Source organism: Schistocerca cancellata, chromosome 1 (genome assembly GCF_023864275.1).
Source record: "Schistocerca cancellata isolate TAMUIC-IGC-003103 chromosome 1, iqSchCanc2.1, whole genome shotgun sequence".
Classification (NCBI taxonomy): domain Eukaryota; kingdom Metazoa; phylum Arthropoda; class Insecta; order Orthoptera; family Acrididae; genus Schistocerca; species Schistocerca cancellata.
The window spans coordinates 851,411,848-851,483,936 of NC_064626.1; positions in this window are offsets into that span (position 1 = coordinate 851,411,848).

The following is a 72,089-nucleotide window of genomic DNA, read 5'->3' on the forward strand; positions in this document are numbered from 1 at the left end:
GAATGTTGCCGGTGCAAATGCTCTGCTGAAAATCATAGAGGAACAGATTCCAGACACTAATACATTATTATTGCAATTAATGTAACAAATGAAACAAAATCAGAGACACCACACTTCAACAAACACATGAAGATTTAACTACTGAGTTACATAAAATCGAATCGAAATGTCAAAAAGTCTGTCATGACGTAAAAACACAAATTTGTGATCATTTTCAACCTATTTTTTTTGCGGCATGAATATGCATTACAGAATCACGAAGCAGCCATAAAATAAATGCAAACTATTGTTCATGAAAATCATGAGACCTTGTGGGCTACTCTGCAAATTGGTTCAGAAAGACACATGGAGGAAATTAGTTCATTATCAGAGAAAGTAGTGGAACTTCCAGATCAGCTAAATAATTTATCTACAAAGGTAGATGATAATCTGAATGACGCAAGACCGGTAGTCTTTAATGACACAGAAGAGTGCGAACAAATTAGGAAATTCAAACAAAATCAGAATCAAATTAATACGCAACACCAAAGAGGAATCCGGGAAGTACAAGATCAGTTGGCACAAGTAGTACAAGAATTACATATTTCAGAGGACACTCGCGCTCCAACACGGGAAGAGGGACTTAGAAATACGGAAAAGCCACAAAATAATAACACAGGGCATTTCGGAAATTATGAAAGAAATTGGCAAGGTGCACCGAATTTTGAGATGGAACCGCCGACACGACGTAACAATGACCGATATGCGACTCGCCGACACGATGATTTCGACTATAAGCTGTTTATTACTACACGTAAATTCAAAACATTTAAGAATACTGGCAACGACATTCATCCACAAGCGTGGCGTCATCAATTCTCTCATTGTTTTCCTCCCAACTGGTCATTAGAACACAGATTAGAATTTATGTGTGGCTACTTAGAGAATGAACCAACTGTGAGAATGCGATCGGTCATTCACATTGCCACAGTGAAGGAGAATTTTATCATGCCTTCCTCTCAGCATATTGGTCTCGAGCTACACAAGACCGAGTAAAACATAGCATCATAATGATGAAACATTTCGAACAATCTCAATTTTCCAGTCTTGTGAAATATTTTGAAGACATGTTGCACAAGAATCAGTACCTGTCAAACCCATACAGCTCCCCAGAACCCATCCGCATTTGCTTAATCAAATTACCTGAACATTTACGACATATTATTTTGGCAGGACGCTGCAAGCACGACATTGAAGCTTTCCAGGGACTCTTACAAGAATTGGAAATTGACACTGACAATCGCGGAACGCGAAAACAGGAACACAACAATTACTGGTCACATCCGTCACAATTCCATGATGAAAGAAATAATAAATGGACATGACAAGGCTATTCTTACAACGTAAATCGTGACCAAAACAGACACTACCCGTATGACAACCATTGGCACAGTAGTAAGAGTTACAGAGAAAGATCGCATTTCCGTAGTAATGAATATAACAGAGACAATCATAGAAACAGACAATATGACAACCAGAACTATTATTATCAAGGGAGACAGAATAACTCTAGACGCAACGCTCCAGCACGCAGTTACGATTCAGGGACAAATTCTCTACCACGTAACCGACAAGAAAGAAACTACAGGAACTACCAACATGACGACAGACGATATAATCGTAACGACAGACTTGAATTGCATCAGAACTGGCGAGATTCAGACAGAGCAGGGCACTCTCGACAACATGAATTTGTAGAAGTTTGATCTCCAAATCCCAATAACGACGCGCGCCAACAAAGAGACAGACAATGACTGGCAGCGCAGGCAGCCACGTGCGCTGGCTGGCTCCGAGAAAAATAACATAACACGCTAACCTTGAGAAACATTTTAGCAGCCCTTACCGACGTACACAACATGATGATTGCTTTGAAGTAGAAACTCTGTGTACTAGGAAGAGTAAAGGATATCACTACATTTCACATGTAAAATCGTTTATTGAGAGATAATCTGCTTTTTAACTTAGTCTTTGCTATAAAATTTTTCACTTTACATTACTAGTATGCTTTGTCAGACTTAGACTCTGTTAACATGCAACAATGTTTGAAGTTAAATATCCAGTCTAGAACCTAGAGAACATATTTAGACAGTAATTATGATTGCATTGTTATAGTGAACAGACGACACAGTGTTATTGTGTGTGTACATTCTTGCTTGTTAGTTGCACAATTACGTAACGACTATAAGGCTTACATACTTAGAACATATACAGGTACTGCTAATGAGAGTTTAATGCAACATTTTGGTTTACTTGAAAATACATTCTTTATTTGAAGTACTATCTGTGACTTAGCATTTGGTTTCTTTGACAGTTACACGATTATATCACGACGCTAGTAATGTGTGACACAATTAACATTGTTGCTTTTGCGGTGTATCTGTTTCATATCTGCACAGTTTTTCTGAATTCTTCTGGAAAGTAAAACATGTTTTAGTAGTAACTTTTGTGATACAGCTACAATGAGACAGCCTTTTTCGTAGCACAAAAATACGTTACAGTATAGTACTTTCTTGATACGGTGCTGTACGTAATAACTACGATATCTATACGCAAAGCATTTCACTTTTGTTTATGAAGAGGTAAGTACATTGACTTCTGCAGAACTTAGCTTTCGGAGGACGATAACTACGACACTTCCACAGAGATTATCTTACAGCAAGACGCACATTTAGCGCTACAGGACACGCATTTGAGTGATTAATTATATACTTGAACCATTTATTTTTAAAGATTTTGGAATTACAAAGAAAGTTTTCCGTGATACGTTTCATTCCATTGCTGTAATCTGTAACACCTGAGGGTATAATTACGTTAATCCTCAGGGGGGTACACGCTTACTTTGTGCACCATGTGTTTGGGAAGCACAAGGAGCCCTAGCTAATATGGTATTTGCTTATACAACTTTACACATCGGTACCATATTTCTCTAACACATAAATTACACAGCTATCTGATCATTTAACTGAGAGATAAACATTTTCTTTTACTACATCAGTGACACATGTTTACACAATTACACAGTTGGATAACTTCACACTTACGAAACTGTATTTTGTCTGTACTGTGTGAACTGTTCATATTTTTTCGAAACTATTGTGATACTGTGAGAGCTTTGAATGATGTATTTGGTATGGGATCATGATTTTTTAGGTACGTTTGAGGTAGATGACACTTTTGAAATGAGCAGAGAATTTTTTTGTAGGTTTTAAAATGTTCAGAAAGCTAAGACGATTTTGAGATGTGATTGATCGGTTATGATGTTATTATTACGACGACGATGTGTATTATGCTGTTGAGGTATGTTTATGATCAATGAGATGATGCTATATGAGGAATCTGATCATGCTATGTACACTCCTGGAAATTGAAATAAGAACACCGTGAATTCATTGTCCCAGGAAGGGGAAACTTTATTGACACATTCCTGGGGTCAGATACATCACATGATCACACTGACAGAACCACAGGCACATAGACACAGGCAACAGAGCATGCACAATGTCGGCACTAGTACAGTGTATATCCACCTTTCGCAGCAATGCAGGCTGCTATTCTCCCATGGAGACGATCGTAGAGATGCTGGATGTAGTCCTGTGGAACGGCTTGCCATGCCATTTCCACCTGGCGCCTCAGTTGGACCAGCGTTCGTGCTGGACGTGCAGACCGCGTGAGACGACGCTTCATCCAGTCCCAAACATGCTCAATGGGGGACAGATCCGGAGATCTTGCTGGCCAGGGTAGTTGACTTACACCTTCTAGAGCACGTTGGGTGGCACGGGATACATGCGGACGTGCATTGTCCTGTTGGAACAGCAAGTTCCCTTGCCGGTCTAGGAATGGTAGAACGATGGGTTCGATGACGGTTTGGATGTACCGTGCACTATTCAGTGTCCCCTCGACGATCACCAGTGGTGTACGGCCAGTGGAGGAGATCACTCCCCACACCATGATGCCGGGTGTTGGCCCTGTGTGCCTCGGTCGTATGCAGTCCTGATTGTGTCGCTCACCTGCACGGCGCCAAACACGCATACGACCATCATTGGCACCAAGGCAGAAGCGACTCTCATCGCTGAAGACGACACGTCTCCATTCGTCCCTCCATTCACGCCTGTCGCGACACCACTGGAGGCGGGCTGCACAATGTTGGGGCGTGAGCGGAAGACGGCCTAACGGTGTGCGGGACCGTAGCCCAGCTTCATGGAGATGGTTGCGAATGGTCCTCGCCGATACCCCAGGAGCAACAGTGTCCCTAATTTGCTGGGAAGTGGCGGTGCGGTCCCCTACGGCACTGCGTAGGATCCTACGGTCTTGGCGTGCATCCGTGCGTCGCTGCAGTCCGGTCCCAGGTCGACGGGCACGTGCACCTTCCGCCGACCACTGGCGACAACATCGATGTACTGTGGAGACCTCACGCCCCACATGTTGAGCAATTCGGCGGTACGTCCACCCGGCCTCCCGCATGCCCACTATACGCCCTCGCTCAAAGTGCGTCAACTGCACATACGGTTCACGTCCACGCTGTCGCGGCATGCTACCAGTGTTAAAGGCTGCGATGGAGCTCCGTATGCCACGGCAAACTGGCTGACACTGACGGCGGCGGTGCACAAATGCTGCGCAGCTAGCGCCATTCGACGGCCAACACCGCGGTTCCTGGTGTGTCCGCTGTGCCGCGCGTGTGATCATTGCTTGTACAGCCCTCTCGCAGTGTCCGGAGCAAGTATGGTGGGTCTGACACACCGGTGTCAATGTGTTCTTTTTTCCATTTCCAGGAGTGTATTTATTATGATGAAATATTGAAGATGTGTTGATGAATGTGTATATGTGTAATAAGGTAAGGAATAAGGAGTAGTGGTTAGGGACTCTGACTTGTGAAAAAGGATGATGGAAACCAAGAATCGTACTTTAAAGGGTTATGAAATGTGTGTAAATTCGTGAATGTATCACAATGCCGACGAAAATTTTTTTGGCACTATTATATTTAAAGGATTTTGTTTCTACACATTTGTAACGCAAATTCTCGACCTGTGAAATTTTATATGAGACTGTCACTGTAGTGCAAACTGGTGTCGTAAATATTTCGGTAAGAAAGTGAAGTCACCACCTTCACGTAATGCGTCATGGGCATCCAGCTGCGTGACAGTCGCCTGGAAAAAAGCCATTAGTGTGTGCCTTTCAGAGGCACAGGTGGAGAAAAAAGGAGGCCATTATCCTCGCTACTGACATTTCTTTGTAGAAAGCACCGAAAATACGACACACTCGAACTTGAAAACATATGATTACAATGTGGAGCTCGTAATTTATGATATTTACTAAAATGCCTAATGAAATGATGAGAATCATTTTATATCTCTTGTCTTTGTAGTTGAGAGATGGCTCATTTTGTTTAATATCTAGTATCTAGCTCCAATGCAGCATTGGTTAAAATAAAATTTTATAGATGTACTAATATAAATAATTTATGCCTACAGATCCAGTAAATAATAACTTTATGATCTACTTCAAAAAAAATGAGGGAGCACAAAAAGACATTTCTCCCTCACAGGAATTGCATACATAATTTTTGTCAATGACTGGTAACTTTTTAGTAGTGTAAGTTAAGGTGATGCATCACTCTAGTGTTAAGATGTGACATAGGTATTAAACATGGCCATTTTTACTGTAATATTTTTTCTGCTTGAGCTTTGTCATGTTTAGGTATAAGTTATAGAATTTGCTGCTGCTGTTTGCCAGGCATAGTGTTACTGAATTTGACTTTGTATTACTCTGTTAAGCCAGTTTTACTAATGATTTATTTTTATTGTTTGCTGCACATTGCCTTATATTAGTTGTAATATTGCAATTGCTCTGCTAATTTAGATTTACTGCTGCCAGATTTGCCAATCTGCATTTTTTTCATTGCTGTTTGTGTTAATTGTTTTGTGTTGCTGCATTGCCTCGTCCCTTAGTTTACGCATCTGAGCTCAGTAAATTTAAGTTACCTTAAGAGGGGGTAGACTATATAAGAAACTAACTATGGAGAATAGGGAATGAATGCATTGAGAAGTTACATGAAAAAGATTTGGGCAAAAATAAGTATTGTACACTGAGAAATAATTATTTTGAAAGAAATATGAATACAGAAAGCAGGTATATATAGGACTTTTTGGGAATAATGATGAATGAATGGAGATCTCCAAGAAATAAAGTAAGTTTAGTTTGGAAAATACTGCAGTAAAACAAACCATGTCCTTTTGTGTATCCCACTATGTGTTTGTGTACCGTTGTGTATTTGTGTTCTTCCTGTCTTTATATGTTTATCTGATAAGACTTATGTTGTAGAATTTTTCTAATACTATGTTATTTACTTTGTAAAGATGTTTAGACATTAATTATCTGTTCTGTTTTGTTGCTCATGTGTGAAGTTGATGTTTCAAAAGTTATTCTGATCTTTTATGTATGTACTTAAGTCATAATTCTTGTAACACTGATTTATATGTTTATTTCTATTATTTTGTAAAGCCTGTGTTACTACAAATATTATCTATATTGTTATATTCTTTAATGATGTATTTTGTACCTTTGTTGTTGTATTCATACGTCATAAAATTGTAGTTGACACCAGTTCATCAAATTAAGTAACTTGTAAGTTCCATTTCACTGCACACGTTTCTGTTGGTCACAGTATATGGACAATATGTGAGAAGTAGGGACTGTTAGTGTTTACACATGTGTTAATAATTCAGCAAGGGACTGGATAACAGCATTGCTGGTTGTAAGGACAATTCCAAACTCTTTGTGAGTGCACAAGTGGTGGTTATGGACTTGCTATATTATCTGCAAGACTCTTCGATGGTGATTGTGCACCTGCACAGTCGCAACGGATGGCTGCTAGCCATCTCTACAAGGACTACAGTGGGTCTACACCTTTGATGACTCACCAATACCATTATCTCTACAAGGACTGCAGTGGGTCTGCAACTCTGGTGACCCACCAGTACCATAATCTCTACTAGTACTACAGTGGGTCTGCTCTGTAATGACCTACCTACCAATATTCTTCAAAACTACCTACCTACCAATATTCTGTGGGTTTGCTCTGTTGTGGCCCATTACCTTTCTGCATGTCAAGAGTCAGCAATGTCTTTCCATTGGATGGACAACACTACTTCAAGACTGCATGGAAATCCACTACTTCCGTGTGCATTTTCTTTTACTGCTCAGACTTTGAGAAAAACACTGCAATTTTACTATGATGAACGATCAGGAGTGTCTTTATGGACTGTGAGAAAATCTTAGCTATTGACCAACATTGTATCAATAAGTGTGTGCATTTGATATCTTTGTTATTGTAATTACGAAAAATTTTATCAAATAATTATTGGCCACTGCCCAAAACAATTTGTAAAATTTTTTGTGGGGAGCATGGGGGCTATGTAAGTAGGCTGTTTAGGTTCTTATATTGGTAACGCCGCGGCCACATAGCGCTCAGTATGAAAATCACTGGCTGTGCTGTGTGCAGACTGTGGCTGGTTGGCATTGTTGTAATACTCGCCATTGTAGAGTTGGGCAGTTGGCTGTTAACAGTGCGTAGCGTTGTGCAGTTGGAGGTGAGCCGCCAGCAGTGGTGGATGTGGGGAAGTGAGATGGCGGATTTTTGAGAGCGGATGATCTGGACGTGTGTCCATCAGAAACAGTACATTTATAAGAATGGATGTCATGAACTGCTATATATATTATGACTTTTGAACACTATTAAGGTAAATACATTGTTTGTTCTCTATCAAAATCTTTCATTTGCTCAGTATGCCTATCATTAGTTAGTGCCTTCAGTAGTTAGAATCTTTTATTTAGTTGGCAGTAGTGGCGCTCGCTGTATTGCAGTAGTTCGAGTAACGAAGATTTTTGTGAGGTAAGTGATTTGTGAAACGTATAGGTTAATGTTAATCAGGCCCATTATTTTGTAGGGATTTTTGAAAGTCAGATTGCGTTGCGCTAAAAATATTGTGTGACAGTTTAGTGTTGATCAGAATAGGTAAAGAGCGAAATGTCTGAGTAAGTTCAGTTTTGCTCAGCTGTTTGAAAATCAAACAACGTAAGGGATTTACCAGCACAGTAATTCACTAATTTTCTAAGGGGACGTTTCAGAGTCAGGGGTTCCCTACCACTCAAACTGCACACACCCCACACCGTTAGTGAGCCTCTATCACCTTGAACAGTCCCCTGCTGGCATGGTCCATAGATTCATGAGGTTGTCTCCATACCCGTACACGTCCATCCGCTCGAAACAATTTGAAACGAGACTCGTCCAACCAGGCATCATGTTTCCAGTCATCAACAGCTCAGTGTCGGTGTTGACAGGCCCAGGCGCGGCGTAAAACTTTGTGTCGTACAGTCATCAAGGGTACACGAGTGGGCGGCCTTCGGCTCCGAAAGCCCACATCAATGATGTTACGTTGAACTGTTCGCACTCTGACACTTGTTGATGACTCAGCACTGAAATCTGCAGCAATTTGCAGGAGGGCTGCACTTCTGTCACGTTGAACGATTCTCTTCAGTCATCGTTGGTCTCTTTCTTGAAGGATCTTTTTCCAGCCGCAGCGATGTCGGAAATTTATGTTTTACCGGATTCCCAATATTCACAGTATATTCGTGAAATGGTCGTACGGGAAAATCCCTACTTCATCGCTACCTCGGACATGCTGTGTCCCATTGCTCGCGTGCCGAGTATAACACCTCGTTCAAACTCACTTAAATCTTGATAACCTGCCATTGTAGCAGCAGAACCCGATCTGACAACAGCGCCAGACACTTGTTGTCTCATATAGGCGTTGACGACCGCAGCGCCGTATTCTGCCTGTTTACATACCTCTGTATTTGCATGCGCGTGCCTATACTAGTTTCTCCGGCGCTTCAGTGTATATCGATACCTCCCCCAACCGCGTCTCGTAGTTGGCAATGGAAACACACATTTTCAGACGACGATAGCGGTCGCGCGGGGACCCGGCGGATGCAGTGATGCGCGTCCGACTGTGGCTGGCCCCTACTGCCAAGATGTATGATGGCCGGCAGCAGCTACACGGTCCAATACGTCACCGTCTTCGACAGTCTTCAGTCATAATCAACCGTCACAGCACGCTTATGCGTGAGTAGTGGGAGGCTCACACTGCACGATGTTCCTTAGTTTATTTCTTGTAATACCTGGACTTTATTGCTGTTTACTCTTTTGTAAAATTTCTTTGCAAAAGCTAAAAGTTAAGTAAAACTTCTGTTACTGTATTTACGTATTTACTAATCATTTCTGTCCCTGTTCAGCTTCCCTGCGACAACAGCTGCTGTAGACGCTGTAGCGCATCTCTCCTTATTTCTGTGTATGAAGTAGCACACAAAAACCACTTTTGAAAAGTTATGTTCTTATCTTAACCGTTTATCACGCATGTTTCACTTATTACAAACCACACACCAGAAGATGATCTTTAGAAAAGACTTCCTAACATTTAAATTTACTATTAGATGTTAAAAAATTCCTCTTTTTACAAAAACTTCTCTTGTTATCGGCAGCTGCAATTCATATCATCTCTTAATTAGGCCTTCATCAGTTATTTTACTGGTCAAGCAACAAAACTGTTACTTTTACTATCTCATTTCCCCATCTAATTCCTTCAGCATCATATGAGTGGCTACCTTCCGTTACCCTTGTCTTACTTTTTTTGATGTTCATATTACAATTTATTTTCAAGACACTATCCATTCCTTTAAACTGCTCTTTCAAATCCTTTGCTTTCTGTCACATAATTACATTATCACTGACAGGCTTCAGAGCTTTTACTTCTTCCCCCTGAAATTTAATCCCTTTCTGAACTTTATTCTTCGTTCCCTTTACTGCTTGCTCGATGTACATATTGTATAAAATTGGCGATAGGTTACATTCCTGTCTCATTCCGTTCTCAACCATTCATGTCCTCAAGGCTCGTAACTGTCGTCTGGCTTCTGTATCAATTGTAAATAACCTTTAGTTGCCAGTAATTTACCTCTCCTACCTTCATAGCTGCAGACAGTGCTTTCAGTCAACGTTTTCTCTAAATTCACATATGCTATAAACGTAGAATTGCCGTCTTTTACCCGTCTAAGATAAGTCAGTATGACTCGTGTGTTCCTAATTTTTCAGGAATCCAATATGGTATCCCGCAAGGTCGGTTTCCAGCAGTTTCTCCATTCTTATATAAGTAAATCGTTCAGAATTTTGTCACAATGACTTAATAAACCGAATTTTCGGTAATATTCCAATATCCGCCTTCTTTGGGATTGGAATTATAATATTCTTCTAGAAGTCTGAGAGTTTTTCTCCTGCCTCATATATCTTACGCGCCAGGTGGAACAGTTTTGTTACTGAAGATACTCTCAAGAATGTCAGCAGTTATGCTGAAGTAAAGAGAATGCTTGGTAATTAACACGGCTAGGAAAATGTATTCATGGCAGAAACAATAACAAGAAATATATGAAATGACATAATGGCAGAAAAGGATAAAATTATGAGGTTCAAATGCCCCAAACTATGTACCAGTAAAGGAAGACAAAACGGAACTGGAAAAGAATAAGAGCACACTTAATGCAATCCTCCTCGATGCTAAAGCATCAGACTGCATTACCTCAATGGAAGATTACAGCATCCCGACCGACTGTGCTGGCTGGCCCACAATACACTGAGACACATTCCACGCAAATTCCAAGTCTACAATCATATAAGTACACTAAGGCTAAAAACTGATCTAATCAAGTAGCTGTGATGACTCCATTTATGAACTAAGTTGTGCTCTGTTAAGGGCACTGGATTCGTATTCGGCAGGAGCAGAGTTCAAATCCCAAACTGTCAGTATAAATTGAAGTTCCCACGCTTTCCCTAAATTGCTTAAGGCAGAATTTCGTGATACTTACTTTCAAAGAAATACGGAAGATTTTTTCCCTCCATCCCTGTCGAAATCGCGCTTGTGCTCCATTTATAAAGATCTTCTCATCGACGGGACGTTGAAACTCAGCTCTTGATTTTCCTTCCTTGACCCTACTCACTAAACAGAAGTGGAGACGATATACCATCATCATTTTGGGCTAATAGCTTTTCACTTTTCTGAATGAAGATGAACTGAAGGAATGTTAAGTGGCGCTTAGAATCAGGGTGTGACAAAAGAAAGTATTGCCAGAAAGACTTTTTAGAGAGGAAGGGAAGGGGACTGCCATTTTCTAGCTTCGGCTTGTTATCTACATTAATTTAAAATTTTGTACTGATATAATACAGTTAATATGTACTCAAAAGGACTCTTAGCGTGAAAGTTGTGGGATAGTTTTGAAATTTTTCATTGTATATGCCTTGAGATTCTGAGTCCCTATCTGAGGTTTGCGTACAAAGTTTCGTGATTCAGCACTGAAAAATATGCAAAAAAGTTAAAACAACGTTTTTGGCAGTTTTTTGCTTATAACTTGGAAGATATAATAATCACGTACTGAAACAACTATCGAGATACTAAAAAATTTCATTGAATACAAGCGATTAGGTTGTGCACATCTGTTTATCTACAAAATGTAACTCCGTCAAGATCAGGAGAGAACTGATCTCACATCAACGCAAAGCAGCAAGGAAATATCGAAATATTTCATCGTAGGTTTCGCGTTATCTATATTGTATCTGTTGTTAAAACGGCAACAAACCATTTTTTAGGAATGCATTATGACTTAGTTCCCCTGGCAGTACTCACAGAATGATGCATTTCACGTTAGGCAGTGTTAACTGATTATATGATCTGTCGTCTTAGAGCGAAAATGTGCCTCATGTACACAATATATAAACTGTGGCCATACCGTGAGCATGTATATCGTCTCTGCTGTTCCTCAAACGTACTGTAACACTCGTTTAAAAGAATAAAAACCTAATACCATGGAAGCTGACATCGCATTTATTAAGTATGCTGTAAAATCAAACTGAAAAATCATTTACTATCCACAGAACACTCGTAAAGCTAAGAGCCAGTGTACAAGCCTGTTGATGACGGGTATCTGTTACTACAAACTACACGAGTTGCATTGATCAGGAAACAACCACAAACGTAAACAGAAAAGAAAAGTGTACATGTCGAGTGTGACAAAATTAAGCTGGCGTGTAGAAGACCTGATGCGTCATAAATAAGTCTTAAAAACAAAATTTCATACAAAAAAATCTGTTCACTCCGAGAACGACTATAAAATACACGAAAACCTGTTTCTTGTTATCCGCAAACAGTGACACAGAACATATAGCGGCACGAGACGCTATTGATGACGATATATACGTGCTCCACAGGACATTAATTCTCTTCATTTTGGAACTCTTCTCACAGCATGGAAAGTCTCTTGGTACTAGCACTACCGGCACAGTACTACTTTCGAGAGCACCCCAGACATGCTCCTTAGGCTTCGGGAAGCGCTATCGAGATTACCACACCACGTGCTGGACTGCATGTTGTTGAATAAATTCGTCCCGTAAACGGATTCTCTCTGGCCGAGCGTTGCGTTATTCTGCTGAATCGTTACCGAAATAACTGTGTACAAACCCGTCTCATTTGGCTGTTCGAACAGCTACGGTACTGTAAGTCAACTACTGCAACACTAGGTCTGCCTATTTCTATAACCGTCGTCTCTCTCTGCCTCTTTCTTTCGTAGCTTCAGCCTGTCGCAGAGGGTGCGCTGTTTTCTTTGTTTAATACGTTTTCTATTTCTTATTTTATTTTTTTGGGCTGCTGCACCTTCTGTCGGCACAGTCGCCAGTCAACCAAAGGAAGGAAAGTCGTGTGCACCGAGTGTCAGTTAATCGTGTAAGCATTGTTCTGTGTGTTAGTATTTTAAAAGTTTGTCCGTCGTACTTTGAGACTGGCGACCAACCCATCATTTACCTCAACGACCTGGGAAACCACAGAAAAGCACCATCAGGGAGTCTGGTGGACCAGACCAGTGGTCGTTAATCCGCCGCACAGATACCGTGTATGTCTGGTTCACCCCTCTGCTTTGCAAGCTGGCACTCTACACGTTAAGTACACGAGCAGGTCGACTGCAGTAACCGTGCTGCAATGGCTGGTACATTTTAGAGTATATCGCCTATTGTGTTCATTTTTAATTAATGCATTGTCCAAAACGAGTGTGTGTGTGTGTGTGTGTGTAAAAGAGGTGATGCAAGTGGCCTGCTTGCCTTAATGATTCGTGGGTGTACATTATGTTTGCTGGTTTAAGGATATATTTAATGAGTACTGTGCAAGTCCCTTTTACATACCAAAAGTCATGTCTATAGACCTCCTATTTCACAGCATCAACACGCACGACACCTTGTAGCAATTCACCCCTTTAACAGTAGTTTGATGGGTCTAAGTTTTCTGGCTTCTCGCCGAAATAAAATAGGATAACCGCGATCTCGTAAGCTAGAGTGGGACTCATGCTTGGAGTGAACGACGTAGGCAGGTGTGAGTTCTGTCGCGTCTATTGGAGAGGCCCACATCAGCGCCACCCCTCTCCTTTTCTGTGCATGGTGTTCGATGGCACAATCGTTTGATGGCTCTAGTGTGTAGAAATCACAATCGTGATGGGTCGCCGTCCTGTTCTTTCTAACGAAAAACAACACAATTAGCTCCTCGGCGCTTGTGTAGCGGTTCTTTTACTCCCTCACTTGACCATCGTATACACATATCTTCACGGAGGAAGCTGGTGGCACATAATATGAACAAAGTAAAACCAGCCTTTAGTCGCCTGTCCTCCCCCGATTTGGTTTTATCAGCCGTTAGTCTTGTGATGAAACTCCATCACTGTTCCACCGAAAAATGAAGCTTTGATGCCTTTCAACCAACACGGAAATCTAAATTATTTTCTAAAAAATGTTCTAATTCTAACATTCTGCGTGGTGTCTGTTTGCTCTAAGTCGTGTCTCCCTACCACTTTCGCGCAACGACGCTCTGAGCGTGTTTTCTAGGGAATTGACTAGTTTGAACCTGGGACCTGTTGCTGGTAAGGAGACGCCAGACCACACATGACATGTAGAGTTCAGAAGAGTTCAGTGAGACTAGCGATGATATAACCAAATACTTAATGATTTCAGCGTCAGCTCCACTGCACTCCCTGTAAAAGAATCTTAATACTAACTAAATTTAGTGGAAAGGGTTCAAGGCTTTCCTATTTTTAATTAGCTGGTAAAATAACGTCAAAAAAGCAGTTAAGTTTACCACTGGAAATTTTATTCTACTCACAAAACATTGTTTGTAAATTGCACTATTGATAAAAGGAAATATTTTAATACAGGATGATAAAAACCAACTGCGTTCAACAAAAATGTGAACGAATATTCCCTGAGTGGGTTTCCAAGTTCTACAATGGATCGAAGGATGAGCTATGCCATATCACATATATAATCTAGGTTTAAATTAAGTTTCACAAAAGAGAAAACTATCAAAATGGTCTACAGTGACCCTCAATTATCTTTAATTACTTATCTAACTTGTCGTAAATTACAGTGACTGATGTGGCTTCTCAATAATTATATAACAGAAAAATCATCGCGTTTCAGATTTTAACTTACGTAGGAAATGTGAATACCATGAGCTTCAATCGACGATCGACACTAGTATTACGTAAAAAGGGGATGTAACAGGTGAGACGTCTGCAGTTCTGAGTGAAGCCTTATGCGCTCAAAAATGCGGCATCGCGTGCGTTCATTACCTTGTCGGTGTTCGTCAGGGGGCGGCGAGCGGCACAGCTCCACGCACCTCGCTGTCTCGGAAGCAACTTCCTCCTAACTTCTCCTTACTACAAGTTACCGAAGTTGGTTTAAAGAAAAAACTATCTGGCTGTGCTTTCATCTGATCAATCAGGGTCTCAATGTTAACCTTAAGCTCCGCTTACAAAAATTCTGTCTATCCAATGAGAAACGTTATACTTTTCGTGGTGGGGCAATGTTTTTAACGTTTGCAACGTAACAGAGACGCAAAAAAATCTCACACTAAAGCTTGCAGCTGGTGTGGCCCTTTTAGTGTTATCGTAATATCTGTACTGTTCTTTGGGAGAGCTCTATCTTTTAACATGGGCTGGGGGGTGGTCCTGGTGGTTGGCTGGCGACGTAGGTGTCCGTCCCTTATCGTAGGGCCTTCTAGCTTAATACGATTCTGCTCTCGGCTTCTGTTCTAGTTTCTTCCCTCGGAACTGCGTCTGTTTCACGGTGGGAAGGTATGACATGCATTTAGGCGTTCTTGTGTTAGTCTGTGGTATTCCATTTGCTCACTCGTTGATCGTATTACTTTGGTTAAATAATGTCAGGATTTATTCGGAGCTATGTGACATACTGCCGGATTTGCTTATGATGTCAGGGTTTTCATGGAAGGTGTTGGATTTGCCTGACACCTTACATAATGTGCGTGAAATCTTATGGGACTTAACTGCTAAGCTCATCAGTCCCTAAGCTTACACACTTCTTAACCTAAATTACCCTAAGGACAAACACACACACCCATACCCGAGGGAGGACTCGAACCACCGCCGAGACCAGCCGCACAGTCCATGACTGCAGCGCCGTAGACCTCTCCGCTAATCCCGCGCGGCTAAACTATTTTCGCTCACCAATTCAAAGTCAGCTGCTACGCTACTCTACATCAAGGAAGTACCTCCAGTACACTGATGACCCAAAAAAGGTTCCAGCGTGGCTAGTTGGCAAGTAGTGGTTTCGCGTAGCACTAAGGTCTTGAGAACAGATTCAACTGTGATCTCGATTATATTTAACTGTATAGAGTGTTTGCTGCTCTCGTGATTTCATTTTTTGCGAAACTACTGTAAGGAACACGCGGAGACATCTGTAATGTGTGTATGGCCCTTCAGATCCTGATCGTGGAAGAATTTCCAACCTTGGTCTTTGTAAATCAACGGTTCGTTGTTGGCGTGTAGTTCTGGGTCAAAAGATCCTGGATAAGTTTGTAATATTACCTTCGATACTTCAGAATCAAGCACTGTTGAAACACTTGTTGTTTCCAATGGCTGCCACTGTTATAATTGGATATTATGTCAATATATTTACCATTCTAAAGTGGCAGACTTCTTGTACAAGGGGCTACAATATCTGTGTTATGTTTCTAAAATTGTTGTAAAATCGACAATTTTTCAGAGGCAAAACCAGGGGATTGAGTAAAGAGACATTGTGCGCAGTGGAAATCGAAAGTAGTTACGTCCAGTAATATTACTGAAGTCCGTGAGAAAATTAACTGTAGAAGAATCTTTCAGCGCCTATGAAAGGAGGAATGTAGCTGCTGTAGCATTTATCGTGGCTCGTTGGGTGAGTGGGTTACTGGCGGACTGCCAGTCCAAAGGTCCACTGCCAATCCCCATTCGCTGCTGGGATTTTTCTTGTAATTTATAGCTCCTTTCACCTTCCAATGATTTTCAGATGTGGAAAATGCCAAGTTTTATCGTTGTTCGGAGCCCACGTTAAACCGCAGATCGGAGGAAGGCAAAAGTGTACTATTCTCGGTAGAACGACGACTAGTAAAGTACTTCTGTAGGGCTATATGAGTATTCTAATCAACCTTGGTGTTGAGAATAGCAATACGCTCAATCGAATCTACAAAAATGGTCATGAATCCTGCTATACTAGGTAATCAAAAGATATACGTTGAATTTAAAAGAAGTACACACCGATAAAGAAACTAGTCATTCTTCTAAGGAGAACTGCTTTGCACTCTAAATTATTCGTGATGTACGCGATGAATCAACTCAGAATTCAGAGTGCTCAGAATTCCTACTTGCTCATTTCCTTGGAGTAGCAGTTTGAAAAAACAGAAAAGAAATTTATCACGTACACGGAAACTTCGCAGTAGTTTAGCGGGAATCAAATATTGTCGGACTCTGGAAAAGATCCCCATCTACCAAATGAACAAGCATCTTAACGCAAAATGGCACAGTTGTGAATTGTGACACATTCTACACGAAACTAGCTGGGGGTGACGTTAAACTGGCCGCTTGCATACCGCAAACGGCGCTTCAATACCTAGCAATAGGTATCGCGCTAAATATATTTCGGAAACTTGACGAGAGAAATCGCAAAACCCAGCTGACGGTACTTACAACTTCTGCCAGAAGATAGTCACGTATGCAAATTCAGAAAATGTCGATGGAAGAAAGAATTCACTCTGTACGTGACTTAAATTCAAGTGTAGCTTTATTAAGCCATCGTTAAGATTGCATACATTCTGTAAAGAAAAGCAGAGACGAGCTTTTGACTACGCCAACTACATTTCTGTTTACCTGTTTCAAACTTTGGGTGCTTTTACCGATGAGAAACTCTTTACGTTGGTACACAAAACATTCCCTGAACAAGTTAAGAACAGGCAAAGAAAGGATAATCTATTTAATCGAGGATACGCTGAAGAGTTATCTCTGTGTGACTACGGTGACGAACAGATCATGTAACACGTGTGCCAGTATTCGTGTTCATCACATTTAGTGTATGCTGAGGAGTGCTGAAAGGTGCAGGCGGTACTCTGGTGATACTATGGAAGTAGGCAGTCTCTGGACGAAGACCATCTGATAAATATGATAAATCTCGGTGAGCTATCAGACCCGACATCTCGGTCGACTCGCACGTACTACCACCCATCCATCCTAAATACACTCATTCAGTGCTTCGTTATGTTTCCATAAACGTACATGTGTACTCGGCACACACATGGTCACAAGAGCTGACGACTGAATTAGAACAGCAGTTGCGTAGACAGGAAGTAGGGATGCAAACCTTGTAAGTGCAAGATGATGTGATATCGAGACTTTTATTTGAACCGAATGTTGTAATGGGCATAAAACTGTAAATAAACGACAGTCTAATGGTGAACCTACGCACACAGAATTATATGACGAATTACGACAACAACGAGCTCTAACACACGACGCATTTCATCAAGCAACAGGCTAGGAAGTGAGTCTGGAGGTCAATAAAAATAGGACAAAATAAATGTTGATCTCACGGATACGATAGGACAGAATTCCATTGTCTGCAGGTGGACTGAGATTCGATAACGGAGTAATTGAAGTTTATGGCACGGCTTACCTACATGCAGTGAATAAGAGCTCGATTTAGGAGAGGAAACAAGAAAGAGACAGAGTTTAACGCAGTCTGTTAAATTCGCTGATAACAAAATCAGATCTCTCAAAAATAAGACAAGAAGTACATTGCGATTATTCACGCAGTTACACTTTATGGGGTCTAAATACTGATTTGTAGTAATATTGTTAGGAGTAAACTTGCAATATTTGCAGGAACGGTGGCTAAGTGAGACCTTGGTCATATTAAAGTTGGAGATAAGTGGAGACAACAAGCAGAATAGTGTATAATATGACAGATGAAAACAGTGTGAAACAAAAGAATCCAGTGGGCTGGCAATATGGAAAGGACGTCTGGAAAGGCTGCAGCCAGAACTGGGTTGGTAGTCAGACCGCAGAAATGCTGCGTTAATGGGGTGAGCAATATAACCACCTAACCCAACTACAGGCTCCAGGAGAATGAAAGAAGGAATCATTTAGATCTGCGATTATTTAGGAAACTTGTTTAGGCAGCACGTTCTGTTCAAGGTCTGAGGTCGCAGCACACGTGTCCCTTTAAATCCGAGTTTTATCGCTACTGGAACTAATTCTGTGGAATCTACACTAGGCACGTCGAATAGAAGTCTCCTTGGTAGGTAGAGTACTAGATTTTTTTTCAGAGTTAACGGCGACGAATGGCTAATATACACAATCACACAATCTTTTATCTGCTTTTATTCCTTTTCTTTCGACTACAGTTACTATTTGTCTTGTGTGACGATGTTGGCTTATTATATTGCCATATTTTGCTTTACTAACACAAAGTTAACAATGTAGATTATTAAATTATACCCATCAGTTAGCATGTAGAATTTGGGACAAATCTATTATAATCACTTGTACCGACTGGATTTTAATTTCTAGCGGGCAAACTTGGCAGTTACTTTGGAGCTTGTGGACAATTTAGTAACGAATATACAGTTCATTTTTTCTCACAGCCCTTTAAGCTCTTCATGTCTGATACATGCTTTTCTACATTTCTGTCACTGTAGTTTCTGTATATGGAGACAACAGTAAGACTTGACATGCCACAGTTCGGATGTATCAGTCAAACATTTCTGACAATTTAGAATGTATCTGTGCTTACCTTGCATGGAGTTTTGTGAATTAGACAGTGTAGCAAACTAGTTTCTGTCGCCTTGATCGCACCAAATCGTGAAGATGGACGGTGGGGCGCTAATGAGCCGATAATGATAACTTCAGATAAGGATGAAAGAAAAACTAGTAAGCATATTTCAGCATCGGTATTAACATGACTTTATTCCCCTGTTCGAATCACGTTTTGTCTTAATGTGGTCGCTATAATTGTATCAATATCAAGATAATTTTTTATATTGCTCCTGACTGTCAAACGTCTAAGTAAAGCGAAAGCTGCTAACCAAGTGGACCAGGGCTAACATTACTTGTTCGTCGATGGGACAAAGAAGAGGGAGCCTGCTTTACGCCCTCTCCCATGAAGCACTAGATGCCACGGGACCCCACTATTTTCGAACCGACCTCGCGACTGTTTCCAACCACCGGCTATTCAAACACTGGGAAGACAATTTGGTGTGATGAGTCATTGGTAGTTTTCGCAAAAGTGAAGATATTCTAATTGTTGTCTCCATTAGTTGTGAGATTTACGGCAGACGTAACGCCTAATACATTACGTTAAAAATAAGAAAAATGTAAGTTCAGAATGAGATTCTCATTCTGGAAATATCCCCAAGGCTGTGGCTAAGCCACGTGTCCGCAATATGCTTTTTTCCAGGAGTGCTAGTTCTGATAGGTTCGCAGGAGAGCTTTTGTGAAGTTTGGAAAGTAGGAGACGAGTTACTGGCGGAAGTAAAGGTGTGAGGACGGGGCGTGAGTCGTGCTTGGGTAGCTCAGTTGGTAGAGCACTTGCCCGCAAAAGGCAAATGTCCCGAGTTCGAGTCTCGGCCCGACATACAATTCTAATCTGCTAGGAAGTTTCAAAACATAAGTTATCTGTGATGCTACTGGTGACAATGTACTTTACACATACATTATTTATACATAACATACCGGGCGTCGTGGACCGACGGTAAACAATTGTTCGAAAGGTATTCAAGGAAAAATAAACCTTTCAGTGGGAGATTCTGGTGATTATTAATTTTATTAATAGTTTATCAAGAACAGCGGGTAATCTAAAAATGAGTTTTCTAATTTCCTAAATGATAGTGGCAAACTGAAGCCCGCCCATTGCTTGTAATTCCCATAATTGAGAAACCACAACTAAAAATGCTAAAAATCGATTGTGAACATTTACATCCTGAACTAACTGATCACGTGGTCGCCTTTGTACCTATTGCCGCCATTACTGAATGGATAACAGCACCAACTTCTACTTCGTGTTGCATAAACCTACCTCCCGGTGGTATCATTTAAAATGGACGATCAAAAAGTATCCGTTCGAAGACCATCCAGTCCAGAATCGGTATGCGAATCAGGCAGAGTCGTCGTGAGCACTGAGGCAATCATTCCAGCGAAGTATCAGAATGAAGATATCCATTCGTTGGAACACCGTGTCCCACTGTGTGAAGCTGTTCGTACGCGCGTGATGCACATCCTCACCCGACAGGAATTGTCGACTCTTCGAGGACCTTTTTGAGGCACCGGAAGCGTAGTAATTGCATGGGGAGGGATCAGGGCCGTAGGGCGGGTGCACGCGCGTCGCTCTTGAGTTGGCGTTACTTCTGCGTTACGACATTTGCAATATCTGGACGTGCGTTATCACAAGCAGCAGCGCCCCTTGTCGGCAGTGTTCCACAACGAAGGGTTTCGACAGGCATGCTGACCTGTACACTTTCTTCATTCTTGGATGAATGTCTACCGGTGACTGACCTTCGGCAGCCAAGAAAAGAATAACAGCACGTTTGTCCTATTTGGACGCATTTTGTAACAACGCCGCCATAGTTCGCATTTCCGGATTTACCTCACGAGCGTCGGAAAGACACGAATGCGACAATTGTCACTTGCCTACATGTGGCTGCTTATACAGGGTGGTCCATTGATCGTGACTGGGCCAAAGATCTCACGAAATAAGCATCAAACGAAAAAACTACAAAGAACGAAACTTGTCTAGCTTGAAGAGGGAAACCGGATGGCGCTATGGTTGGCCCGCTAGATGACACTGCCAAAGGTCAAACGGATATCAACTACGTTTTTAAAAATAGGAACCCCCATTTTTATTACATACTCATGTAGTACGTGAAAAATGTGAATGTTGTAGTTGGACCACTTTTTTCATTTTGTGATAGATGGCGCTGTAATAGTCACAAACATATGGATCACTATTTTAGACGAACAGTTGGTAACAGTTAGGTATTTTTAAATTAAAATACAGAATTTAGGTACGTTTGAAAATTTCAATTCGGTTGTTTCAATGTGATACATGTACCTTTGTGAACTTATCATTTCTGAGACCGCATGCTGTTACACCGTGATTACCATTAAATACCACATTAATGCAGTAAATGCTCAAAATTATGTCCGTCAACCTCAATGCATTTGGCAATACGTGTAACGACATTCCTCCCAACAGCAAGTAGTTCGCCTTCCGTTATGTTCGCACATGCATTGTCAATGCGCTGACGCATGTTGTCAGGCGTTGTCGGTGGATCACCATAGCAAATATCCTTCAAATTTCCCCACAGAAAGCAATCCGGGGACGTCCGATGAACGTGCTTCGACGACCAATCCACCTGTCATGAAATCTGCTATTCAATACCGCTTCAACCGCACGCGAGGTATGTGCCGGACATCCATCATGTTGCAATTACATCGCCATTCTGTCATGCACTGAAACATCTTGTAGTAACATTGGTAGAACATTACCTAGTAAATCAGCGTACATTGCACCATTTACACTGTCATCGATAAAATGGGGGCCAATTACCCTTCCTCCCATAATGCCGCACCATACATTAACCCGCCAAGGTCGCTGATGTTCGACTTGGCGAATCCATCGTGGATTTTCCGTTGCCCAATAGTGCATATTATGCCGGTTTACGTTACCGCTATTGGTGAATGACGTTTCGTCGCTAAATAGAACGCGTGCAAAAAATCTGTCATCGTCCCTAACTTCTCTTGTGCCCAGTGGCAGAACTGTACACGACGTTGAAAGTCGTCGCCATGCAATTCCTGGTGCATAGAAGTATGGTACGGGTGCAATCGATGTTGATGTAGCATTCTCAACACCGACGTTTTTGAGATTCCCGACTGTCGCGCAATTTGTCTGCTACCGTTGTGCGGATTAGCCGTGACAGCTGCTAAAACACCTACTTGGGCATCATGATTTGTTGCAGGTCGTGGCTGACGTTTCACATGTGGCTGAACACTTCCTGTTTCCTTAAATAACGGAACTATCCGGCGAACGGTCCGGACACTTGGATGATGTCGTCCAGGATACCGAGCAGAGCAGCATACATAGCACACGCCCGTTGGGCATTTTGATCACAATAATATACATCAACACGATATCGACCCTTTCCGCAACTGGTAAACGGTCCATTTTAACACGGGTAATGTATCACGAAGCAAATACCGTCCGCACTGGCGGAATGTTAGGTGATACCACGTACTTATACGTTTGTGACTATTACAGCGCCATCTATCACAAAGCCAAAAAAGTTGATATCCGTTTGACCTATGGCAGCGCCATCTAGCGGGCCAACCATAGCGCCATCTGGTTTCCCCCTTCAAGCTAGACGATTTTCGATCTTTGTAGTTTTTTAGTTTGATGCTTATTTCGTGAGATATTTGTCCCGGTCACTATCACTGGACCAGCCTTTACACCCGCATCAGAGTCGCGCTTCGTTGCAGTGACGCCATCAAACGGAAACGTTTTGATCACCCCTTACACATGCCTAACAACTGCGTCAGATGGACGTATGATCTTCAACATTGGAAGTAATGTGAAATTGCCTTATACGCTGCAACTTATTCAGTGTAATGTTCGCAGCTAAAGCCGTTTTAAAAATAGCCTCTTCGCAATTTAGAGAACGTAGTTTTTAAATACTCAACGCGGTATAAGTGCTCAGAGTCAGTACGTGTGAATACTATTGTCCTTTCGTTCCTACTAGCAGCGCTTGTCAGTTCGCAGAAACAGTTAGCGCTGCGTTCAAAATAGCGCGGCTTGATGGAATTCTGTTGCTAGACACACTTGTCCATTAGCCGGGAGAGACCGGTTCTTGCGCAGTTGTGGAAACGTGGCAGCGAAGAAAAGGAGTTGGGAGCTGATTTACGGTGGACGTCACGTGCTGTGCTGTGAGTGGAGATGGCTGCCACGGGAGAGAAGAGGGGGGGGGGGGCTGGAGAGAGGCTGGCCGGACAGCGAACCAGGGACAGCCCAGGCTCACAGCGCGGCCGCCTCGGCCGGCTACTGTACAGACCGTCCCAGTTTGCTTCCAGCTGGTAGACTCTGCCGCGAATCACGATGAAGGGGAATACTCGTTATTGTGAATAAATGCCAAGTTACATACTGCCAGATGAGTTGTGGCGAGAGATTACAGCAGTGCGCTTCCTTTTCTTGGAAACGGATTAGCCAGTTAGTACCTCACTATCAGTCTCCGATTTGCAGACGTCCCATGAAATGTGTAACTACTAGTTTGGATAACAGTAAAGGATACTCTGAAGGGCAAACTTTATTGTCTGTTACACAGCCTAACAGGCAGGGAGACACAGTCCTACCAACATACTGTCATGATTAGATTGATTACATTAGTACTTGTTCCATAGATCATGAATACGACTCTTCGTAATGATGTGGAACGTGTCAGGTTAATAAAGGTGCATGTACAAGATATTAGATTACACAAAATATTACATGACACTTAATTCTTTTTTTGGAGTGGGGGGGGGCATTACGCACTTACTATATCGAAAAATTCATCTACTGAGTAGAAGGAGTTGCCATTCACAAATTCTTTCAATCTCCTTTTAAATGCTATATGGCTACCTGTCAGGCTTTTGATGCTATTAGGTAAGTGACCAAAGACTTTTGTGGCAGCATAATTTACCCACTTCTGAGCCAAAGTTATATTTAACATTGAGTAGTGAAGATCGTCCTTTCTCCTAGTGTTGTAGCCATGTTCACTGCTATTACTTTTGAATTCGTTCGGATTGTTAATAACAAATTTCATAAGAGAATATATATATTGTGAGGCTACAGTGAGGCTACAGCTCTTTAAATAAGTGTCTGCAGGATGATCTTGGATGTGTCCTTACTTCATCTTATCGGAAACAAAAAGTGAGATACCTACTGGACCAAAGTGAGCGTAGAAAAAATATTTGAAATGTTAGATATTAAACTACATGACAAATTACAACAATTTTCTGAGAAGGAAAGGAACGTTGCACAGAATATAGAAAACTTTAGTGACCTTTCCCAAGAAGGTAATTGAACAAGATAATGTTGTCCTTCACAGGTCCAATATTACAAACAGGTAAGATATTGCAAATGAGTCTGCACTAGTAATTGAACTAACTGTGATTAAAAAATTAAATTTTAACAGGAGAAGTGAAACTACAATAACTGAAACAAAGGAAAAAATGGGAAGTGTGAGAGGGAGAGTAATGTACAGAGTGGCATGACTAGGATTATTAGCACTACCTGCTGCTAGAAGTGACCAGTAAGGTACAGGTACTGCCAGCCAAATTAAAACTTTCCTGGATCAGCTAAATTCTACGTACAACAATATCAAATTCAAATCGGAGTTCGTTGGAACTCCATAAATTATTTAGACCTAACCACAGATACCACTGAACACATTCGTGCTACCAAGAGTTCAAGAATCTTACTGCCACTAACATTGGTGTGTGATCGCGAGTCTACGCTTCTCCTTCTCTGACGGAGTTGGTATGGGGTAGACGTACTCAAGGACGCACCACCTCCAAGGATGATGGCCCAATGATACATAAAAGATCTGCCTTTGATTCAATGATTCAACGCCTAATACCCATACCCACGAGTGATGACAACATGCGTTTTTACTTGTGATGTTAAGAACATGGCGAGCAGTATATAGAAATACAACAAAAACATCGTAAGGTCAGGACACGAACTGTCAGACTATTTACTGACCAGTGTTATATCAGCTGATCAGAGTTAATAAGAAAGATTATTTTTCAGTAAATCTTTGTGCTTTGAGTTGTCATGTCAAATGACTGTGTGTGTTAGTATCAGGTCCCAAATTGATATCAAATTACAATTAGATCTCTCAAAACACGCATGGAACCAGTCCTCGGTGAAGAAGATTATTCTGACGAAAATACTTGCCTTGTGCTGGTCAATTACTCAAACCTAGTGACTCATTTTACCAAGCACAAACAGAAAGGTAGTGAAAGCTAATTAGTTTTCCACCAAATATTGACTTCAAGCTGTTTTGCGCAGTCCCTACACAAAACGCGATTGTTTCGAGTATTACTTCAAACACAGAAATTTCCCGTGTCGCACGACGTCAGAAATAAAATCTTGTCGAATGAAATAAAAGTGGACATGTTTAGGTCTACACGTAATTTACAATATCTACCGTATAGCTACTTATAAATATTCGACTTTGTTTAATTTACATATGCAAAACGTAATCGTGAACTGCTTTAACTAACGTAAGTAACTTATGAGTCCGTACGTAAGTGTCAGTATATAGATCCCAAGGTCTCAGGTTCAGTCGTCATTTGACCATAGGACTTTTTTGTGACAGATTCTTTCACCGCTGGATATGATCTGTGTATTGGAGATATACAGGGTTACTACAAATGATTGAAGCGATTTCACAGCTCTACAATAACTTTATTATTTGAGATATTTTCACAATGCTTTGCACACACATACAAAAACTCAAAAAGTTTTTTTAGGCATTCACAAATGTTCGATATGCGCCCCTTTAGTGATTCGGCAGACATCAAGCCGATAATCAAGTTCCTCCCACACTCGGCGCAGCATGTCCCCGTCAATGAGTTCGAAAGCATCGTTGATGCGAGCTCGCAGTTCTGGCACGTTTCTTGGTAGAGGAGGTTTAAACACTGAATCTTTCACATAACCCCACAGAAAGAAATCGCATGGGGTTAAGTCGGGAGAGCGTGGAGGCCATGACATGAATTGCTGATCATGATCTCCACCACGACCGATCCATCGGTTTTCCAATCTCCTGTTTAAGAAATGCTGAACATCATGATGGAAGTGCGGTGGAGCACCATGCTGTTGAAAGATGAAGTCGGCGCTGTCGGTCTCCAGTTGTGGCATGAGCCAGTTTTCCAGCATGTCCAGATACACGTGTCCTGTAACGTTTTTTTCGCAGAAGAAAAGGGGGCTGTAAACTTTAAACCGTGAGATTGCACAAAACACGTTAACTTTTAGTGAATTGCGAATTTGCTGCACGAATGCGTGAGGATTAACTACCGCCCAGATTCGCACATTGTGTCTGTTCACTTCACCATTAAGAAAAAATGTTGCTTCATCACTGAAAACAAGTTTCGCACTGAACGCATCCTCTTCCATGAGCTGTTGCAACCGCGCCGAAAATTCAAAGCGTTTGACTTTGTCATCGGGTGTCAGGGCTTGTAGCAATTGTAAACGGTAAGGCTTCTGCTTTAGCCTTTTCCGTAAGATTTTCCAAACCGTCGGCTGTGGTACGTTTAGCTCCCTGCTTGCTTTATTCGTCGACTTCCGCGGGCTACGCGTGAAACTAGCCCGCACGCGTCGAACCGTTTCTTCGCTCACTGCAGGCCGACCCATTGATTTCCCCTTACAGAGGCATCCAGAAGCTTTAAACTGCGCATACCATCGCCGAATGGAGTTAGAAGTTGGTGGATCTTTGTTGAACTTCGTCCTTAAGTGTCGTTGCACTGTTATGAGTGACTGATGTGAGTGCATTTAAAGCACGACATACGCTTTCTCGGCTCCTGTCGCCATTTTGTCTCACTGCGTTCTCGAGCGCTCTGGCGGCAGAAACCTGAAGTGCGGCTTCAGTCGAACAAAACTTTATGAGTTTTTCTACGTATCTGTAGTGTGTCGTGACCATATGTCAATGAATGGAGCTACAGTGAATTTATGAAATCGCTTCAATCATTTGTAATAGCCCTGTACTAGTACACTGTGTTGTGGTCGTCAGTCCACGCAATATTGTAAACCTTTCTCCTTCTGTAACGGGGTTGGTGTGTGGTAGACATACCCAAAGACATACCACCTCCAATATGATCATGCCTAGTAAGGCACTGTGCTGTTGAGACTAACATTCGTGTTCATAACAACTAAGACGTCATGTCTGTTCGAATTTTTGAAAACGATTTTAGTGTCTGGTATGTTCCATATTAAGTGATTCGTGAACTGAAGCTGTTTTGAACTGAAACTGAGGTGGTTATTTATTTTCACATACTACCCCCTTGTCTCGCTGCAGTGCCACTGGAAGGATGCTCATTGTCCAATGGAAGTACACTATCTAGTCAAAAGTATCCAGACACCTGCTACTGTACAGTAATATTGGCTGTGTCCACCTTTCGCCTTTAAGACGGTTTGAACTCTGCTGGAGATACTTTCAAGGTGGTATATGGTAATCCAAGCTTCCTCAAGAGCCGAAACCACAGAACAGAATGATGTTGGAATGTTGGACGGCGCGGCCGGGAACGAAATCGACGTTTTAGCTCATCCTAAAGGTGCTCGACTGCCTTCAAGTCGGAACTCTGGGCAAGCAGTTCGTTTCACGAACGTTATTGTTCACTTACCATTGTCTCTCAGGTGCTGCTTTATGACAGGTGTATTGTCATGCTGGTACAAAAAAAAATCATCATATCGGAATGTTCCTCTACCGTACGCAACACACGGAGCATGTGTTCATATCCTTCCCCATTCAGCATTCTCTAAAGGGCAATAAGAGGACAGCACTCTGATCACGAAAGGCACCCGCCCGCACTTCAGTGTTGCACTAAAAATGATGGCATTTATCAAACCCAAATTTTTCCATAGGATTGCCACAGAATGTAGCGTGAATCATCACTCTAAATTGCTTTTTTCCAGTTACGCAACTTCATTGATACAGTTTAGTGAAGACAGTAACATACATTTAAAACATACATTTTCAAAACGTAATGGTACAACATAACTTTCGTTCGTTTATTTGCTAGTTTCCTTTGATGGTTCAAAATGAAGTATTTTGATTTATGCGCCAAATGTACTGTAGATGTAACAAGTCTGTCTATTTGTTAGTGGCGTAGGGAACTGTTCATACATACGTTTTTATTTTCATTCCAGATATTATTATGTTTGTGATACATCCTCACAAAAATTAAACAGCAAAGAAACACTAGGATTTGTAGGTAAATGAAACGAAAGTAAATGTTTTACGGTCTGACTCTTACAGAGAAGACAACAGCAACCAGCCAATTTTTTACAATGCTATTTATTTATTTCAATAACGCCGTTACCGGTTTCGAACCGAAAGGTTCACCTTCAGACGGTTAGTTCACGTTCACGTTACGATACATTTTACATTAGCATTCACTTGTTGGTTTCCTAAATGATGAAATTTCCTTGGGGTGGTGCTGTCGTTGAAAAAACCTTGCCATTATCTTCCAGTGCTGACTGCCTGTGATCATGAAGTAGTGAAGACTGTATGATGAACATTTCTTTATGCACCTTCTTTTACATACTTCCATGTGGTGAAATTTCTTGGTGTGTGAGTGGTGCTTCAGATTATGTGTATAAATATACTTAAAAAAACACAGGCAGTCAGCACTGGAACGTAATGGCGCGGTTTTTTCAGCGGCACCACCAACCCAAGGAAATTTCATCAAATGGTTCAGAAGGCTCTAAGCGCTATGTGACTTAGCATCTGAGGTCATCAGTCCCCTAGACTTAGAACTACTTAAACCTAACTAACCTAAGGACATCACACACATCCATGCCCGAGGCAGGATTCGAACCTGCGACCGTAGTAGCAGCGCGGTTCCGGACTGAAGCGCCTAGAACCGCTCGGCCACACCGGCCGCCGAAATTTCGTCATATAGGAAAACAACAAGTGAACTAGTTGTCTGAAGATGAACCTTTCGGTTCGAAACCGGTAACGTCGCTATTTACATAAATAAATAGGATTCTAAAAAGTAGATGATTGCTGTTGTCTTCTCTGTAAAAGTCAACCTGTATTTTGTACACAGCTTTCGACAAAATAACCAGTAAACATTTTACTCTACTGTTTTGGTAAGACTATATTTATTGCAACAGCATCGAGTAGTAGCTAATTTGTGGCTGGGTGGCGATGTGATGATGTGTGTGGTTGGCATGCAGTGATACGAAAATGTACCGTATTATCTGGAAGAAGAGCGTTATTTATCATAATTGTAGAGGAGGTATATTAACGAGACAAGAAGAAATTCATTGCAGTTGATAACGACATGTAGATGTGCCACAAAGATCCTAATAAAGTACGCAACTTCAAGATCAACAACGCATCGAACCAGCTAAGTTTGCCTGTAAATGTTGTAAAGAGCAAAAGATTTCCATGTTTCTTTCGACATAAATATAAGACAGTGCCATGAACTCGCTTTCTTTTATTCTACAACATATTTCCGTAATGTAGTAGTAAGCGTGGCACTTAAAGTTGTGTAAAGTCGCTTTACTAAAATTCTCCGCCACTGCGATAAAAATAGCAGATTCCATTAACCGTTCAGTATCTCTTGCTACAGTGACAGTGTAACTGTGCGTGGTAAGTACTACAGACTGAATTAATGTGTGCATGAGTGTGGTATTGCTATTATTCTTCTTATTATTATTATACTACAGGTGATTACATTTTGTCACGTCATGCTTTGTGGTAGAGAACTGTTTCACACATATTGCTTCCCTCAACATCCAAATTATCGTGTCAATAAGAATCAGTTCATCTCTTGCATAAAACTCCAGTTACAAAATTGGCATACAAAACATACAACAGTCAGATTCCATAATTTTGTGTGATTGTAGCATTATCGTCAAAACATGGCGTTGGGAAGCCCGATGCACTCAAGGTCGCGTCACTTAACTAAGGAGTATAATTAAGTAAAAAATTCAGTCGGCGGCCTTGTACAGTGTCCTGTAGCGTCGCTTTTTATACTACCTTACGCGTTGCTTAGCATTAACTGCAGAAATTTGTGATCGATAATAAAAATTTCGACCACTACACACACACACACACACACATATATATATATATATATATATATATATATATATATATATATATATAAATGGTGAGTCACCTAACATTACCGCTGGATACATTTCGTAAACTACATCAAATACTGACGAATCGATTCCACAGACCGAACGTGAGGAGAGGGGCTAGTGTAATTGGTTAATACAAACCATAAAAAAATGCACGGAAGTATGTTTTTTAACACAAACCTACGTTTTTTTAAATGGAACCCCGTTAGTTTTGTTAGCACATCTGAACATATAAACAAATACGTAATCAGTGCCGTTTGTTGCATTGTAAAATGTTAATTACATCTGGAGATATTGTAACCTAAAGTTGACGCTTGAGTAGCACTCCTCCGCTGTTCGATCGTGTGTATCGTACGGATCCAAAGGGAACGGTGATGGACCTTAGGTACAGAAGAGACTGGAACAGCACATTACGTCCACATGCTAACAGATGAGGGGTGAGGTACACGTTCGACGGGCGTTTCATAGGACGTGGAGGACGCATAAATTGGCCAGCCCGTTCTCCTGATCTTATACCTCTGGACTTCTTTCTGTGGGGTACGTTAAAGGAGAATGTGTACCGTGATGTGCCTACAACCCCAGAGGATATGAAACAACGTATTGTGGCAGCCTGCGGCGACATTGCACCGGATGTACTCCGGCGTGTACGACATTCATTACGCCAGAGATTGCAATTGTGTGCAGCAAATGATGGCCACTACATTGAACATCTATTGGCCTGACATGTCGGGACACACTCTATTCGTAATTGAAAACGGAAACCACATGTGTACGTGTACCTCACCCCTCATAGTAATGTACATGTGCGTCAGTGAAAAAGACCAATAAAAAGGTGTTAGCATGTGGACGTAATGTGCTGTTCCAGTCTCTTCTGTACCTAAGGTCTATCACCGTTCCCTTTGGATCCCTACGTAATTCGGTGCTCTCCGATACACACGATCGAACAGCGGAGGACTGGTACTCAAGCGTCAACTTTAGGTTCCAATATCTCCGGATGTAATTAACATTTTACAATGCAACAAACGGCACTGATTACGTATTTGTTTATATGTTCAGATGTGCTAACAAAACTAACGGGGTTCCATTTTAAAAAACGTAGGTTTGTGTTAAAAAACACACTTCCGTTCATTTTTTTATGGTTTGTATTAACCAGTTACACTAGCCCCTCTCCTCACGTTCGGTCTGTGGAATCGATTTGTCAGTATTTGATGTGGTTTACGAAATATATCCAGCGGTAACATTAGGTGATTCACCCTGTATATATGGTGTTACGAAAAGGTACGGCCAAACTTTCAGGAAACATTCCTCACACACAAATAAAGAAAAGATGTTATGTGGACATGTGTCCGGAAACGCTTGATTTCCATGTTAGAGCTCATTTTAGTTTCGTCAGTATGTACTGTACTTCCTCGATTCACCGCCAGTTGGCCCAATTGAAGGAAGGAAATGTTGACTTCGGTGCTTGTGTTGACACGCGACTCATTGCTCTACAGTACTAGCATCAAGCACATCAGTACGTAGCATCAACAGGTTAGTGTTCATCACGAACGTGGTTTTGCAGTCAGTGCAATGTTTACAAATGAGGAGTTGGCTGATGCCCATTTGATGTATGGATTAGCACGGGGAAATAGCCGTGGCGCGGTACGTTTGTATCGAGACAGATTTCCAGAACGAAGGTGTCCCGACAGGAAGACGTTCGAAGCAATTGATCGGCGTCTTAGGAAGCACGGAACATTCCAGCCTATGACTCGCGACTGGGGAAGACCTAGAACGACGTGGACACCTGCAATGGACGAGGCAATTCTTCGTGTAGTTGACGATAACCCTAATGTCAGCGTCAGAGAAGTTGCTGCTGTACAAGGTAACGTTGACCACGTCACAGTATGGAGAGTGCTACAGGAGAACCAGTTGTTTCCGTACCATGTACAGCGTGTGCAGGCACTATCAGCAGCTGATTGGCCTCCACGGGTACAGTTCTGCGAATGGTTCATCCAACAATGTGTCAATCCTCATTTCAGTGCAAATGTTCTCTTTACGGATGAGGCTTCATTCCAACGTGATCAAATTGTAAATTTTCACAATCAACATGTGTGGGCTGACGAGAATCGGCACGCAATTGTCCAATCACGTCATCAACACAGATTTTCTGTGAACGTTTGGGCAGGCATTGTTGGTGATGTCTCGATTGGGCACCATGTTCTTCCACCTACGCTCAGTGGAGCACGTTATCATGACTTCATACGGGATACTCTACCTGTGCTGCTAGAACATGTGCCTTTACAAGTACGACACAACATGTGGTTCATGCACGATGTCAGTCGAAGTGTTCGTACGCTTCTCAATAACAGATTCGGTGACCGATGGATTGGTAGAGGCGGACCGATTCCATGGCTGCCACGCTCTCCTGACCTCAACCCTCTTGACTTCCATTTTTAGGGGCATTTGAAAGCTCTTGTCTACGCAACCCCAGTACCAGATGTAGAGACTCTTCGTGCTCGTATTGTGGACGGCTGTGATACAATACGCCATTCTCCAGGGCTGCATCAGCGCATCAGGGATTCCATGTGACGGAGGGTGGATGCATGTATCCTCGCTAACGGAGGACATTTTGAACATTTCCTGTAATAGAGAGTTTGAAGTCACGCTGGTACGTTCTGTTGCTGTGTGTTTCCATTCCATGATTAATGTGATTTGAAGAGAAGTTCAAAGATGGCTCTGAGCACTATGGGACTTAACATATATGGTCATCAGTCCCCTAGAACTTAGAACTACTTAAACCTAAGTAACCTAAGGAAAGCACACAACACCCAGTCATCACGAGGCAGAGAAAATCCCTGACCCCGCCGGGAATCGAACCCGGGAACCTGGGCGTGGGAAGCGAGAACGCTACCGCACGACCACGAGCTGCGGGCTGAAGAGAAGTAATAAAATGAGCTGTAACAAGGAAAGTAAGCGTTTCTGGACACGTCCGCCTAACGTATTTTCTTTCTTTGTGTGTGAGGAATGTTTCCTGAAAGTTTGGCCGTACCTTTTTGTAACACCCTGTGTATATACATTCTTTCTAAACTTCTACGCACAGTCAATGTGCTAGCTGCACAGGTGGTAGCACTTTGAAACTCTGGAGTGATTCCCTCCGCTTACAACGCCCCTCTGCAATGCCCAGCAGTCCACGTCCGTCAAAACATGAGGTTTGCCTGGTCTTGGTTTAGATGTGGCTGTTCCTTAGCATTTGCACTATACACTTCCAGTTCACAATCGCACCACCCATAGTCGTCTCGGTCAGCTTTGGAAGGGCTGAAACGTCCCTGATCAGTTGTTACTCAGCTGACATCCAGTGACTAGTCCACGTTAAAGTCACTGAGCTGACCTGAGCGACCCTTTCTGCTGTTACTGCTTATCTAACAACACAACATACCTCGTCCCCTTGTATACTGGCGGGTGCGCCTCTCCTAACATCCAGTGGTCAATTCAGTATCACATAGGGGTGCCCGAATATTTTTAATCATTTGGTGTACCTTAGGTGGCCACAAATGAATTGAATGTCCCGAAGGACGTCACCTTCCTCATGAAAGGTTCTAACAGCAGAATGTCAGACCCTATGTGAGTTCGACGAGCCCCTTCGTGTTATCTGACAGCATTAAGTTATACGTCAGTACCGATATCCCTCTGTTCCATTGCTCTCACCAGCATCAACGACACCAGTACGACACTGCTCTACACTAGACACGTTCTCTTCGCAACCACTAGCCCTACACAGTTACCCGTCAGAACATCGAACAATCAAGACCGAGATCGCAACACACCGTCTTTTTCAATCAAAACTTAGGTTATGCTTACATTCTTTAGTTGATTTCAAGCATTCAGTATCTGTAATAACATTTGATTGTCATCATTACTTCTGTCTCGCAAAATGTGTAGGTGCTCCTCTAGCAGACTCTCTGGTTTTCGTTTCTGACACAGAAGTCTGGTAAGGAAGAATATTTACAAGCAATCAAACAGTCAGCGAAATATATCTTTTAAAATTAATAAGATTAAAAAAATGCCAAGAACTTTGTTAGAAGCTTCGCACTGGCTCTCTTAGGCGGTATCTGAGTGTTGGTGTCTTCACTATCTGAATAATTTTCTGTCATCGTTACTTAAACGTAAATATCTACTTTGGCCATCAGAACGATCTGCGATGTCAATTTACGAACTCGGTGCAAGCTGTCCTTTACGTTTTTCGGAATTTTAATTATACGAACCCATTCCACATACATTTGGGATTAATAGCGTGGATTAATTTGAAAGGAGCTGCGGTATCCTCTCAGTAATACGCCATTAAATATGGTACAAAAATGTGCCTATCCCATTTGTTAAAAATAAGTAGCACAAGCGAAGAATGGGAGTGATAAGCTACGGATTGTTCAAATCTGTTCAAAGGCTATTTTTGCGTTACATTAATTTGGGCCCGTATAATTATTACTAGCAATAGTTTAGATACTTCTGCTGAAATGAATACTTATATACTACCGTACGTTTTTTATTCTGCACTTCACTGGAAATGTCTCTTTCTATGACCAAATAGCATCAGCTCAAATACTTTTGCTGTTCCCGAGAAAACGAATAAATAGAAATTCTGTATATCACTTGATACGATTTGAATATACCCAGATTCTCCGAGCTGGGTTTTCGGGAAACCTCTTAGACTGTGGCATTTTATACAGAAAAAATTGAAGTCTTGCCTACTAGAAACATTTTCTCTTATTTCTCTTTCATTACACTTTGCTCTCCTTCGGATAACATAAACTTAATGAAAGATACATAGACAAAGACGTGATTTGATTGAAATAACGGTATACTATACTATAAATGTGAAGTATTAGTACGAGAGAACGTCACACAATTTAAATTTTTAATCTACGTGTAGTTTATGCTATTCATAGAAGACCAAGAGAAAAAAATAACTGTGGCGTCAGAGACTAAAAATGGTTCAATTGGCTCTGAGCACTATGGGACTTAATTTCTGAGGTCATCAGTCCCCAGGAACTTAGAACTACTTAAACCTAACTAACCTAAGGACATTACACACATCCATGCCCGAGGCAGGATTCGAACCTGCGACCGTAGCGATCGCACGGTTCCAAACTGTAGCGCCTAGAACGGCTCGGGCACGACAGCCGGCATCAGAGACTATAATTTAGTTTATATTCGGTTCATAAATTAATAAACTTAGTTCAATGTTTTGGATAATCGTTAGGTCATATGTGCAGAAATACCTGTTTCGAAATTGAAACTAATCCATGTTATCATCTAGTAGATCATTCTATGTAATAGTATTTCTAAGGAAAGTTGCAGTTTCGCAGGCGCATACAGCAGACTCAAGAGACAGAAGTGATTTCATACGTCGAATTAACGAGGAAAGCTGTCACTTAAGAAAATAACGTCTTAATTATTGGCAAAATAATAATTACGTAACTACATTTGAGCCAACCTGGCTGTTATATATTCACTTGCAGTGGTAGAGCTCTGTACGCGAGGAGAGGAACCTTCCCGTGATGTTACTAAGAAAACACGCAAGCAGTTACTAGACGGAGGGTTCTCAGCATCCTAGTCCTGACGTAATAGAGACTACTTATCGCAAGAGACTGCATACAACGTAGGTTGAGAAAACATATACAACGTAGTTTTTCCTCAAAAAAAAAAAAAAAGTTCAAATGAGTGTGAAATCTTATGGGACTTAACTGCTAAGGTCATCAGTCCCTAAGCTTACACACTACTTAACCTAAATTATCCTGAGAACAAACACACACACCCATGCCCGAGGAAGAACTCGAACCTCCGCCGGGACCAGACGCACAGTCTATGACTGCAGCGCCTAAGACCGCTCGGCTAATCCCGCGCGGCAGTTTTTCCTCACACATTACTTTTATTCAAAGCAGTGGGATGAATCTCTAAGCCAACGGTGAAGGGAAAAAGTGATTTAAAAACGTACAAAAATAACTGTATACACAATCGTAGTTCTGAATGTAGATCGTAACTGTGACCGTCAGCTATACCAGATAATGAAAGAAAAGAAACAATTACAATCAGCATTATTTTTTCAAGCCTCGCAGTGCATACCAGAGTTGACTATGTCGAAACAGATGTACTTCATATTCCGGTGTTTCTGGACACAAATTACCTGCCTTTTATTATATTTGCAGTGCCTGTGTTGGTTCCGTTTACTCTGCAATGTATTTAAGAAATGCATGCAGTCCCAAGGCCACTACAGTGTGCGTCGAATCAACACATCCACTGCAATATAATATTTCATGCCAAAAGACAAGGTCTCTTGCTGTACGTGTTTCACAGCGTCTGTGCGAGTATAGGTTGCAGACAAAACGGCGACATATGGAAGCCTGGGTCTGTCCAAGCAGCGAGCTCGGACAGCTAAAGCGGTTAAGGCAATTGGTCGCAGAAGGCGGGGAATCTGGGTTCGAGCCCCACTTTGTCACAGATTTTCACTGTCACCAATAAATAGTGCAGCTAGTCTTTAACCACAGTCGGCAATGCGGGTGTAATTTTTGTCTATTGCCTGTCGTTCTGTTTCTTAAATGTCCTTATTTTGGAAAGTGAAAAATATGAAACACAGAGAGGACGTCAACAGTCCATATAATGATGCGAGGGTACAACACAGATTCCGAAACATGTTGTGGCGTACAAATCAGATTTAAAAAATCTGACTGGTTATGGTTTCTTCTTGTCAGTCATTATCAGTTAACGTGGATGCGTATTTACATCAAAAGAGAGGTGCTCAACACGATAACAGGAAAGAAAATGAATGTAATAAAGTTTTCAGAGATGTAGTTTGACGCTTTTTGATATGGTATGCATGTTGAACATTTCTTTTACGAACGTAACAAGTGGCTGCTTTTTGGTGAAGAAAAAAAGAAGCTCCTCCCCATGAAAGTGACGAAATTAATTCAAGTGGTACTTAATTATTGTGGAATAATACTCCTCAGAAGACAGGTTGAATAATGGCAAATCAGTATTTATAGCATCTCTAATTTTAGAAACGAATTGCGACAGTGTTGACTGGGATACACGCTGTTAATTTCTGAAAATATCAGTGATAAAACTTACGGAGCGAAACGCTATCCACAACTTGTACAGAAACAAGATTGTGGTTCCTCGAATGACTCAAAGGTTATGAGAATTAGGGTTGCAGCAAATCCTGCATGTTGTTGAATCTGTGCAGCAGCAGTCTGGGAAGGGCACTACGGAAAAAAATTGAGAGAAGGAAGTTCAGAGAGAAAAATTAAAAATTTAAGGTTTGACGGTATCATTGTGATTCTGTCAGAGGCGCTAAGGGATTTGGAAGATCAGCTGAATGGAAAAGATAGTGTCCTGAAAACAGATTATAAGATATATATCAATAAATTAAAACATGGTTTAACCAACTGATACTGGGGAATTATATTAGGGTGTAAGACGAATGAGAGCATAGGTAAAGATGATATCAAATGCAGACTAGTAACAGCAAGAGAAACTGTTTTGAGAAGGAGAAATATGTTAAAGTCTAGTGTAAATTAAAGTGTTAAAAAGTCCTCTTGAAAGTATTCTCTCAGAGCTCTGGTAATCGAACTTGTTTTCTCAAGAGCCAATACTGACATTGTGGAGCGGTACCTTGGGCTGCAAATGCCCCGATCGACAACATACTAAATAAGTATGTTATGAGCCCCCAGTAATCTACCTATAGTAATGGCACGATAATTCACCTGACTGTCCTTAACTACTTGAAAGGTAACTAGTCTTTCGGGCTTCCGTCTTTCTCAACTAACTGATAACATTTATGGATCATATGCAACTTAGACACTCGTATCGCTTTAAGGAGGCACAGCGACCAATTCAAGGAACACTATGGAGGACTGGCAGTGGTTAGAAGTGGTGGTGGTTGCAATGAAAGTTTTCGTACAGTATTTTGAAGTGAAGGAATTGTGTTCATGTTGGAAACGTGTCTTCCTCATGGAGAGATAAGGCTGCCGTTGCAGGTGGCGGCCGCCAATGACGTAGAACGCAGAAATATAGCGAAATTTAGTGAATGCAAAGGACTGAACTCAGGTATAGTGACCTGACGGGTGAGGAGTCCTGGTCATTGCTTCCCCTGTTGCACGTACACTGGCGGATGGGCCTTAGCAGCAGGGTGTTTGCCTGTGTCCTGCAGGAACACACGTTAAATGCGACTTAGGGCATTTCTGTACAGAAGCCAGCACCTTAGCATTTATCCTTTGCCACATCACATCAGCAGAGGCACTAGTAGCTGATTCCTGCATAGGAGAAGGCGTGCCTCAGCTTTCGCAGGAGCCCTGGTAAGGTTCAGAACGTGGACCATCCTGAGAATGCTGTATCTGCGTGTGAAAGTAAACTGCAGCGCAGGCGTTCGAAGGACTGCTTCATTTTTTGAGAGATATGTAATCTACCCTGCCAGCGTTCCCAAGCAGATGGTGAATCTGCGTCTTAATTGGCGAGATGACTGTGATATCGAGGCATGTACCAGAGGGTGCCTTGTAAGGTGTCAGGCAAATCCAACACCTTCCATGAAAACCCTGACATGATAAGCAAATCCAGTAGTATGTCACATAGCTCCGAATAAATCGTGACATTAAATTAACCAAAGTAATACGAGTAACGAGTGAGCAAATGGAATACCACAGACTAACACAAGAATGCCTAAATGCATCTCATACCTTCCCACCGTGAGACAGACGCAGTTCCGAGGGGAGAAACGAGAACAGAAGCCGAGAGCAGAACCGTGTTAAGCTGGAAGGCCCTACGATAAGGGACGGACGGACACCCACGTCGCCAGCTAACTGCTAGGACCACACCACCCGCAAGTTTTCGCGTGAGACTTTTTCGCGTCTCTGTTACGTTAGGACCACCCCCCAGCCCGTGTTAAAAGCTAGAGCCCCCCAGAAGAACAGTATAGATCTTACGATAACGCTAAAAGGACCACACCAGCTGCAAGTTTTAGCGTGAGACTTTTTCGCGTCTCTGTTACGTTACAAACTTTAAAAACATTGCCCCACCGCGAAAAGTATAACGTTTCTCATTGGATAGACAGAATTTTTGTAGGCGGAGCTTAAGGTTAACATTGAGACCCTGATTGGTCAGATGAAAACACAGCCAGATAGTTTTTTTTTTAAACCAACTTCGGTGAACTATAGTAAGGAGAAGTTAGGACAGAGTTGCTAGAGAGTTGCTTCCGAGACAGTGAGGTGAGCGGAGCTGTGCTGTCCGCCGCCCCCTGACAAACGCCGACAAGGTAATGAATGCACACGATGCCGCATTTTTGAGCGCATAAGCCTTCACTCAGAACTGCAGAAGTCTCATCTGTTACATCGCCTTTACGTATTACTAGTGTCGATCGTCAATTAAAGCTCATGGTGTTCACATTTGCCACTTGAAGTAAAAATCTGAAACGCGATAATTTTTCTGTTATATAGTTATTGAGAACCCACATCAGCCACTGTAATTTACGACAAGTTAGATAAGTAATTAAAGATAACTGAGGGTCACAGTAGACCATTTTGCTAGTTTTCTCTTTTGTGAAACTTAATTTAAACGAATATTATAGATGTGATATGGCATAGGTCATCCTTCGATCCATTGTAGAACTTGGAAACCCATTCAGGGAATATTCGTTCACATTTTTGTTGAACGCAGTTGGTTTTTACCATCCTGTATTAAAACATTTCCTTTTTTCAATAGTGCAATTTATTAACAATGTTTTGCGAGTAGAATAAAATTTCCAATGGTAAACTTAACTGCTTTTTCGACGTTATTTTACCAGCTAACTAAAAATAGGAAAGCCTTGAACACCTTGCACTAAATTTAGTTAGTATTAAGATTCTTTTACAGGGAGTGCAGTGGAGCTGACGCTGTAATCATTAAGTATTTGATTATATCATCGCTAGTCTCACTGAACTCTTCTGAATTCTACATGTCATGTGTGGTCTGACGTCTCCTTAACAGCAACTGGTCCCAGGTTCAAACTAGTCAATTCCCTAAAAAACACGCTCAGAGCGTCGTTGAGCGAAAGTGGTAGGGAGTCACGATATAGAACAGACAGACACCACGCAGAATGTTTAGAGCCTGTTCAATGTTGTAATAGAGGGAGGATTGGGGGAAAAGGATCTAACTGGGTATGTTGGAGGGAATCAGTACTGAGTATTAAAAATATGGTCTTGGCGAAAAACACTACTCACGCCCAACCATTGATGGATTCTGCTTTCTGAAGAAGCTCCATGGGGAGCACATAGTTTTGGACAGTACTAAGGAGGAGAGGGAGGCACTATGTACAGGCAGGGTGGACACAGAGCATAGTCATGATCGGACTGGTGGAGTGAGACTCGTAATAACATGGGGGGGGGGGGTAACTGCAAAGTCGGCCGGGGTGGCCGAGCGGTTCTACGCGCTACAGTCTGGAACCGCGTGACCGCTACGGTCGCAGGATCGAATCCTGCCTCAGGCATGGATGTGTGTGATGTCCTTAGGTTAGTTAGGTATAAGTAGTTCTAAGTACTAGGGGACTGATGACCTCAGAAATTAAGTCCCATAGTGCTCAGAGCCATTTTTTGTAGTGATTTCCCTAAATCGCTCCAGGCAAATGCCGGGATGGTTCCTTTCAAAGGGCACGGCCGACTTCCTTCCCCGCCCTTCCCTAATCCGATGGGACCGATGACCTCGCTGTCTGGTCTCCTTCCCCGAAACAACCAACCAACCATTTTTTGTAACTGCAAGGCCACCCATACATTTGGTGTTAGGTGTGAAGCCACTCAGATCGATTTTCAGTTTATTGCTGCATGCCTGATACGAGAAAATTTTATGACCGAGAACCTTGCTTCCCATGGCACCGCCACTGAGTGACCGGTTTGGATACACAGTCCTGGGTCCTGTATCGAGCATTGTAGGCTGCAGCACTTGGGTTGAGTCGCCGTTATGACATGCAGTGCACTGCTTTGCAGATTTTCAGTGGTGCCTGGTAACCATTGCACTGTTGCGGGTTGATAGGAACACTGGATGTGAATTGTACACCACATTCTGCCTCCGCAAACAGCAGCAGTCGTACCTCCACATGTACGTGATTCCCTAGTGCGTAATTTCCCATTTACCATCTCTGTTAATACAGTGACTTATAGTCAGACTGCGTTACCCACTTTGTAAGTGAGAACCATGGTGTAGGGGCTCCTCCCAATTCTGACTTTGCCAGCTGCACTGCAACACTTTTTATATTCATTTTAATTAAGAGTTATTTATGCTTGCTTACCGAATTTCGCCCTTATGTTTTCGACAATAAATCTTTTTTTAATTAATCTGAATGTCTTTAATTTCGATAGAAATCAGAAGCTATAACAATTTTTAAAGTAATTTATATTGGAAATAAAGAAGTTGAAAATTTATTACATTAAGCCCACTTCAGTTTCCCATTAGGGCTAAAATACTAATTAGATAGAGTCATATCTCCACTGCGCATAATTTTTTAGTGGTGTAGTTCAATCAAGGTTCTGTCATGCAGACAAGTAGAAGTAACTACTGGTATCTCGCATTACCAAAATGACGCATACCCTATGCCAGGATCTCGTGCCCTGGAGCCCTGACCTCTGATGTTTTACTTAGAATTGAGCCAGCGAGCCATATTTCTGAATGCTGATCTTGGAGCTTTGCATAGAATTTGGCTGGATTTGGAATCTGAATTTGCATCATGGGACTTTGTAAGGAATTGTCATTTCGTGTCAGAATTTAGTTTTCTGGAATGCTGTACCTAGATTTTCTACAGTCTGAATCTAGATCCTGTGACTTGTATGGAATTGCCGTCCCCTGTAGTTTTGTGACTCGGACAGGCAAATGCTCAGTGCTTGTCATGTATAACTTTCACGAGTTACACAGTGTATAATTTTAGTGAATGGCAGGATCGGTTTTTTTCTTTGTAAGATACTAATTTTCTTTCAAATAGGCAGTTTTATAATTTGAAGGTATTCTGAACAGTTAAATCTGTGATAGAACTGCTAGCGAGAATGTGCTAATATGTGTCTTTCTCTCTTTTTTCAGGTCAGTATTTGCTGTGTGTGCGTCGGTCGGCCCATGGCTACTGCACCACATGTAATTTACTGTGTTGTCACCAGAGCTCATCGATTTCGGAGCGTTGACTAGCTGATGTATTTGTGTGCCAATAAAGTATAGGTTATATCTTTTCTTTTTGCCTTTGGCATAGGTCACAGGGAAATTGTTTCCGATCATGAAATGGTAAATGATTAAGTGAATGTTCACGAGAGGCAATGCATAGTTGTCTCTTGTAGAAGGTAACATCGGAGAATTTAGTAGTGTGAATCAAGACAGAAATGAGGATGGACAAGTCCAGTCACGACCAGATAACTTTTCAAGTGGAAGAGCCAAATGGAGATGGTGCTAGAGTGGAGAAGGCTGCATCAGATTGTGAGGAGCTAAATAGTAATGTAGGCAAAAATGAAGATGAAGGGGAAGTAAATATACGACATGTAGATGCATTAGTCATAACCGAGAATGATCCAGCAAGACATAATGAGGGGTGGTTTCGCCATCACAGCGATATAGTGCCATGAGTTTTCAGGCATCTAGCCAAAAATGAGCATGGATGACGATACACACATGGACGCGGCAGAACATAGTAATGTGCATGTCCATTGAATATGAACGTCCTATTTCTAGTCGTTCAAAGGTTTTTTCTGAACGTGAGTGTATCTACGGGGCATGTTGAAAATTAATAACTCCGAATTTTTTATGTGAAAACCCTCAGAGATTTTTAAATAAAACTAACTTTGTTAACATTCTAAATCTTTATTCTTCATGTCTACATATTTTTTCTCGACTTACTGTAGTCACCGTAGCGATGAACCTATTTCTCCCAATGATTTTGCTGATAATGTCGTTGTAGAATGTCTGACATTGTTGACGGAGCCACTAGCGCACCTGTGTTTCTACCGCTTCATCACCATCAAAGTGAAGTCCTCGAATGTGTTTTTTAAGTTTTGGAAACAGATGAAAATCGGATGGGGCCAAGTCGGGACTTAGTGGAGGATGAAGCCAACGCGTCTGATTGTTGCAGGTGTCGCAGCGCTGGTGTGTGGTCTGGCATTTTTATGCTGAAGGAGAGTATACCCCATGGGTGGATGAATTATTGGAATTCGTGCTTTCCATTTTCCGAGCACTCTGTAGTACCTTGCAGAGTTTATGGTGGTGTCTTTGGGCATGAATTCCTAATCCGACACACCTTGAACATCCTATAACAGCGTGAGCACGATTTTGGCCTCTAATGGCATGATCTTGAACGTTTTTTTGGTATGTGATCGTTGGTGGCCGAACTCCATTGATGCTCTCTTGTTTTCGAGTGAAAATGGTGAACTCAGCTTTCATCACCTGCCGCAGTCATTACCGTACACAGCTTTCATTTTTCTGAGGATTTCAATTGGAAGCACGTTTCTTGCGGAAACTCTATTGCAACACACTGTTTCTCACGCAACGCCTTAGTTACGTTACACACCGTGATATTCCACATTAGTATTCGGAGACCTGTAGCGGTGGAGATTTGCACCTGGGGTCAGTGAAATGAGAAATTTGGCCGAGTAATATGTCTAACATATAACATCTGAACCGATATTGAGGACAGAATAAAAAATTATGAGGCATGACTTTTCAGAACGCCCTCGTAATTTTACCATCATGGTCATTTCGCGAGGTATACGTAGATGGAAACAACACATTGGTTGAAACTTCTAGGAACGTACGTTCTCAGGACTTGAACAGCAGACCACATCGTGATGCAGAAAGCTTCTTTTGCAGCGTCTGCCACTAGAGTTTGCTGACCATTTGCGTGACTCTTTCGCGCTTACTAAATGAACCTGTATTGAAACGCGTTGTTCTTTGGACCTTCTCTATTTTCTCTGTCAGTCCTGTCTGGTAAGGATCACAGACTTAAGAGCAATATTAAAGTATTTTGCGAACAAGTGGTTTGTAACAAGCTACCTCTTTTGTTGATCGGCTACTGTTTTGTAAGTTACCTCTTTTGTTGATCGGCTACGTTTCCTGAGCACGCTTTCAATTAATCTCGATTTGGCATCTGTCTTATCTGCGATTAATTTCATGCGGTCGTTCCACCGTAACTCGCTCCTTACGTATACTTCTGAGTATTTTATGGATATAACTGCTTCGAGTGATTGTCCTATGATGGTGTAATAATACAATAATTGGTATTTCTGCCTATTTATGCACAGTACCTCACATTTGCTTATGCTAAGGTTCAATTTTTACCTCCTGCACCAAGCGCCGATCCGCTTCAGGTCTTCTTGCATTTCACTACAAATCTCTAGCGTAGCAACTTCTCTGTATACAACAGCATCCTCCGCGAGAACCTCACGGAACTTCCGATCGGTTGTTCTATAAAACTTCCTTGGAGTGCGCCCTAAATTACTTTCACATCTGAAGATCTCTCTCCGTTGAGAATGATATGCCGTAATCTGTCTACCAGACACTTTCATTCCAGTCACACAGCTCGTCTGATATCCGGCACACTTGTAATTTGTTCATTTGGTGGCAGTGCAGACCTGTACCGAACGCCGACTGGAAGCCAGGGAACATGGCACCTACCTGGGCACCTACATCTTCTTCTTTCTGCTGAAACGTCCCCTTAGAAAAATTTATGAATTACTGTGCTGATAAACCTCTTACGTTATTTGATTTTCAAACAGTTGAGCAGAACTGAACGTACTCAGACATTTCTCTCTTTACTTATTCTGATCAACACTAAACTGACACACAATATTTTTAGCGCAACGCAATCTGACTTTCAATAATCCCTACAAAAGAATGGCCCTGACTAACAATAACCTATACCTTTCATGAATCACTTACCTCACAAAAGTCTTCGTTACTCGAACTACTGCAATACAGCGAGCGCCACTACTACCAGCTAAATAAAAGATTCTAACTACTGAAGGCACTAACTACTGATAGGCATAGTTAGCAAATGAAAGATTTTGATAGAGAACAAACAATGTATTTACCTTATTAATATTCAAAAAGTCAACACACACACACACACACACATATATATATATATATATATATATATATATATATATATATATATATATATATATATATATATATATATATTCAAAATATACAGCATTACAAATTTACTCTTTCTGATGGACACACGTTCGGATCATCCGCTCTCAAAACTCCGCCACCTCTCTCCCCACATCCACCACTGCTGGCGGCCCACCTCCAACTGCACAACGCTACGCGCTGTTGACATCCAACTGCCCAACACTGCAATAGCAAATATTCCAACAATGCAAACCAACCACACACTGCACACAGCACAGTCAGTGATTTTCATATAGTGCGCTGTGTGGCGTTACCAACATAAAAACCTAAACAGCCTACTTACACTGCTTCCTGCAGTATCTTATTTTGTCTTCATGGTGGTATGAAATTACGTCACCTCTGACAGGTTATTGTGAAGACCTTTCCAAGGAACAGAAACCATTGTTTTCTTACTTAAAACGCTCTCACTATCCAGTTCGAATAAAGAAATCCACATTCGTCGGTGTTTCTAGGTTCTCCGGTGCGGCCAGTCTCCTCCGTCTTTTGTCGACTCGAAAAGCAGAGCTATAGTTTACTTGTTGTTGTCGCCCTGGTGCGCAGATTATAGAGCGGTCGCCTCCAGACTGTTTTATGCATGAACTGTGACCTGCTTTCCGGTAATGTGCGTGTCCTGTGCGCATCGAATAAATCCAGTGAGGTTGTGCACCCAACAATTCGCCGAGTCTGCCAAGGCCGAGAGTGGAGGTTTTTTGTCTACAAAAACGTCTGATTCCTCTCTTCAGATTCAACGAACCAGTGGAACTTTAGATGTTCTCTAGTGCCATGGTGGCCGTTGCTGGTGTAGAACATTTATGGCACGGCGATTTCTGGTGTTCAGTTGTCTGGCGTGAGACGAATCAGTTTCAGCAGTGGCCAACAAAATTACCAGTGTCTCGTCAACGACGTGCTGCAGCGCGGATTAGGTCCAGCATTACTTCTTGTTCCTCATTGGCTGTCTAACCTGGCGAACTGCTCTGATAACGGTTTATTACAGTTTGATGTCTTTCACGTGTGCGCTGGGCTACGCCGGTATAAACTTTACTGGGGGAATATATTTGCATTCGAAACGGGGATAGTCACCCCTGTGCCACTCGGTAATTCCCACTGTCGTAGGCTTCATACTTGGATTGGCTGTTCTCCTCCAGACTGACCGCTTGTACACTCTGTTCTCTGAACATATTTATATTTCACAGCCACGAGTAACATTTAGTCACGCAATGTAGCTACTCATACAAAATCGTTAAGAACGGAAATGAGGTGTTTCTAGGCATATATCTGGACATACAATATTCCACAATAACAACTGAGTTTTGTTTATTATGACAATGCCACTTCCTACACTAAAAACCCTGTATAAAAAAGCAATGAACCTAAAGAGTACTTTTGTGCAGTGAGAGTGCTCCCACCTATCTGGAAACGGTCACGTCTGATATGGCGCCGAAAGCTACATCTTCCATGCACCGCTGACACAAAGGAGCTAGTGGTATTACGGAACCTAAGCCGTAGCCTACAACCTTGGACTATTGACAGGTAGCCTGTGTGACGTTATGAAGCTAGAGCCGAGCCGCGGCCTATTCCCGATTTCCGGTGTGAACTTCATGCATTCAGTAAGCTTCTAACGACAGTGTGTGGACCATAGCCTGCATTTGAACTTCCCTTGTGCTGAATTTGTTTCAAGATTTGTGTCTTCATATCATGAAACAGTCCACTAACTGATGGAGATACTAAGTAAGTACAAATAGTCTCCGGATAATTGTTTCTATCATGTTTTTCTTCCTCTCAAAAAGGATATATCGGTCTATTACTTGCTCTAGGTGCTCGAAATGGTGTTTACCTGCAGTGTGCGAGGCTGTACCGTAATTTACACAACGAACGGGGAAAGATATATTTCGACATTTTCATTTTCAAAACATGAAGTCATTTGGCTAAGGGGTAGCGAGCAACTCGTCGTGCAAATTCCATTCCTGTGGAGAGTGTTGCAGTTTTTGCTCAGCATTTCACGGAGAAGCATATAAGGTACTGGAGGTAAAACGAAGACAGCAGATGTTTCTATGCTAATGATTCCCAAGCTGACAGAGCGTGCCCTGCCTTCTCCGTTTGCTGCACAGCCACACTACATGTTTGTTTACTTTTCTGCTGGAAGGAACTCGCCAGAGGAAAGAGTATAGAAGTTTTTGCAACGAGAGGAACTAAATTTCGATGCGAAGTGAGAGCAGGACGAGACTGCAATCTATGATGCTTTAGCAACTGGAGGGAAAGAACTAAGTTTAAGAAATTTGTCGTAGAGAAGTAACACTGATTTCATATTATTTTACAGATTTTGCTTCAAAAATAGAACATCTCATTTGTTTTGTGTCCTATAGAACTTTTAAGAAGTTTCAGCGTAGAGGTGTATCTGAGTAGCAGTGAGATGCCATCCAGAATCTACAACTGGATATTATGTGATGCACTACTTTGCACCAGGTACACAACATCAGATAACTATATGAATCGATTTCAGAATGGTAATAGTGCGGAAAATAAGGTCGAAATGGAAAATATTTGTTCCAGACTGGATAAACTCCTTACGTTAAAAAGTGATAGTGATCAGTTAGACTTTACTAGCAAGCTACAGTTTTAGAACGAGCAAACTGAAAATAGTGTACGCAATCGACCGTGATATTCCCCAGAGAATAACCTGAACGATATTTCAGTATTAGTTTTCGTTTTCTGGTGCTTACAACCACATTAAGAATTCATTCTTTTTATGGTATTATTTTAGAAAACCATCAGGTGACGTTAAGATTGAAGCCTTATTAAAAGTTGGGATAGTTGCGTGTTTGCGAGAGAAACATAATCGTTTGCATCCACGTGAAAATAAATTTGAATGTTCTTTAAGATGATATACATATTTTATCAACGGTTACTTACAGAGGTGAGCTTCTAGAGGGAACATAGAAGTTGCTACCAAAATTAATGCTTATATGGTGACTTCCTTATATTATTTATAAGATTCAGTGGCGAGATGTAGTGCGTCTTTTTGATGACCAGAGTGTGTCAGGTCTAACTCGGTTTTCAAAGAGCGATGCTCTGTAGGTAGTGTAGAATATATTCAATTATTCGTGGTCAAAGATTATAAATGTTCGTTCTCCTAAGACTATTTGTCGCTTCAGAGATCCGTTGCAAGATCCAGTACACAGTTTTGGCGGTGACAGTATATTGTACTTGAAAAATGTTGTCGAGTTCCTAATGCACCAGATACTCTTACCACCACCTGTACCTCCCTACAAACATATTGGAAGAAGAAAGGAAGATTAGACTTAAACATCCTGTCTCATTAGACACAGAGCACAAGTTCGAATTATGAAAAGAAGGGGAAGGAAATCGGCCGTGACCCTGAATGAACCATCCAGCAGCCTTTTGCCTGGAGCGATTTAGGGAAATCACGGAAAACCTATATTTGGATGGCCGGACTGAAATTTGAACCGACATCCTCCAGAGTGTGAGGCCTACTGTTTGTCTTCTAACGTCCCCTATCCACCTGCTACTAGGTCGTCGTCGTGGTCTTTTCTTACGTCTCTAAGCAGAGAAGATTCTTGGGTCAGACGGCACTCCTTGAACTGAGTACGTGCTCCATCCACCTCCATTTCCACACCTACAGCGGCCATAATTGCGTCTGCCGCTCCAGCCTGTTCCCTGGTCCGTTTCTTTGTTTTCCTGCCTCTTGAAGGAATATTTCCCTCATACTTACTTCCATAACGAGCTGAATAATCCTCAGTTTCTAAATAGCAGGTCAATGATCGTTGCTGTAAGTCAATACTCATAATACAGATTGTGAACTTGCCTTTTCAGAAACTTTGGCAAAGCCTGTTCAATTTAGCGAAAGCATTCCAAACAATATTCACTCTTCTATTTACTCCTTATTTCTAACTATCCTAAACAAAAAACCTCGTCAGCTTGTCCAATGACAGCATTGTAAATGCTTTCTATTTTCTTCTGTGTGTTGCTTACATATTTTTCAGTCGTACTGTAATTGATGTTTTACCTTGCTTTCATACTTCCTCTATGACGTTCTTACACAGTATGTTGAAGTTTATAAGCAACAGAAGAAAATAGGGCAGTTTCACCTGCAAAGCGGAGTTGATCCAGACATATTACGTTAACACGCTTTCAGTCTTCTTTACCTTGGTTTAACGAGGTGACCATTTCCCCTAGTACTCTTTATAACAGTATAATGAAATACGATCTACTGCCCTGATCTTTATTTTATTTCTAAATTTCTCACAAGCTCTGTCAAATTTAATGGAAATTATAGCTCCACGGTATTAATTTTTCGCTATACCTACATAGATTGACTTTTTCCTGTTTCGTAAAGAGTAGAAGCAGATATTTCGTTAAAACTGAGTGCAAAATTTCCCCAAAATATTTTAATCCCAGTAACTCGTAGTCACTGATCCGTTCTGTAGACTTGTTCACGACTTGCAGATGCCCCTTTGTCTGCATCCATCTCCAAAGTCAGCTTGTTTATGTGCCTGACTCAAATCTAATGGTATTTATGTAGTAGATAATTATTTTAATGAGTATTTTACATCTTACGGAGAGAAGGCTGAAAGATCTGTTGTTATCTGTCCCCTTTTTTGTAAATAACAATAATTTGAGGAATTTTTTTCTTTCTTAAATATTCTGTAAATAAACACTGGAAGTTCCTCCCATACAAATTTTGCTCCGGCTTTACCATTCATGCCGAAACACCACTATCTCGTGGTACCATCTCTTTCTTCATTCTCATGCAGCAATACTTCTGCTACCTCATTATTTTCATTATTACCTATTTCTGCTGCTTCGAGGATAATGTTAATTATTTCAGGAGATTGTAGTAGGGTAATTTACGATTAATAGGGCTATATAATAAACTTGTGTCCGTTTTCCAGCAAGTCTAGAATTACGGATCTTTGACTGTCGAGCATAACAAAAAGTCGATAAAAATGGTTACAGCAACATAAATAATCTATTTCAGTAATTTTTTCTATAAGAACATTTGAATACTTAGATACGTCCGAATTTTGAAAATGTATTATCTGCCATCAGTGACTTTAGTACACCTTCCTGCCTCACTGAATTGTTGCTCAAGTTTTTGACGTACTCTTATTAGGATAGTAAAACTTATTATCTCTTGAAGATTTGCTTTCAGTCCATACCGACTAATAATAAAAGTGCTGCAAACTTGATGACCAATAAGTCTGTGCAGTGAAAACCTTTAATTGGCTAGGGAATGTTAGATTTGGTTTCTGTATACCTGGTAGTAAGAGGTGTATAAGAGGTGAACATTGAGCTTACAAAAATGATAGGATACCTCCCAATATCGTGTGGGACCTCCTTTTATCCGGCGTAGTGGAGTAACTCGACGTGGCATGGACTACAAGTCGTTGGAAGTCCCCTACAGAAGTACTGAACCATGCTGCCTCTACACCGTCCATAACTGCGAAAGCGTTGCCAACGGAAGATGTTGTGCATGAACGGACCTCTCTATTATGTCCCATAAATATACGATGGATTCATGTCGGGAATCTGAGTGGCCAAATCATCCGCTCGAAATGTCCAGAATGTTCTTCAAATCAGTCGTGAACAACTGCGGCCCTGTGACACAGAGCAGCCGTCGAACATTTTCTGTATCCAGAAAGGCCCGTACAGGACCTGCAACATGCGGTCGTGCGTTATCCTGCTGGTTTCGCAGGGATCGAATGAAGGGCAGAGCCACGGGTCGTAACACATATGAAATGTAACGTCCGCTGTTTAAAGTGCCGTCAATGCGAACAAGAGGTGACCGAGACGTGTAACCGATGGCTGCACGATCTGTTACAGCCATGCGGATAAGATGCCTGTCATCTCGACTGCTAGTGATACGAGGCCGTTGGGATCCAGCACGGCGTTCCGTATTGCCCTCCTGAACCCACCGATTCCATATTCTGCTAACAGTCATTGGATCTCGACCAACGCGAGCAGCAATATCGCGATACGATAAACCGCAATCGCGATAGGCTACAATCGGACCTTTATCAAAGTCGAAAATGTGATGGTACGCATTTCTCCTCCCTACACGAGGCATTACAAGAACGTTTCACAAGGCAACGCCGGTCAACTGCTGTTTGTCTACGAGAAATCGGTTGGAAACTTTCCTCATGTCAGCACGTTGTAGGTGTCGCCACCAGCGCCAACCTTATGTGAATGCTCTGAAAAGATAATCATTTACATATCACACGTTCTTCTTCCTGTCGGTTAAATTTCGAGTCTGTAGCACGTCATCTTCGTGGTGTAGCAATTTTAATGGCAGTAGTGTACAACTGAAAAACCATATTTGGTTCACGGTACTTGTTCCGCTTTATTCATTTAAAACATTGTCAGTTGCAGAATTTTTGCGTGATATCTTTTAATATTTTTAATATTTTCAAGGCCGCGCGGGATTAGCCGAGCGGTCTTGGGCGCTGCAGTCATGGACTGCGTGGCTGGTCCCGGCGGAGGTTCGAGTCCTCCCTCGGGCAAGGGTGTGTGTGTTTATCCTTAGGATAATTTAGGTTAAGTGGTGTGCAAGCTTACGAACTGATGACCTTAGCAGTTAAGTCCCATAAGATTTCACACACATTTGAACATTTTTGAATATTATCAAAGCCGAATTTAAATACTTTAAATAATGGAAAAGCACTATGATCACTATAGTCACACAAATGAAGTATTGAAACCAAATCCAGTTTAGGCAAGTGGAGTTCACATAGCAGTGAATAGCTTACCAAAGACTGCTTTTTGTTTTACTTTGCTGTAAATGTCTTGCAAGGTACAATTTAAAAATCGGAACACACCAAAACATTACACACCGGGGCAGATTCACTTCTGACTACCAGTTTCGTTAGTATTCGAACTAACAGATTGGTCCACCCTGATTTTTTTCTAATTTATCACCACTCGAGTGTATTGTGCCCACATTAATTACTGAATCATCGATGGCAGCTTCCATTAAGCCAATGTTCTTCCAAAACTCCGTTTCTAAGGGTTCCACCTTATTACAATACTTTGTCCGGACCTCTGCTGTGACAGACTGAAGGGAACCGTATGCAAGCTTTTATAAATTTTCGAGGGCGTGCCTCTAGTTACATTAAGTTCTCTGAACTGTCTTCTAATTTTTGCCCAAGGTAGTTCTATTTTATCGAGATCACAATTGTGCGGCGGCAAGCAGACGACTTTATGCCCTTGGTTTGCTGGTACACCATCGATGGCATACGATTTTCCTTTTGGTTTGTTTATATGAATTAGCTACAAAAGAGCTCCTTTCCCCATCCTGTCGCTGCTAGTGATTTGCCTCTTATGCTGCCATTCTCAAGCAGTCACTTTCGCGTCATTTCTTATTGCTAGTTTTGTTGAGCTGCTTGTTGTGACACACCGCATTGTTCAAAACAATCAACGACTGTGGAGGAAGGTATGGTGAAACTAAATCTTGGAACCACTTTTCAATATTCATTAAATTCATTTTTCCATGGTAGTCGCTTTGCGTAGAATTAGCCTTGAACTGTAGCTGAATGTTTCTGAGCATTCCATTTTTGGAATTCACTCTGTCTTGCAACTGCAAGTCTTTCTGAGACACTTGCCGAAGTCTTTTCTTGATGTTAACAGCATTTTCCACATGCCAGATTGCTTTATATTCTCGACTCATCAAGGTAAAAAATTTCCTCGCCTGCTTCACGAACGTGCAGAAAAGAGTGCAAAAAAATAATTAACTCTCTTAACACAACGTCAAGACATTATAAACCAGCTTTCCCAATTCTTTGTGCTAATGAAGCACAGGGAATTCATAACGCTAGTTTACAATGTTTTGACGTAGTGTTAAGAAAATTAATTACTTTTGCACTAATCTCCTCATGAAACGTATTAATACTTAATAGTTTCCACAGGAAGGTGGTACTCCATCTCCACCCAGTCTTTTATTGTAAAACTGACAACAGTTTCCTGTTGTATGGTAAAACGTTTTGCAGGGAAGAGTGTTGCATCTATAGGATAGTGTACCTAGGAACACACGACGCTTCTTGGTTGGTATTTCTGTCTAGTGACCAAATTTTTAACTACATGAAGGAATGCGAACTAGAGAGCCCATAAGATGTTTCCGCTATTTTGTACTGTTTTTCTTGTTGTTAGACATACAGTTGAGTTTGTGCAGCATTCATAAATATTTCTATTTCTATACATTTAAATACTGTCTAATATACTATAGCTCCTTGTAATATATTATTAATTCGTCAGTAACAGATTTTTACGACAAGAAAATGCTATGTATGTTTAAAAGCAGCTACATAATTCTCCACGGTTAAGCCATTCTTTGTCGGTCTTTCACCATCTTGTACCGAGAAACAGAGGAAGGTATTTTACCGTGGAAATGACGCGATATTTGGAAATTAACTGAGTTTATTTAATGTCTTAATAATTTTACCTGTCTTGAAAATAGAATTACTTGTTAATTTCCAATAGCTTCAGTTTCAAAATGCATTTAACTCGAAATTGGTTTTTGACAATACTTCTGCGTAATTTGACTTGAGTTACTGATTAGTGGTGTGTAGCAGAGTAATAATGTAACAGATAGACTACTAACTTTAGTGCTGACAAGATTTTCTCGATTGCAACGGTTTTAAATTTCAATCAACTATTTAGTCCTAGGTACACAGCCTTGTTGTACCCTGGAACACGTTTTCATATTTGGAAAAACCTTAATTTTCCGGGGTTTGTTGATTGTACGAGAAAAAGCACGTAAAAAGTGAATGCCATCGTTTAAAAATGGAATAACAATATGTTAAACATCTATTTCAGGGATGGATAGTGGCGCAAGTTTGAAAAGGCGTTCCGACTCTTCACAGGCTTTTCTTTTTTGAACTCACTCAAACAATTCGACATCTGATATTTAAAATTGTACTCGTGTATTGAATCGCACTTACTATACTCCAGGTGATGACGTATTTTTTTTCAGATTTTTTTCGCGAAATGGTAGTATGACAGGATGCCAATAGCATAAAAGTAGCAGAATGCCAAAGTTGAGAGCGGTTGCGTTCTTATAAACGACGCAAGATTGCACTTGTAGTAATATGGCGTGTGCTGGTATGGACATGGGTGTAGCTCAACAAGCCACAGAGTTACCAGCTTCTACACTATGACCAACCGTTCATTACTGTGTTACTGATTACGTAGCAACGTCACTAGGGGTGGTTAGTACGACAAAGTGTCTCCGAAACCTGTTCCATACTGACAGGTAGGTCATATTTTCCGCCTACAATGAAGTTTACTTGATTACCTTCAGTGGTAACACTTTTGTGTTTTATTATGACCTAACCGATTCGTATACTTCCTTTATGCAAGCTGCTTGTAAATGCAAATACAACTGGCGTCGTTTTGAAGAGAATGCACGGAAGCTGCACTCAGAAGCTTGGAACCAAAATTGGAGATGTCAGACTTTTTTTTTTTTGTTTAATCAACACAGTGCAGACAAAACTACGACGGTTGCGTAATATTGGCAATCCTGCTTTGTAGAAGCCAAATATCTGTCAGTGAGTCTGACTCAGACTGTGTGGTGTGACAATTGTTCAAATGGTTCAAATGGCTCTGAGCACTATGGGACAACATCTGTGGTCATCAGTCCCCTAGAACTTAGAACTACTTAGACCTAACTAACCTAAGGACATCACACACATCCATGCACGAGGCAGGATTCGAACCTGCGACCGTCCCGGTCACGCGGTTCCAGACTGAAGCGCCTAGAACCGCACGGCCACACCGGACGGCTGTGACATTGTGCCGGCCAAAATAAAAATCGGACGGCTTTAAAGACTTTAATCTACGAAGTGGTAAAAAGTATGGCTGATAATGTCAGTTCGAAATTTATAGCGTAGGGGCATTCGTACATGCCTTGTGGCGGAGATTTCGACACGATAGAGAAAGAAAGTTTCACAAGCAACGACTCCTAACGAAGTAGCTGGTATGGTTAGAGAAGCAAAGAATGTGCTACCAATTAATGTTGTAAAGCCGATGGAAGAAGATTTCTACGATTTCGCCTCGGTATGTGATACTTTTTTGCATACAGCACTGGTGAAAATCAGTTCCGCTTCTTTGATTAGAATTATGAGGGATGAGCAGCCCATCATAGAAATGAAAGATTCGTTCAATGAAATGGAGTACAACATTTTGAAAAAGAATAAAGCTATGAAGAACATCTGCGCAGTTCCTTCTCTGCCACCAGTTAGACTAACGCCCATCATCAGTAATGTGACAAAAAGAAAAGTTCCTGGCGATGTTGGACTATATGGACATCAAATATCACGCATTTTACCGCAATCTTTGTACACCATTATTATCTTTCTTACACAAATGTGCCACCTTGCTGTAAATGTATTTGTAAAGTTAATTTGGAGTTTCTGTAACCATTTTATAAATACAACCTCGTATTTTGTAGTGACAAAACAGGTTTTTTCTTCTCTTTTTAAATTCGCTATTCATGACTTGCTCCCTTCCCCATGTCAGCACCTCAATTTACCGCTGCGCCAGCACCAGTGGCTGGCCAACGTGACGCGGTGGGCAGAGGCGAGATACTGTGTGCCTGTGTACATACAGCACAGCCAAGATAAGTTGAGCTTCGATGCAAAGTTGTGATCGGTACATGTCACCTTTTGCTTACCACTGCCAGCAACCTCGGCGATCTAGTAGCAAGGTGGCGTCTCGTGTTACGTGCGTCAATGAGAAACAAATAACGTAACGAGTATCTGAGCGTGTGTATAACGCGCCTTCACAAAATCTGGTTTCTTCCGTGTCGTAATTTATGCTGTAGCTGCTATTCAACTGTGCGCACGGCGCACGCATGGCTAAAAGTTGGCAGCCTTCCGGGCGAATACGTAAGCACTCTTCCCCTCGCGTCCCTTTGCCCGTGGCGCTCAAGATCTTTTCCTCTTTCCCTGCCCCGCACCCTTGTTAGAACTTTGTAAGTTATATCACAAGTTTTCAAAATCCGAAACTTGTGATTTTTATGACGGCGGTGGGGGCAGGGGGTGTGGGGGTCAGATGTGTCCCAGCACCTAAAATCTTAGAAAATAAGCACTGCGCAAGGTGTCTCGTATGAGACGCTTGTTAAAGTCATCTACCTCATGCTGTGTTTTACAACAGCTTTCCTAAAGAACGAGAACAGAAGCCCGCAGAAACTTTGATGGCACAGTACACTAACCTAGTTAAAACACATAACCCACACAAAATGCGACTGTACTTCCATACAAACTCATCTGGCAGAAATCGAATGCATATATAAATAATTCTTACGGATTAGGTGGCTTTATCGAAGATTGTCGAATAGGAGAGTTACAGTACTCAAACTAACCTCTTCTTTCCTGGAGTTCCTGGCTATTCACCAGGTTGAGCATTATTAAACTTCAGGAGCCTCCTTAGGTTCGCTACGCTTTTTTATGTGTAGGCAGCAGCCTGCTTTTTATAGGCGAGCAAGCGGGTGTAGCAGTTTTTTTTTCTGCTATGTCTCAGTGTCGCAACAATGGCCAACAGTTATCATCACTTTGAGAGGTAGCGTCCGAATCACAGCTCTGTTTCGGCCAACAGGAGTGCAAAGTGTTGATGGTGTCACCCCCAACGAAGCACCATCTGACTTATTTTAAAAATAAATACTCATCGCTAATTGCGCTTCACAGACCAAAACTCGGCAAGGTGAAGTTAACGCGATTAACATCACTTCAAAGATGTCAGCACACTAGCACATATTATTGAAAGTTAAAATTTTTATCGACGGGAAACGAGTGAGTATCGGTCCGAAGCCATACACAGTCTTTGGACTTTTATCTAAACAATGACACCCGTGAATCCCCACGCCATAACTCTTCTTAGCGTGAACTTTTAGTAATTGAGCCTGCGAAACGATTCAGTATGATAATAGACAAAATAAACCAGTTGTCAGTCACACAGCCCAACAAGTTTATAGACGAACAACGTTGAAAATGTGTCTCCAATTTGGATACGGGAATTCTGTCACACCACCGCTGTGAAGTAGTGGAGTTCTTGATGCTGTCACGCGTGAAAATATCCTCCTCGGTGAACAGTATGAATGGAATTTATTGGCAATTGGCAATTATCCATCGACTAAATTCCAGTCGCGTGCGTGAAGAGGCTTCTGCCGCTGATGGAAACGATGCCATCCTTGTTTACGCGATGGTCTCCCCGATATGTGTTTCAGTTCTTCGTGTACTTCTCGTAGGAATACGTAAATACTATGTGATACTGAGTGAAGAACGGCGTCTACTTCAGCCACATCTCTGTTTCAGAACCAGAAGAGAAACTCCACTTGGAATTGTGTTAGTCTTACGAAGTTTATTGCAGAAGGTGGTATAATAATACTACAGAATATTGGCGGACCGCTGTTAGGAAACGGCGTAACACACCATTTTGCTGAAGTGGCTAGAGCATTTCCCTTACACAAACAAGGAAACGAAATCAGGTTGACAAATCTACCATACTAAAAGATGTATGATATTGATTTAATACTCGCTTGCTTAACTGAGTGGTTCAGGGTGTTGGTTAAGCTGCCATGTGATCCCTGTTTCTTCCCTGAGCTTGAGTCCCCTCCATTGTAGCTCTGTTTTGTCACTTTTTCTCTTCCACATGTATATAAAAAATGAATTGACAAGAAGGGTGGAATAACGGATTAGTCTTCCCGTTCAGAATTTAGTAATTGTTTGTGCTTGAACTAATTTGTTGATTTTCTTTTCGTAGCTGATATTAAATGATGATTTGACTATGCTTGTCTTATTTTAATGAAAATACCAAGTCAATCTTATAATTAAAAAAGTGATAAGTGCTTGCCTCCCACGCAGGGGGCCCGGGTTCGTTTCCCGGCCGGGTGGGAGATTTTCTCTGCTTGCGGACTGGGTTTTGTGTTGTCCTCATCACCATTTCATGCTCATCACCGGCACGCAAATCGCCCAATGTGGCGTTGACTGAAATAAGACTTGCAATGGCGGCCAAAAATTTCCCAGGACGGAACCTCCCGGCCAGCAATGTCATACGTTCATTTCATTTCATTTCTCGTATTGCGATAGTCAGTGTCGTCGAATGTGCAATACTGCCCGCTTCAGGTATGAGAGCCACGAGTTTATGGTAAACCGAACCTGAATAAAATCGTAAACAATTGATGATTCATTCACTGTTGTAACACGATTATTCACGTTATTATCTAATACGATCATTCTCCGTTCCGACTTGTTTGTTATTAGGTCTCATCCCGTGTAATATTCGTTCCAATGCTCTGCTGACTATTATTTCTTGACTACTTCCCCTCTTCATGAGGGTTGATTCCACTTCATTATTATCTCACGACAGGAGCGTGTCCGTGTGCTAATCTATGTGGCGTTGCTTATCATTTTATGATGCTGCTTTAATACAGTGAAACCGGTCGTGTGCATGAATCATCAGTTAACAGCTTTTTGCTATTTTACTCAAATACAGTTTACAATGAATTTTAACAGCTGTGGCTGCCCATGTTATGAAGCTGTTACTGTGTGGTTTCAGATTCTAGCGCCTGTGTCGGAATTTTTCGTTTCAGTTTAAAGCTGCTATACTTCCACAACCGCTGCAAGCTAGACACATGTTTGTCTCAACTTGGTAAATTTCGGTCTCTTGTATAGCGCCTCCTAGCTGTCTTCCGGTTCCTGTATTCGTACGAAGAGAGGGTTATCGGTTGACATAGGTGGATATACGGCTCCACGCTACTTTCTGCGTTGTCCGTAGCCTCTGTGAGTCAATGCATGGTTTCGGAAATCCATACCGTGGCAGAAGCTTCTCTATCATTTCCTATACTTGAACTTTGGGGAAAAGGTCGTTGATAATGATGGCCATAGGATTAGAAAATCATCGTACAGATTGCATTGTTCTTGGTATACAAGAACAGCATAAAGGATAGGTCTGCTTGTTCTACAACTTTCGTATAATGTTCAGAGTTTCCAGAACAAACACCACGTACGTCACTGCCTGACACAAGCTGGCAGTTCTACCTTTCGTTGTCGACGCCGCACTCATTAACTTTTGTAACTTCAGCCATGACAGAAATTTCTCTCGTCGTCAAAAACATCATAGCATCATACATCTCTCCACACGTCTGTTTCCCTACTTTCGGTCTTCATTAACAAGGAAGAAGAAGATGAATGAACGTACAAAGGTAGGAAGATTACAGTTCAACGTACTTCCGATAACAATGTGCTACAGACAGAGCACGAGCTTCGATTGAGAAAAGATAGAGAAGAAAATAGGTCGTGAAGCTTCACAGGAACCATCCCACCGTTCACCTTAACCTGTTTGCGGAACTAACTGAGGACTTTATGTTGATTGATGGGGATTTGAACCACTATGATATCAAATGTGACTTCAGCAATTTACCACTGCCAGCATGCTCGGTACAGATAAGGTCTGAACGTCTCGTCTGCGAGGAGGTAAGTGGTGGCAGAGTACTAAGATGTTTCAGACGGGCTAATTTTGAAAAGGACTATTCCAACACGAGCATTAAGTGTTTGAGGGTAGCCAGGGAAAATCTAAATCTTGTCACTTAACAGAGATTTGAACCTCTCACCATCAGGATGTGAGTCCCGCGTACTAACCACCATGCCATCTCCCTCGGGTACACCGTATAAACGGGCGGCAAGATGTTGGTGTGTATGAGGAAGCCTGAGGCTTTGTATGCTTGACCGTGACGGTAATTCCAAGACACGGTTCTTGGTCACCGTACTAACCATTCGGACTGCAACATCGTTCGAAATACGTGCTGCACATGCCGTGTGATCAGCTATGATCGCTCTCCCGATATGCCGCCCAAGGTGTGGTCCTGTATGCTGTTGCATTCCAGCACAAGCACCGAAAGTGATTCTCAGGTAAAATCTGAAGTCCAGCATATTGGAAAATCCTCTGCAAGAACCATAAAGCATTCTGTAGACGCATAATATGACCTCGCTGAAACCGTGTTAACTCTATGTGCTGGCCGGAGTGCCCGAGGCGTTCTAGGCGCTTCAGTTTGGAACCGCGCGACCCTGCGGTCGCAGGTTCGAATCCTACCTCGGGCATGGATGTGTGTGATGTCCTTAAGTTAGTTAGGTTTAAGTAGTTATAAGTTATAGGGGACTGATGACCTCAGATGTTAAGTTCCATAGTGCTCAGAGCCATTTGAACCAACTCTATATTGTGATCGTAGACGGTGCACTGCCAGTCTCGCAGTATTTGCCAATCTGGTACGACGATGTAAAGCACAGATCACTTTCAGCAAGTGTAATGTGCATTATGTCCCAAGAAACCACCGACAAGTTTTACGGACATATTCCTTACACTAAAATAAGAAAAAAGTGTCTAGTAAACATGGGCTGTAAAGTGCATACCTTAAGTGCTATGAGCACTTGTTCATCTTCGGTACTGTGAAATGCATCTGCTCTACTTCAAGTTCTTTGCTTTCTATATTTTTGGAGGAGGTAGTATGGAACAAAACAAGAAAAAATGCAGTAAACAAGTACTCTAGGAAATACATACCTTAGAAGCTATGAACACTTGTTCAATAGAAGAAGTGTGTTCCACACTAGCGAAGATGAACGAGAGCTCATAGTTCTTGAAGTAAGCATTTTACATCCTATGTTCATTGGACATTTCTTCTTGGTTTGGTTCATACTACATCCTCCCAAAGGAAATTCCTTGCAGTGGGAGAGATCTTTTTCATAATATCGAAGAGGAACAATTGCTTACAGCTCTTAACTTATCCATTTTAGAGCCCTTGTATCCTGCACATGTTTTTTTTTTTTTTTTTTTTAGTGTAAGGGATCTGTCCCTGAAGTATTTTGGGAGGGGGGGGAGAGGGTAGTTAAATGAAACGAGACATTGTAACCTCCCCACAAAATTTTTTTTAATAAATAATATGAATATGATTCTAATTTAGTGTAACCTCCCCACAAAATAAAAATAAATATTATGGATAAGATTCTAATTTAGTGTAACCTCCCCACAGAATAATTTTATCGTAACCTATGATCGCTCTCCCGATATGCCGCCCAAGGTGTGGTCCTGTATGCTGTTGCATTCCAGCACAAGCACCGAAAGTGATTCTCAGGTAAAATCTGAAGTCCAGTGTAACCTGGTAATAATACAATGTAACTAACCTCTCAATTAAATTGTCACTCACTTAAGACTTTTCAATAATTCACTGTGAATTTAACCTGGTAAATTTTGGACGACAGCAGTGCTGCGTCATAGCCCTGAAAGATCATTCTGGATGAAAAAAGGAAAAATTCTTACCTCAATGAAGTCGCCGGATATATCTGCTCTTACAATAAACTTTTCCGGCACAGCTCTGTGCAATGCTGGCCGACCTATCTGTCATTTATGAAAGGGAGCAACTGATTTTTCTATTGCAATAATCGGGATGATCATGGATGGGAAAAATTAGTAAATTCTTTAAATTGAAATGAATGGTTGTTAAAAGTTACTTTTTATGAGGAAGATTATTATTACGAGAGTTTTAAAACATTTACATGCTACTTGAGATAACATTACTACATATGCGCGAGGCTGCTTTTTACCTTGTACAATAAGACTCAGGCTCCGGCATCGCTGCACCGCGACCGGGCCAGCCAACACGATACTCCAGACCAGACCAGAGCAGACTCCAGACTAGCAACAACTTGAAACGTCCCCTTTAGAACAATTTATACATGACTGTGCTTAAACTGACACACAATGTGTCTTTCAACGCAATCTGACTTTCAATAATCCCTACAAAACAATGGCCCTGACTAACTTTAACCTATACCTTTCACAAATCACTTACCTCACAAAAATCTTCGTTACTCGAACTACTGCAATACAGCGAGAGCCACTATTGCCAGCTAAATAAAAGATTCAAACTACAGAAGGCACTAACTACTGATAGGGATAGTTAGCAAATGAAAGATATTAATACAGAACAAACAATGTATTTACCTTAATAGTCATAATATATATATAGCAGTTCATGACAAATTACAAAATTCCGCCATCTCTCTCCCCACACCCACCACTGCTGGCGGCTCACCTCCAACTGCGCAACGCTACGCGCTGTTCACATCCAGCTGCCGCTGCCCAACACTACAATGGCAGACAACAATGCAAACTGGCCACAGGCTGCACACAGCACAGCCAGTGATTTTCATACAGAGCGCTACGTAACATTGCCAATAAGAAAACATAAACAGCCTACTTACAAACTTACTGCTACAGCTACACAGTTCCTACTGCAGTCAACACTGCTCTCTGGTCAGAGACCTTGCATATCGCAGGCAGCGCATGAGCAATACATCGAAATTACATCTGCTCGGACCTCTTACAACATACGGAAACGAGTAAGTTAACTGTTGATTATTTCAAAAGTAATCGCCGTAACAGTTAATACATTTACTCTTCTATGGGACAAGACGGTCAGTGCCTCAGTGCCCTCATGGAAAAAAGTTTGCGTTGCTTACGGAATCATGATTGTACCCAGACAGGCAACTCTTGTTCCGAAGGAAATCAACGGCCACGAATGTGTTCCTTCAGGGCACCGAAAATATAGAGGCCACGTGGGGAGAGATCGGAACTGTATGGCCGATGTCTAAGAGCTTCCCAGCGAAGCTTCTGCAGTGTTATTGAAACAACTTTGGCAACATGTTGGCAGGTATTACCTTGCACCAATATGATCCCGTCCGTCAACATTATTCGGCATTTGTAGTTGATGGCGAACTTCACTTTTGCAAAGTGGCCACGTACCACTGTGCGTTAACTGTGACGCCAAGTTCCAGAAAGTCAACAGGCAGCTGATCCTTTCAGTCAAATAAAAAGGTCATCACGGTATTCGCCCGTGCTGGCGTACCTTTTGTTTCCACTAAGATGCAGAGGTTTCGCTAGGAAGCGTTTACACATCCTCTACACAGTTTCGATCTCTCCCTATGCGATTTCGGAGCCCAGGAAGTCTATTCGTGGCCTTCGACTGGCTTCGGCGCAAGAGGTGAGCGACGCCTGGGTATAAACCTCGAATATTTTTCCATGAAGGCATTGATAGTGTTATCTCACAGTGGGATAAATGTATTAATATTTATGGCAGTTACTTTTGAAATAATAAACAATTTAGTTACTTGTTTCCATCCGTCTCGTTTCCATTTGACTGCCCCTTACAGTTTTTTCGGACATCACAGCGCGGCGCTTCGGGTCACTGCCAGTGTTCTCTTGTATGGGAACGATGAACACAGGGACTTCAGAAAGTAAGTTAAACAAGTCGTCCCACGCTAAGGCCACGGCCCAACAAGAGTGGCGCGTTGCCAGAAGAGTTCTCGCTCAGAGTTTCCTGCGGAAACAGTTCTGCTGCAGTACGGGTAACCAAGTGCATTAAAGGATGCATCGGAAATGCCGCAGCAACTGGAAACCTAGTCCAAAGCTGAAACACACGGAACAATGTGATTCTTGTCATTTAGTTTCATTTTCCATTTGTACGATTTATCGCAGTAACGTGGAAGGACTCGTTTTAGATTCACATTACACTTTCATTTCTAAATATGTCTGCATGCTGATCATTTACGGCTTTTTTTTTTTAAAAATACAGACGCTAATTAGTAATTCTTACCCATCTCCTTTTTAATATCGCAAAACTCTGAAGTTCTTCCATAGAACAGAAGGAGTTATTAAGGGGAAACTTTTTCAGCTTATTACGATATACTGATAATTTTTATTTTTGAACCGTCTAACTGCAACTAAAGGAAACACAATTTTCGTGCCGTACCCGTTTCGCCTTTATTCTCTGCAAGGCATCTTCAGTGACCTGGAATATGTACTTATTTTTACAATTTAGTTTACATTTTGGGGCAATGTACCTATATGTTACAAACAGTCCTACTGGTTGGTTTTTCGATAACGTAGTAATATTTGAAATTCTACTTACAGGTTGCGTGGACGATTTTCTACATGTTATGTTTCTGTTCCACTTTTGATGCTGTTCCTCTTCCTGTAATTGCCACTTGGGGTTTTTATTTTCCACATTTCTCAACACTAGGAACTGGACATTTGTTCTGACGCAATTTTTTGGTCTGTGTTGCCGACTGTCGGATGTTATTGCCAAAGATCGAATGTTATCACCAACTTAAGAAAGGGATGTGTATTTCTTTTTCGGGGGAGGGGGGGGGGGGGGCTGCGTGTCCGAGGGGAATCATTTTTATCTTTTCTTGCGTTTGTATAAGGTATTCATCATGGTTGTTGATTCTCAAATATCTTATACAAATGTAAGAAAACTTTATTATCCAGAAATCCATCGCTGAAAACAAACTTGTGATAAATGAGCAAACACGTAAGAACAGACTCCCTACTATACTAAATAAAAGAAATGGTAAGATAAAAATCATCTGTATTGCACATGCAGCCACAAAAAGTAAATAAATAAAATAATGTATCTATCTCTCTCTGTCTCTTCTCTGTCTCTCTCTCTCTCTCTCTCTCTCTCTGTCTCTTCTCTCTCTCTCTCTCTGTCTCTCTCTCTTTCTCTCTCCCCTTCACCTTTTGGTCACACACACACACACACACACACACACACACACACACACACACACACACGCATACACTAACAGATCGCAGATATCTCAAAAATTACACTCGAAAGTTGGCAGTAACATTCTATCTTCGACAATAACATCCGAGTCTCAGCAACACAAACCAGAACATTGCATCAAAACTAGTGTTCAGTTCCTAGTGCTGTGAGATGTGAAAAACAGAAACCGCAAGTGGCAATGATCAGAAGAGGCACAGCACCAGAAATGGGACAGAAACATAACATGTAGAAAATCGTCCACGCAACCTGTAAGAAGAATATAAAATATTATTAAGTCATAGAAAAACCAACCACCAGAACTGCTTATAACCTACAGGTACATTGCCCCAAAGTGTAAACCAAGTAGTGAAAATTAATACATATTCGAGGCTACTGAAGATGCCTTGCAGACAATAAGAGCTAAACACGTATGGCACGAAAACTGTGTTTCATTCAGTTCTTGTTAGACGGTCCAAAAGTAAAAATTATAAATATATCGTAATATTTCACGCAACTGAGGAAGAAAGGACTAAAAGTGGAAGACGTTTTTCAACTTGTTTGCTGATTTAACTTTGCTCCTTGTCGGACATTTTATATCACTAGATAAGTTATATAAATGTTTTGTTCCAGTACTGTGCACACCTTTTCGCGCTAAAGAAACGTAAGCCTGGAGTAATGAAGAACATTACTTCTTCTGCTATATCAGATACGTATATCATTCTTCCTTTTGAATGGCAGTGGATTGCCTACATTAGACTACACGAGAGAATAACTATACTCTTAAGCAACAGTCAAAGTCTCTAGCCCTTTAGACAGATCTCTACAAGACGATCGTGGGTGAACACCAAATATTATTCTTACATTGCATTTTTGAGCTATGCCGACTTTCTTTTCTTGAAGATGAGATGTTCCAGAACATTACTGCATATGATATTATTGAAATAAAACATGCCAAATATGTCAACTTACTGATTTGTCTGTCCTTAAGGTTTCAACGATTCGAAGTGCAAAAGTGGCTGAACTATTTTGTGGGCAGAACGTACAAACGGCACTCAGATTCACCATGAAATTCTGGCGCCATACGGACCAAATGCAATGTCGCTGGCAGCAGTACTGATATGGTGCCAGCAATATGGCTAAGGCTACACAGACATTGGTGATGCTCAACGGGAAGACACCATACGATATCCATTTTTTCGACGATCTTAAAGAACATCAAGGGGGAAAAGAGATTTTCCAACCATGACGTTAACTAAGTGCTTCTCAGATGCCTCTGTGACCAGGAGCTGAGCAACTGTTAGAACATTTCAACAGTTTTTACGGAGATTTGGTCACTATGTTGAAAAACAGTGTCATGTGTCTGTGTCACTTTGAAGTGTAGCGCAGCATAGACATAGAAGTTATGTGGCCCGCCATGACAGTGGGTTCCTTATTTTTTAAAGTTGCCTCATAATTGGCAGAATGATTTACAGCAACATAATGCACACGTTCCCAGTATGTCACAAATATATACGGATGCACAGGGGTTGGACAAAAATAAGGGAACACCAAAATGACAACCCATTATCCTGCCTAATACGGTGCAGGGAACCCTTTGGCATTCAAAACAGCTTCCTGTTATCTCGGAACGTATAAATACAGGGCCTGTACAGTTTTCAGGGGGACCATATGCTATTCTTCCTGTAAAATAGTAGCAAGTTCAGGTAACGACGATGGATGTGAACAGCGATCACGAAACCTTCTGTCCAAAGCAGGACACAAAGGCTCAATAATACTGAGATCTGGTGACTGTACTGGCCAAGAGATATGCAACAGTTCATCCCCGCTCTCACAAAACCACTCCTGGACAATGCGAGCTGTGTGAGCAAGGCCCAGTCTTCTTGAAACACATCATAGCCACTGGAGAACAAACCTTGTTTCATGAGAATGACCTCAGAAGCCCAGATCGTCACGTAATCCGTGGCAGTAATGCTAGATTGCAGAGAAAGGACAGGGCCGATGGACAATCACGATATCCTCTTCTTCAGAAATGCTTTCCCTGACACTATTATCTCTTAATACTACACTCCTGGAAATGGAAAAAAGAACACATTGACACCGGTGTGTCAGACCCACCATACTTGCTCCGGACACTGCGAGAGGGCTGTACAAGCAATGATCACACGCACGGCACAGCGGACACACCAGGAACCGCGGTGTTGGCCGTCGAATGGCGCTAGCTGCGCAGCATTTGTGCACCGCCGCCGTCAGCGTCAGCCAGTTTGCCGTGGCATACGGAGCTCCATCGCAGTCTTTAACACTGGTAGCATGCCGCGACAGCGTGGACGTGAACCGTATGTGCAGTTGACGGACTTTGAGCGAGGGCGTATAGTGGGCATGCGGGAGGCCGGGTGGACGTACCGCCGAATTGCTCAACACGTGGGGCATGAGGTCTCCACAGTACTTCGATGTTGTCGCCAGTGGTCGGCGGAAGGTGCACGTGCCCGTCGACCTGGGACCGGACCGCAGCGACGCACGGATGCACGCCAAGACCGTAGGATCCAACGCAGTGCCGTAGGGGACCGCACCGCCACTTCCCAGCAAATTAGGGACACTGTTGCTCCTGGGGTATCGGCGAGGACCATTCGCAACCGTCTCCATGAAGCTGGGCTACGGTCCCGCACACCGTTAGGCCGTCTTCCGCTCACGCCCCAACATCGTGCAGCCCGCCTCCAGTGGTATCGCGACAGGCGTGAATGGAGGGACGAATGAAGACGTGTCGTCTTCAGCGATGAGAGTCGCTTCTGCCTTGGTGCCAATGATGGTCGTATGCGTGTTTGGCGCCGTGCAGGTGAGCGCCACAATCAGGACTGCACACGACCGAGGCACACAGGGCCAACACCCGGCATCATGGTGTGGGGAGCGATCTCCTACACTGGCCGTACACCACTGGTGATCGTCGAGGGGACACCGAATAGTGCACGGTACATCCAAACCGTCATCGAACCCATCGTTCTACCATTCCTAGACCGGCAAGGGAACTTGCTGTTCCAACAGGACAATGCACGTCCGCATGTATCCCGTGCCACCCAACGTGCTCTAGAAGGTGTAAGTCAACTACCCTGGCCAGCAAGATCTCCGGATCTGTCCCCCATTGAGCATGTTTGGGACTGGATGAAGCGTCGTCTCACGCGGTCTGCACGTCCAGCACGAACGCTGGTCCAACTGAGGCGCCAGGTGGAAATGGCATGGCAAGCCGTTCCACAGGACTACATCCAGCATCTCTACGATCGTCTCCATGGGAGAATAGCAGCCTGCATTGCTGCGAAAGGTGGATGTACACTGTACTAGTGCCGACATTGTGCATGTTCTGTTGCCTGTGTCTATGTGCCTGTGGTTCTGTCAGTGTGATCATGTGATGTATCTGACCCCAGGAATGTGTCAATAAAGTTTCCCCTTCCTGGGACAATGAATTCACGGTGTTCTTATTTCAATTTCCAGGAGTGTATTAGTGTCTTTGTTTCCTAATCTAATTCCCTCAGCATCACCAAATTTAATTCGACTGAATTCCACTACACTTGTTTTCTCTTGTTAAATGCTTTCTCCAAGTCTACAAATGCTATAAACGTAGGGCTGACTTTCGTTAACTTATTTTCTAAGAAAAGCCGTAAGGTCAGCATTGTGTCGCGTGTTGCAAGATTTCTCCAGAATCCAATCTGTTCTTCGCCGAGTTCAGTTCCTACTAGTTTTTTCCTTTCTTCTGTAAATAATTCGTGTTACTATTCTGCGGTGATGATTTATTAAACTGATAGTTCGGTAATAGTCACATCTGTCAGCACCTGCTTTCTTTGGAATAGAAATTACTATATTCTTTTCGAAGTAGGAGAGTATTTTACCTATCTCGTAAATGTTGCACACGAGGAGGAATAGCTTTGTCATGGCTGGCTCTCAAATTACATCAGTAGTTCTGAGACATTCTCCTCTACTCCAGAGACCTAGTCAAATTCTAAATAATTCTCTTCACAATATCGTATCTCCCATCTCATCTTCATCTACGACCTTTTCCCTTTCCGTATTTGCCCTGAAATTCATTTCCATTGTATAGGTCCTCCATAATTTATTCCTTCCACCTTCCTGTTCTATTCTCAGCACTGGTTTTTCATCTAGGCACTTGATATTCACACAGCAGCTTCTTATTTCTCCAAAGGCCTCTTTAATTTTTCTGTAGGTGATATCTATCTTTCCCTAGTGATATGCGCTTCTATATCCTCATGTTTGTCCTCTAGCCATTACTGCTTAGCCGTTTTACCCTTCCTGTCGGTCTCATTTTTTAACGTTTGTATTCTCTTTCATTTGCTGCATTTTTATATTTTCTCTTTTCATCAGTTAAATGCAACGTCTCCTGTTATATCCAGGGATTTCTACTAGGCTTTGTCTTTTTCCCTACTTGATCGTGTGTTGCCTTCAACCTTTCTCAAATCTACCTTTTCGTCTTCTACAGTATTTTGTTCCTCCGTTCTAGTCAATCGTTGCCTAAAGCTCCTTCTGAAACTCTCAACAACCTCTGATTCCATCAACTTACCAGGTCTTATCTCCTTAATTTTCTTCTTTTTTGCAATATCTTCAGTTTTAGTCTGCAGTTCATAACCAATAAATTCTAGCCAGAGTCCACATACGGTACTGTAAATGCTTAAATCACTGTCTTGCCGCTATATAATCAATTTGAAGGCTTCCAGTGTCTCTAGGTGTCTTCCACGTATACAGCCTTCTTTCATGATTATTCATTCAATTGTTAGCGATGATTAAGTCATGCTCTGTGCAGGATTTTAATAGGCGGATTCCTCTTTCATTTCGTTATCTCAGTCCGTCTTCATCAATTTTTTTCCCTTCCCTTTCTTTGTCCACTGCCAAATTCGAGTCCCTCATCACAATTAACTTTTCGTCTCCCTAAACTATATTAATAACTTCTTTTATTTGATCAAACATTTATTTCGTTATAGAGTCAAATAAACCATTTAATTATTAAAATTCCGTTTTTGTGTCACTTCGCCGCCGTAAGATACAGTAGAGAAAGCGGGAGCACAGGAGCGCATGGGGGAAAAATCCGAATCTAAACTTTTTATTACTTGTGTAGTGTGGCAGCGGTGCACCTTCGGTTGAGAACTTTTATGGTGGAAGAATCTAGTCGTGTTGTGTCAATGGTTTGCGCTTTGAAGTTTTCGTGATATGAGGTGAGTAATTTTTTTGGAACTTTCGATCTACGGAAAATTAGAAATTTGTGGTAAGATCTTATGGGACCAAACTGTTGAGGTCATCGGTCCCTAAGCTCGCACACTACTTAATCTAACTTAAACTAACTTACGCTAAGGACAACACGCACACACACCCACGCCCGGCGGAAAACTCGAACCTCCGACGGGAGGAGCCGTGCGAACCGTGACAGGAAGCCCTAGATGGTTCAAATGGCTCTGAGCACTATGGGACTTAACTTCTGAGATCATCAGTCCCCTAGAACTTAGAACTACTTAAACCTAACTAATCTAAGGACATCACACACATCCGTGCCCGAGGCAGGATTCGAACCTGCGACCGTAGCGGTCGCGCAGTTCCAGACTGAAGTGCCTAGAACTGCTCGGCCACCCCGGCCGGCCGCGCGGCTTCGATCTACGCATTTAACATGTAATGGATGGATATAACAAAATCTCAAAGAATTATTAATTCATAGTAGTAATTACATAACTCAGCTTAGTTGTTAGTTTAGCAAGTTGCCGTATTATGTGGCAGCTGCTACCAGAAGTTCAAAAACCAGCGCCATGGGGCAAAGATCCTACGAACTAGCTTGATCGCATGTCAGCATGCGCACTCTTGAGCCAAAACATTTATCTTTTCTTTCTTGGGTTTTACTACTCAGCACGTAGGTTTATTTAATATATTTAACGGATCTTAATTTATAGTTCACTATTTCACGTCGATTGATTCAGCATCAATAAGACTAGCTCAACTTCATGTTACAGAATATACGAGAGTAAAACGTCCTCCACGCCGTCGTCTTGTAAAACGTTAGAGGATGCTAAGAGTAAGTAGCTCAGAGAATATGAACCCTTCGTCAGAAATGCAACTAAAAGGCTTGTATGTAATGAATCCACATTACATAAAATACGTAAAGCACATCATTAGGGTTTTTCAAGGGAGTCTTTTCTGAGACAGAGTAAACAGAATTGACGGTGCGCTGTCCCAAACCGGGCTCTATGTTCTGTGGCCTTACATTTAAACACAACGGACATTTAGTATGTCACTTTGCCGAAAGTAAAGACGTAAAACACCCGTCTAATAAAAAAATCTAAGTGGCAGGGGAAGACTGGGCTCACTCGTTTATCGTTCATTATAATTGAAGTTTGAAGAAACCGGATAAAATCAGGATCGGGACCATAATGGGGTTCAATAAAGCATAAATGGAACATTTCTCAGCAGCTTCGAAACTTTGCAGTCTAAATATAATTTTCCACCCCATATAGTCTATAAGGAAAGCGAAACAGGAATAGTGTCTTTACCGGAAAAACTGCAGAAAAATTTCTCTAGGAAAGAGTAAATAATAATAATAGTATTGGAGTGTGTTTCCTTGTGTTAAAAATATTTGTATTTAAATTTGTGATGTGTTGGTGTCATGTTTTCGATAAGATGACGATGATGGAGAAGATGTTGATGATGACTGTGATGATGGTGATGATTTTGATATAGCAGAAAATTATACAAGTGAGTAATGGTAGTACCTGGCAAATGCCTTAATTTTCATTTAGTCTGTTATAATAGCTTCTTCTTGTGTGGGATTTAGACCCATAACAATATGATGTTTACCCCAAACCTGCGAAAAAGGTCCATTTTCTTAATTTGTAACATTTTATTAAACATAACTTTAATCCGTCATACAAGCAATCTAGAACTTATAGCGTCGAAGTATAATCCTAGGCTGTCCGGCGTGTCCGAGCTGTTCTAGGCGCTTCAGCCTGGAACCGCGCGACCGCTACG